The sequence below is a fragment of the Marmota monax genome, unplaced genomic scaffold (assembly GCF_021218885.2).
Source record: "Marmota monax isolate L192 unplaced genomic scaffold, Marmota_monax_Labrador192_F-V1.1 WCK01_AAM20220418_F8-fsc00041, whole genome shotgun sequence".
NCBI lineage: Eukaryota > Metazoa > Chordata > Mammalia > Rodentia > Sciuridae > Marmota > Marmota monax.
Window position 1 is genome coordinate 1483720 of NW_026695238.1, and position 64603 is coordinate 1548322.

The 64603-nt window shown below is 48.0% G+C and overlaps 1 protein-coding gene across 2 annotated transcripts; it reads left to right on the plus strand.

The window, feature by feature from the left end:
• Positions 1-34634: 34634 nt before the first annotated feature.
• On the plus strand, positions 34635-59542 carry Igfbp2 (insulin like growth factor binding protein 2). Of its 2 annotated transcripts, none has more exons than XM_046439584.2 (4): positions 34635-35142; positions 56169-56398; positions 57036-57176; positions 59047-59542. In XM_046439584.2, the coding sequence occupies exons 1-4, from the start codon at positions 34722-34724 to the stop codon at positions 59209-59211; spliced, it is 957 nt and encodes a 318-aa protein (XP_046295540.1). In that variant the 5' UTR covers positions 34635-34721; the 3' UTR covers positions 59212-59542. The 2 variants fall into 2 exon arrangements, with proteins under 2 accessions (XP_046295540.1, XP_046295541.1); XM_046439585.1 differs by lacking the exon at positions 34635-35142 and adding an exon at positions 35575-35644.
• The last annotated feature ends 5061 nt before the right edge of the window (positions 59543-64603 follow it).

The following is a 64603-nucleotide window of genomic DNA, read 5'->3' on the forward strand; positions in this document are numbered from 1 at the left end:
TGTGTTTCTTAACTGTTCATCTTTCCTCCTCTTCAGCCTGCTTGTCATAATTAGCTCCAAGTAATGTAAGTGTTGTGATCATATATTATTACTCTCCTACCAACTTCTTTTGGAGAGCTCCTAATGTTAAAAGAATAAAACTCTATTCAGGAAGCTGATGTAGGAAGATTGCAAGATAGAGGCCACCCTAGGCAGCTTAGAGGGAACCCTCAAAATAAAATTTAAAAAGGTCTAGAGATATTGCTCAATGGTAGAGCACTTGCCTAGCATGTGTGAGACCCTGGGTTCAATCCCCAGTACTGCAAATAAAATGGAAACAAAAAAGGATATTAAATTTTTTAAAAAAATTTTGCATTTCAAGCAAGAAGTAGAGGAGCCCTAACTTTCCAACTTATCTTGCAGAACTTTCAATAGTGGTCTACTAATTAGCCTTAAAGTATCCAAATAACCATTATTGCTTAGAGATCCCTCGGCCAGATGTCCTCATTTCTTCTGACTTATATAAGCCATTCCTCAAAGTTGTTCCTATTTTCTCCCAGGGCTGATTCCTCATCTTTGCTCCCAGGCGCACCATGGACTGTCTGCTTTCTTATTTTCCAACTCCTTTCTTCATGCCTGTGCCTTTCTCTTTAGGGAGACAGGGGCTGTGACTGACCTTCATGCCTGATATGTGGCATTCCGTGTAGGCTTGTGGTTGACAAAGCTGAAACAAAACACCTAAGCCAGCCCCGAGGAAGTCATACCCTTGCTCTCCTGTGCCTCCTACTCTGGCATTTGAACGACTGAGACCCTCCTCCCTCCCGAGGAGACAGGCATGGTGGTGAAGCTGGCTCTTCGGAGCCTCTTCTCTCTTCCCTCCCTGGACATCATCCCAGGCTCTCACCCTAGGTTTACTGTCTATGACACTACTTTGGAGGCTTGTGAGAGGCAGGAGACCAAATTATCTCTGGCGGAAAAGTGCTCCTAGGCCACAAGAGGGAAAGCAATTGTCTAAGGACAATATGCTAAAAAGAGGCAGAGTCAAGATTAGAATTCCTGCCTCCTAGCCAGGTGGGCACCATGACCCATGCCTGTAATCACAGTGGCTGGGGAGGCTGAGGAGGCTGAGACAGGAGGATTGCAAGTTCAAAGCCAGCCTCAACAAAAAGTGAGACGCTAAGCAATCAATGAGACCCTGTTTCTAATAAAAATACAAAATAGGGCTGGGGATGTGGCTCAGCGGTTGTGTGCCCTGAGTTCAATCCCCGGTACCAAAAAAAAAAAAAAGAATTCCTATCTCCTACTTCTCAACCCAGAGTGCCTGCTGAAGGCCTGTGAACACTCACTGTACCTCTGTGGGAGCAATGAGAGAATGTCTAGCATCTAGGAACAGACCACAGCTCTGGAGGCAGCTGGGCCTGTCACTTGCTCTTTAACCTTAGCCAAATCACTTACTCTTTGCATGCCAGTTTTAGCATGTACGTAAATGGGCATAATGGCCCCAAGAGCACACTGAATCGTGTGGTGTATGCAAAATGACATCGGGAGGCCAGAGCGGGCTGTGTGGCAGGGCAGAGCTTGCGTTCCAATCCTGACTCTAGAACTTCCTGGCGGTGCAATCTAGCGAGAGCTGTCGGACATCTGCTCTCAGGACCTCAGCTTCCTTTTGTGTAAAAAGAGGGTCACTGTGGGTTGGTTGTACTCTCTCCAGAGGATAAAAGGGGACGATGGTACTTGGTGCCTGGCACATGGTGAGCCTCCTGTTATTAGAGGCAATCCCCCGATTATAGGCACACCCCAGACTTTCAGGGAACGTTCTTTTCCATCCTTCCTTTGTGAACAAATACAATAAACATGATAATGGGAACCATATTTTAACTAGGAGGGAGAAGGGAAAAGGAGATTAAAAATGTTTTCTGGGACTTTAGAACCTTTTAGATAATCACTGTTACTAATTACCAGCCCATTCTGTTATTTGTGTCTGGGTTTCTCTCCAGCACTAACCTACCAGCAGCCCCAGGGTATGGTCATGTCTATTCATCTTTGGTTTCCCAGCAAGTAGGACAGTACTGGAGACATAGTAGGTGATCAAAAAATGTTTGCTGAGCTGGTGGCACATGTCTGTAATCCCAGTGTCTCGGGAGGCTGAGGCAGGAGGATCACAAATTCAAATCCAGCCTCTACAACTTAGCAAGATCCTGACTCAAAATAAAAAATAAAAAGGACTGGGGATATAGCTCGGTGGGAGAACACCTCTGGGTTCAATCCCTAGGACCCCATACACATATGCAAAAAGAAGTTGCTGAATTATTGTCATATATTGACTGCGGAAAAATTTTTTTAAAGTATTGCATAGACAAGGAAGTACAAAGTAGCATGAATATTTACTTGGTGGGATATAAACATAAATAATAAAACCCTAGGGGCTGGGGTAAAGTGCTCACCTAGTGTGCATGAGGCACTGGGTTTGATCCTCAGCACCACATAAATGTAAAATAAAGATATTGTGTCCATCTAAAACTAAAAATTTTTAAAAAATAAAAATAAAACCCTAGACTGTTTTCTGCCTGTCAAATACCGTCCTGAGGCCATGAGGATGTACTTAGACCTGACTACAAATCCATGGAATGTGTGCTGTTGTTGTTCTCATTTTATGGATGAAGAAACTGAGGCACAGAGCAGTTAAGAAACTTGCCCAGGGTTACGGAACTAGGAAGTAGCAGAACCGTGGTGAGAACATAGTGGCTTGGCTGTAGAGCCTGGTCTTCCGACTATTATTCTGTGCTTTCCTTCCCCTCTCAATTAAGCTCTAAATTGGTTTCAGACAGTCGCGAGGATTACACGACTGTAATGCAAAATGCCCAGAGGTGGCACATGGTGGACGCCCGGGGAATATTTCATCCTTACAAAAAATGTCCCACTGAGTAACACGGCTCACAGCACCAGAGCTCTGTGCCTGACAGGCTGGCGAGGCCAAAGGGCTTACTTCCGGCAGAGTGTTTGCAATAATAATAGGGTTGCCTTTTAAAAAAAATGGATTTTTTGCTGACTAATTGAGCAGCCTCCCCCTCTCCCCACACCTCCATCCCTACGCTCTAGTCTGCAGGTCAGGCAGCCTAGTCCCTCGCGTGGTCCCAACTGGACAGAAAGCTCCTCGAGGAGAGAGACTGCTTGTGCCTCATTAATCTTTCCATTTCCTGCCGTGCCTAGGACAGTGCTTGGCACCGAATAAACGTTCCATAAATAGTTGTGGAACTTTTGAACTAAATTAAATCTTCACAGTGGAAAAACAAGAATGAAATCGTCCATGAAAAATCAGAAAGTAATCTGCACCGTCACAGTGCCAATGATTTATGAGATTTTATGCCTTCTTTTCAATAGGCTGATAATGCATGTTCACAGAAGAAAAAAATGAGAAAACAGTTAAGAAAAAGAAAAAAATGAGAAATCATCTGTCACTCCACAGTTACCATTTTCGTTTATTTCCTTCTGCTTCTTTTGCTTGGTCTCTGCCCATTGTTGATCATACATACAGAACCATTTGGGTGCAGTGAGAATGCATGTGATCACTTTTCCCCCTCTATGTATTTATTTTTTTGTGGTACTAGGGGTTGGACCGTACGCCTCACACATGCTATGCAAGTGCTCTATCACTGAGCTACATTCCCAGTCTTTTTTAGTTTTTATTTTGAGCCAGAGTTTCGCTAAGGTACCCAGGCTGGCCTCCAACTTGTGATCCTCCTACCTCAGCCTCCCGAGTAATTGGGATTATAGGAATGTGCCATCATACCTGCTCCCTTAATTTTATTTTGTATAGGTTTTACTTTACATCCACATGTTCAATAAAAGAGTCTTTACTATTAACATTCATTGTAGTTAATTTGGAAGATCAAAATGCTAGGAGTAAAAAAAAAAAAAAGAGTAAAAAAACAATTACAACACCCAGGGTTAATGCCTGGCTCCCTCCTTGTTCTTTCTCTCTCTTTCTACACACAAATACACACACTAACATTGACATTATGTACATAGTTTAAATCCTTAAAAGAAACCAAAAAAACCTCTTACAGCTGCAAACAGTGGTGCACGCCTGTAATCCCGGCAATACAGGAGGCTGAGGTGGGAGGATCACAAATTCAAGGTCAGCATGGACAACTTAGGGAGACCTTGTCTCTACCTAAAAATGAAAAGGGTTGGGAATGTAGCTCAGTGTAGTGCACCCTGGGTTGAATTTCCAGTACCTTTTAAAAAACAACAAATGACTCTTTTGCAAATACTTTTTCTTTTCTTTCTTTTTTTTAAAAAAATATTTTTATTAATTGTTGATAGACCTTTATTTGATTTACGTATTCATATGTGGTGCTGAGAATAGAACCCAGTGCCTTACAGGTGCTAGGCAAGCACTGAACCACTGAGCCGCAACTGCAGCCCCTGCAAATACTTTTTCTATGCCTTCTATGTGTTCTTCAAAAGTATGAATTTCCATGGTTACCTGTCACTCTATTAGGTGGATGCTGTCATATATGTTTTTAAAGGGCTATGGACTATTTAGTAATAGGCAAATATTTAAATGCCCAAGATTCAAAAGATGAATCGTTTATGGGCAATTATTTTTCTTTTTAAAGCAACTTTATGGAGGTAGGAGTATAGTTTGGTAACTTTTGGTAAATTTGTACAACCACACCCATAATCCAGTTTTTAAATATTTCCACGTGGCTTAAAGGAAAAAGTCCATCATTTCAGGTGGGCATGGCAGAAGACAGGTGGGAGTTGGGCCATCTTTTTGCAAATTTGCACCTCATCTGGTCATCTCCACTCCCCAGCGACACAGGACACAGTGTGCCAAGACAGGGAGCCAGGGGACCTGGGAGGCCGGGTGCTCTCAATTGCTGTGCGTTCCTAGGGAGTGGCTCCGTTCTCTTCCAGCATCTTTCCGGAACCCCTCAGAGCAGCAGAACTTTCCATGCCCCTACTTAGCAGATCATTTTAAGTTTCACATCTGCTCTTCCCTTATTTTCCCTCTTTTTCTTGACGTTTTGCCCTGTCTGTTTCCCACTCTCCAGGACTGAGGCAGGTAGAGCAGCTCTCCTATCAGGCATCTCTGTTATTTAGACACCAACTCCATTTTCATCCCTGCTTTGGTCTCCCTGAAATCCGATCTTTAGCCTGCCGCCGTCCTGGTCCAGATGTGATCAGAGTGTGATATTTCACTGCCCGAAGTTGTCCTGTGGCTTCTCATCACATAGAGTCAAATGCAGACTCGTTGATATGGCTTTCAAAGCCCCCGGGCCTGTTCTGCAGCCTCTTTCTTTCTTCTCCACTTACTGTTTTTAAGAAGACTTCTTTCTAATCTCAGTTGGTAGAGTGCTTGCCTCACATGCACAAGGCCCTGGGTTCTAATCCCCAGCACACCAAAAAAAAGTCTTCTTGCTTTCTCTTTCTCATTTCATTTGATTCGTGGTGAAATGTACCTCCTTAGAGAGACCTTCCAAGACTACTAAATTGAGTGTGGAATGTGCTACCATGAAACATGGCACTGTGGGGGCCTCTCTCTGGCTTTGCACCACCTTTCTGTGTCAGAGTTGGCCAGGAAAGAATTCTCTAACCTTCCTCCCATTACAGTAGATCATAAGACCTTCATGTGATAGGTGTCCTGCCTTGTACCTGGAGGAAAGGAACAAAGACACAGAGATACCCAGAAAAATCTAAACAAATGGGCTTTGTTAACTTTCCCTTAGCTTATTACCATTAGATCATCCTGTGTTGTCCAATCCTAGTTCTATAGGACTGTTCTTTACTGAACCTAAGTATAAATAATAATAGTAATAATAATAATAATAATAATAATAATAATAATACACAAAACCCCTAGTCTTTGGGTCTTTTATTTATTTATTTATTTTTGGTACCGGGGATTAAACCTAAGGGCACTTAACCACTGAGCCATATCCCCAGCCCTATTTTGTATTTTATTTACAGTCAGCGTCTCACTGAATTACTTAGGGCCTCACTAAATTGCTTAAGTTGCTGAGGCTGGCTTTGAACTTGCGATCCTCCTGTCTCAGCCTCCCAAGCACTGTAATCCGCTGTGCCCAACCAGATGTTCATTTCTAATGTCTCCCTGGTCACAAAAACTTGGAGAGGTCTGGGGTGATGGCTCAGTGGTAGAGCGCTTGTCTAGAATGTATGAGGCATTGGGTTTGATTCTCAGCACCTCATATAAATAAAAATAAAGGCCCATTGACAACTAAAAAAATATTAAAAAAAAAAAACTTGGAGAGCTGGGGATACAGCTCAGTGGTAGAACACTTGTCTGGCATGCACAAGGTCTTGTGTTTGATCCCCAGTATAGCCAAAAGAAACAAATCTAAACTTATTTGTACGTTTTACTCTTATTAATCTGGCTTTTACTACAGGGGGTCGGCATGAACCTGTGACAGGTGAGGAAAAGATCTTAAAATTTTCTCCCCTATACTTCTCTCTTTTAATGTAGCTGAGCTCTCCTCCCTCATCACTCCCCGTCCCTGTACCTGCCTTGCCATGGTCCTCTCTACAGCAGGATCTGCAGTTATAGAGTAAGTTCAACCCTCACGGAGTGAATGACATTACTGCCTCATGGAGACTTAACCATAAAAGTATGATCTGGATGATCTGACTTTATGGTGGTACTGTGCTTTGAATGATGGTGTCCTCTCCAAAATTCATGTTGACACTCCATCTTCAATGCCACAGTATTAACAGGTGGGGCCTTTAGGATGTGATTAGGCCATGAGGGATCTGTCATTCGTGCCCTACAAAAAGAGTTGAGGGGCTGAGCTACCCCTCCTGGCTTTCTTCCATGTTAGGACACAGTGGCTGTCCTTTCTGGAGAATGCATCTATGTGGCACCATCTTGAAAGAGGAGATGGGTCTTTCCTAGACCCTGAATCTGCAGGTGCCTTGATCTTGTGCTTCTCAACCTCCAGATTTGTGAGAAATAATCTCTGTTCTTTGTGAGTTCCCAGACTCCATGATTTTGTTATAACAGCACAATGGAACCAATACAGAGTGTGTAAGAAGCCTGGAAATCATTGGGACTTCTCCCAATAGTCTCTGCCATTCATTGCCTGACTTTGGATCCACCACCTGAAATAAGGGATGATTTATAGTGTCCGCCTCATGGGGACTTTAAGAAGACTAAAGGCTCCTGTCATCATTATGATTGTCACTCTAACTGCCAAATTAGGGGCCTAGAATCTTAATAATGTCTCATGAGAAGCTGCTTGGGCATCATGTAGAGAATTACCTGGGCATCCTTGTAGTATTCCCAGAGGCAGAGCAACTGTTCTCAGGTCCCCGAGGTCATCCACATCAGCATCACCTGGGAGTTCATGACATCTTCTCAGGCCCCATGGCAGACTATGAAATCAGAAACTATGGTGGGCCCAGCAATCTGTGGATTTTTGTTTGTGTTTTTTTTTGTCTCACTGGCAATTGAACCCAGAGCCTCATGCGTGCCAGGCAGCTGCTCTACCACTGAGTTACCTGCCAGTCCCGTCACCTGTGTTTTAGCAAAGTTTCTGGGTGACTCTGAAGCATGAATTTGAGAACCATCAAGAGGAGACAGAAGACTAATCTGCGGGCCGAGTCAGGCTCACAGATATACTTGCTTGGCCTTCATGATGGTTGAAAATTTTGAGATCAGCTTTTAGCTAGCATTTACTGTTTTGGAGATTTGACAAAAAATTTTAGCTTCCTGAGGCTCTTGCTGGCTGGTGTGCAGTTGAAGCTGCCCTTTAAGACACAGGGAAGGATTGCTGTTGCTGCTGTGTTACACCTGGCCCTGTCACTCATTCTCCCTTTACCAGTCTAAACCCTGCACCAGCTGTTACAATGTACATGTCAGTGTAAGGGGCTGGATTTCACTTATTAGAAGCCCCCCTTGGCCCAGACAAGAGTGCAAAATTTCCAGAGGGGAAATTGGCCAAGTCTCCACAGACCCCAAGTAATGTGACTCCCAAACCCACTGTCTTAGGGAACCAAGAGGAAGAAAGGGGCCCAGAGAATCAGAGCCATTCAGCACCCTCAACACGCCAGCCCAGGGCAGGACTCCAATGCTAACCACCAAGGTATTTTCAAGGGCGACTTTAGCCAATAGACACCATTTCCCTTTTGCCTGGGCATTTGCATGTGAGGGGGCTGGCAAGCTCCTGATGATCTGTTAATTATTTTTCTGCTCAAGGTGACAAGGGACACTGGGAGGGGCTGTGTCCAAGAGGAGCCCAGATATTAGGTTTTATCACAGAAAGCTGGCATCCCTTAGACATTAGCTGAAGCTGGAAGGCTCTGGCTCAAGTGACCAAGGCCACTGCTAAGTGGCCTTAACTCTGAGCAACCAGGGCTATTTGCTTTTCATGCTTCCCAGGGTTCCCCCAGGAAGAGGAGGAGCACTCTAAGGCAAGCAGTGGACTGGCAGGCAGTGGCCAGCCATGCAGGGGCCCTTGGGTACACTGTCTCCAGCCTTTCCATCCTCCTTTCCCCGCCACTGCCACCTCTCCTCTGCAGCTGGCTGGGAAGAACACATCTTTGACCCTTGACTGTTTCAAGGGCTCCCCTTCCAGGTGTCCTTTCCAGCTCCTTCTCCCACCTCCATCCTTTACTCGCTTAATCCCTCCCCCCCCCTCAGGAATGTCTTCCCCTCTGAATTGACCCAGGCTCCAACTTCATTGGCCCAAACCTTGCTCCCTTCAGTTCCTGCTCCCTGCCCATCCCATTCCTGGTTGCCTCTCCGGCCAGCCCAGCAACCGCCAGTGCCCCTGTCTCCCACTAGTCTGGCAGCCAAAGCACCTTTTGGTTATCTTACTGTGGGAGGGGCCTGGAGAGGGAGCTGGACACATAAGGGTCAGGGAGGGACCAAAGGCTGAGGTCTGTGATTCAGAGGACGGAGGAAAGGATAAGGATGAATGTGGAGTGAGGACGAGAGAGAAAAAGGAAGAGGAGCAAGAAGAGGATGTAGAAAGGGGAGGAGAGGAGAACCATGTTTACTTGAGGGTTAGAGGGAGCCAAGGGGTAGAAAAGTGTGAAGGTTAGAATTATGGGTGTTAAAAGAAAAAAAATTCTATGATACGTGTTAGAGCACAGCAAGGAAGACTTTGTTCAGGAGGATTGTGAGAGGTACAGGGACAGTGCACTGTAAGGGGGTCTTGCAGTGTGGGAGACAGATGGCGCTCAACTCTGCATGGGCAGGTGGTGCAGGGGGCAGGGGGCACGGTGCAGGTTGGGGACCAGTGGATGGAAAATTACTGAGAAACATCAGGGATGAGAGGGATCCTGGCCAAACAGACCTAACAGGAAACTTGCTGAAGCCAGGTCCTTGGTGATCAGATTCCACTTAGGGACAGGGAGATGTGAGATATGGATCAGATTTTAAACAGAGTTATTGGCCAAAAGTGGATTTTACAAAGATGTGTACAAATGTACCTAGAATGTGCTTCAGACATGACCAAAAGCCTAGCCAAAAAAACAAATCCTTGTCATGGGGAATGGTAAAACCTAAAGCAAGCGTTGCAATTTTGGCTGGGGGGAGCACAGGAAGAAACATATTTTACATCACAACACAGTTCACTGCACTGGTCACGTGTGGACACGCAGCAGACTCAAGTTTACCCACTTACCCTTTCTCCTTGTGATACTCCTATTTTTCTATTATACCCTTCCTTTTTTATATGCTTGACTTTTGTTATATAATTATAATTCATAATTATTAAACACAGATAATACTATACTTATTAAAGTGATTTCACAACCCACCAGTAGTTCATGACTCACAGGTTCTACAACAATGACCTGAATATAGCTCATTGGATGTGAAATTTATTATTGGCTTCTAAATTGCTGAAGGATGATTAACAATGACAGTAGTAAATAATGATAGCACACATACATGGTTCTAAGCACTTTTTTAAAAAATACTTTTTTTTAGTTGTAGATGGACACAATACCTTTATCTTATTTTCATGTGGTGCCTTCATACGTAAGAGACAAGTACTCTACCAATGAGCTACAACTCCAGCCGGGTTCTAAGTACCGGGTTCTAAGGATGCACTTTTTTATCCAGTCTTACAAATCCTTGAGGTACTATTATTATTCTCATTTTACAAAAAAAAAAAAAAAAAAAAGAAGAAGAAGAAGAAGAAGAAAGAAATGGACACAATGCGAGTTTATATGGTTTTTGCTCAAGCTAAAAAGTGGCAGAACCAGGATACAACCATGATGTCAGAGCCATGTTCCAGGGTTTAGCTACTTCTGCACCAGTGATCAGACATGTTTATGGAGTCATTTGTTCAAAGCTTTGAGCTCTGTTTTCTGAGCTACTTCTTGAACGGTGACAAGGGAGCAGGTATGGAACAGGGAAGTACTGACATGTGAGGACCCAGGGAACCACCGAGTGGAACAGATGTTACCAAGGCTGCCCTGAACCTCATGGACAGGCAACTGAGGCCCCAGGATCCACTGAGCTGGAAGTTGAGCCTGGCAGAAATCCAACAGCTCTCTCGGCAACCAAATCTGTTCTCCTTCCTCCAAGATCCTCCCTGCAGGGGTTACGAGAAGCCAAGATTGGACAAATATTTGTGGTTGTCTTCTGGGGATTCTTATGAACAATATCATGAGGTCCTGAAAAGAGAAGGGGGCATATGTTCAGTTCCATCCTGCTGTCCCCTACCACCTGGCACCAGCTGGGCACACTACACCAACTGTAGGCATCATGTTCATTTTCTTTTCATTGTGAGCTGCCTTGTCATTTCTCTGCTCGACTTTTTCTTGCTTTTAGATAATTCTCGTGGCATTTGATATCTCCCCAACCCCTGAGAACCATAAGCAACTTGAGATTGTAGAGTATATACTTCATTTACTACCGTCGACTGAATTGCGGTGGACAGCTCCTGTCTAAAAGACAAGAAGGAAGGAAGGATCAGGTGGGGGCGGGGCATCTTGGACTTCCCACCCTAATGCTGCTCTTCCATTCCTATCTCTGAGCTTTGCACATAAACTCTGTCCACAGATGTACTTTGTTTGCTTCCTCAGCAACCGGGAGTAACTCTTGCCCGTGGATTGGGAAGCCAGGTGCAAGCAACTCAGAGGGGTTGAGCCTTGTGGTTCATTTCAGTTTGTGAATAAAATGGCCACCAGGCAAGGTAAGCCTGGCCTGGCAGGATCCCTAAAAGTCGCTCCAGGCTTGCTTTGGATCCTTACCCTGCCCCTGAATTTCCGGGGTTCCTATGCTCTCCTTCTTCTAGGTAACAATGGCCGACTGGAGGAACCCACAGATCAGTGGGGAGGGCCCCCAGGAGGGGGGCTGAAGGCAGGTCATTCCTCCCCCAGTCCCTCCACTTCCTGCCGTCTGGGGCAGCAGCTGTGTCTCCTTCTGTGGCCCCAGTTCCCTCAGGGTAACCTCAGCCGTCCCGCTGGATGGAGAGAGGCCAGATTTAATAATTGAAAAACAGGGCACCAGTTCCATCTGAAACTGCAGCTAAACCAAATGTGTTTTTTACATTAAATTTTTTGATTATGATCAAATTCCATAAAGATAACATGGCGATTTTCACCACAGAAACCATTTTAAAGCATACAATTCTGTGCCATTTCATATATTCTGTGCTAATTTTTTATACTAGAAAATATCTGTTGCTTATAGGAGATTCATAGTTAACCGACACCCTGTATTTTAGGTTGCAACCCTCCCTGTAGACTGAGACATCTTTTCTGTAGTCCCTCCAGCCTGAGGAGGTTTTTCTAGCACCTAGGGTTACCAATTTCCTTCACTCAAGTTTCTGGAAAAAAAGACTTAGGGCTGGGGGGTGTGGCTCAGGGGCAAAGGTTTGCCTAGCCTGCGAGAAGCCCTGGGTTCATCCCCAGCATGGGCAAAAAAATAAAATTAAGTTTTAAAAGATCTAGAGGGTCCCTACCCCTCCCACTTTCCTGGCAGGACCCTGACTGATGCAGATGAGAAATATCTACTCTTCAATCACCAGGAGCCCAGATATCAAAATAAGGTCCCCGAGTTGGCTAAGCAAGTGGCAGAGTTCTCCGTCTCACCAGCCCCTATCCTATCACCAGCTCTTTTTCCTCCGTCGCTCCCAGAAGCAGGCCAGGTGTCGTTTTCCTTCTCAGGTGCAGCCCCCACTCCCTGCTGGGGTGATTGGTTCCACGTGTCTGTCTGCCCGGGTCACAGGGTCCCCCGCCCCTCCGCCCACCACCCGCCCACCTGCCTTCCTCCCTCACAGCTCCTCCTCTCGCTGAGCCCTTCCTGTGGCACGTCTGACACGTCCCCTACGTCTGCGGGCTCTCCTGCCCCCTCCCTGCCCCCTTTCAGACAAGACAAAGGAAAGAAAAGGGTGGCTCTGGCTGCATTCACGACTTTTATTAATGAATGCGTGAAGGAAAACAGCTGGCCCTGCAAACCTTCCTGCCCAGCTGGGGGATTGTAAAAGGAGATGGAATCTGGCATTTGGGCTTTGGGGAGGGACTTTGGGAGCAAGCTAATCAACTCCTGTACAATCCAGGGGCCTCTCCTTAAATCACCCAAACCAGAAACTCAGTGCAAGAGCCTCTCGCCAACCCTTTAGACTGGAAGGAGCAGGGGGGCGGTGAACAGTTCAGCCACCGAAATCCAGACAAGAGATTCCTTTCAGCCCGCAAATGGGTGCTTTACCTCCTCAGAGCCCCCAGCCAGGTGGATTGGCACAGTGCTACCAGTGTGTGGCCCCGGGCTGCCCTGGGTATTGTGGTTAGGGCGTCACCACCATGAGGTGAGTAAGCATTTAGAAACTTCTAGGACAACTTGGCTTTGGTGCCTCTTCCCAGCGCCTGATCCTTCTTAGAATTTCATTGTATGAGTGCCTTTTGCAAAAATGTGTAAAGTCAGGGGGCAGTCTGGCCCTTCGCCAGAAATAACTCATACTTTCTTTCTTTTTTACTTTTTTTTTTTTTTTGGCAGTCCTGGGGAGTGAGCCCAGGGCCCTACCTACATACAAGGAAGGTGCTCCTCCAACTGAGCTACATCCCCAGCCCACCTGAAAGTAGTTTGAAAAGCAACATATAGAGCACAAGTCCTGGCACTGTTGGTTGGGAAAAAAACAAAAAAAAACATGTTGAGGGAAGTTAACCTCTCTATAGCTCAGCATCTCCTCTTTGGGCTATTGTCACAGAACTGGGGCCTTCAGGGAAACCAAGGCAACATAAAGACACCCCCCCACACACACACACTTCAAATCTCTTTTCTTGTGATCGAGCAGAGTAACAGGCAATGAGTTCATTAGAAGGGATGGGAAAGGGGCAAAGGGACACTCTTGAGGGTCCTCTCAGAAAGGTGAGGGACAGAGTGGCTCTCCTGCACTCCAGTTTTATTAGGAATTCCAGAGAAGTTTCCAGAAAGTCCTGCCCAGGTCCACCTCTTGACTTTTGACTGACAGCCAGGTGACATCAGACTTTCAAGTCCCCACTGTCAACTTTAGGTCACTTTGGCCCATGTTAACTGGCTCTAACTGGATTCTGGACCATAAATTCTTACAGATTTTATGGTTAGGAGGAATTCTTATCTTCCTGATTTAGGGGATCTGGTCTGGGAGAGGGATCACAAAGGTTTTTCCCTTCAAGGTAACTTGTGTTTTTCTTATTGACATTATTTCAGACCTCATTTCCCCTGCAGATAACAGGTAGTTTGCTGAGGAATGAAACATAGCCTGTCTACAGAAGCCAGGCAGAGCTGCAGGGGAATTGCTTCTCGAAAAAGAAATTATGTGGTGCACATAAAATATGCACAGTGGGCATATTTTATAGAATTATTCCCCCAAAGTCTTGTTCCCCCCACTCGCATCTGTCTGTCCCCTATAAGCACGGTAATGGCTCCTACCTCTTGGGATTGCTAGGAGAATTCTAGGAGCTGGAGCTCATGACATAAACACTGAGGGGTACCTGACACACAGTGACGGGCATGTGTGACAGCCATTATTACTCCTTGTTGCTTCTTGAGTTGAGTTGACTAAACCACAGAGACCAGTTCTGGGGAATTTCTGAGGACGTGGCTAGTGCCATTTCCTTGTTTGCTGGCATAGCAATTACTGATCTTAAAGTTCTCCCCTTTTCATGTGTGAAACAAAGTTTATGAGGGCCCATTGTTTTGCACTGAGCTTCTTCTGTACTAGGCCCCATCAAACCAGAATGGTGTCACTTGTGCTAGCTGCCATATAATCAAATTGACTTTGAATTGAATTTTGCCAGTTCTTCCTAAAAACCAGATTTGTGGCAACCAATTGAAAAGGCCTAATCTACCTGAGCCAGCACCATGATGTCTTAACCGTGTCTTAACCTCATAAAGAGAGTAACTTCAACAACTGATCTGCATTTTGCTCCTCATTGCTGCTCTCTCCAAGCCCTTTTCTGCCTACAAGCCAGCTCCCTCTACTCAGCTCGCTGGAGAACTTTCTTTCCCCCTAACACGCACACTCACATATGCTGAGGATTGAAACTGGGGCCTCTCGAACGCTGCTTTTCAAGGACACAGAGGATAGACCATTAGAAATAACTGCGGGGTCAGGTGGCAAAGTTCCAGCAGGCAATCTAGCCCATTCAGCTTTGGAGAGTCAGGCAGATGCCTCTGCTTCTGCCCCAGAATGCTGAGGATGCTCTCTGAGGTCTGATAGCCTATCCCCACTTTCCATATGTCTCACTTATTCCAGGAAGGGACATCCTGGCAGATGCTGTCACATGGTGGAAGAGAGTCATCGCCACATCTGCTCTCTGGCTCTTTTCACTTGGTAGCACCAGGCAGGTCTCCTGGCCTCTGAGCGAACTCCCTGTGTCCTGGTTGTTCTCTCGTGGCCCACTCTGTCTCCGCTTTCCTTTGTATAGCTCTGCTGCTAGAGGAAATGTCTGTACCTGGGCCTTGCCTACCAGTCCTAAACTCACATCCAGCTCCTAGGTATGCCAGGTTTGCTTTGTGCCTGATTTTTCTTTCCTAAACTTGAATTACTTCCCAGTATTTTCAAATTGGGAGGATTTGTGTAAAAATCTGGAGAGCTGGTTTTGCTATGAAAACCAACGACCTTGGCTACATTGGATCCTTATTCCTACAAGGCCACAGCCAGTTGGAGCTGAGCAATGGATGGCCTTGTCAAATGGCACGTGTCTCCACCCCTCCTGATCATTTGTTCCTCTGCTTATCTAATTTGTTTATGTTACCTTTCTGGTACATACACACATCTGAATTTGCAATGCTGGTTAAACTTTGAAATCTTAAAAAGTTATTTCCTTTTTTTTTTTTTTTTGGTGCTAGAGGTTGAACCCAGGGGCATTTTACCACTGAATGTACCCCCAGCACTTTTTTAAAAAAGAAAAATTATGACAGGGTTTCACTTAATGTTCTTAAGTTGGTCTTGATCCTCCTGTCTCAGCCTCCCAAGCTGCTGGGATTACAGGTGTGCACCACCTCGCTGGGCTTGCTTTCTTAATGTGAAAGCAGTGAGGATTCTCATGTGGTGTCTTCCGCTGTGGTAGCTCCACCGAGGCTGGAGAGCTGTCTGGGTCATTGATCTTTCCCAAACCACTACCATTGTCCCTGGCTCCCCGCAGGTGCTTGAATGCCTCACACATTTCCAAGTGTTTCAGGGCAGGCTTATGTCAACCTCCAATCCTAGGTTGTCTAAGGAAGGCATTCTTCATCTTGAATCATTTGGCCAACTTGTATTGGGACCACCAGTATGTGCTGATGTGGAGGATACAGAGGACCCACTTGTCTCAAAGGGGAGAAAGATAGCAGTCTAGGAAGTAATCTGTCAAATACAGAATAACAGTAAGGGCTTGGCTGTCTACAGTGTCGAATGATGAGTTTATAATAAATGGAGCTGTTGAGAGTCAGGTGCAGCAGCACACCTGTTGTCCCAGCTACTTAGGAGGCTGAGGCCAGAACATTGCTTTAGCCCAAGAGTTAAGAGGATTGCAAGTTCAAGGCCAACCTGGATAATTTATCGAGCGCTAGGCTCAAAATTAAAAGAGGGCTCTGGATGAGTGGTCCTGTGTTCAGTCCCAGCGCTGCAAAACAAAGGAGCAAACAAGCAAACAAGCCCCACAAAGGATCTGTTGGGAGGTCATCTATCAAGGCCAGCAATGCCTCATTTGCTATCAGGTGCTTTGGGTAAGCTATGTGACCTTGGGTAAGTCATTTTAACTTCTCAGAGCCTCACTTTCCTCATCTAAAAAGTGGTGATGATAGGAACTGCTTTGTAGAGTTTTTGTGAGAATTCAAAAAGATGACTTTTGTAAATCACTTTGCTAAGAGACTGGCACATGGTGAACCACCCAGCTAGGCCTCTGTCCTTCCGTTTCCCCTCCTTTTTCCTATTCTCTTAGTGTCAGCTAGCTGGCTTCCCTGGCTTCCCCAAACAAATAAATAAATATTCGTGGTTAAATAAATCCATTCCTTCTTCTCTGCAGTTTGGAAGGTGACTGTCCTAAAGGTCCATGTGGTAAAGACTTGGTCCCTTGGGTGGTATTGCGGGGAGGTGGCAGAGCCTTTAAGAGGTGGGACCTTAAGCAGGCATGGTGGCATACACCTGTAATCCCAGGGGTTTGGGAGGCTGAGGCAGGAGGATCACAAGTTCAAAGCCAGCATCAGCAATTTAGTGAGGTCCTAGGCAACTTAGGAAGACCTTGCCTCAAAATAAAATAGAAAAAGGGCTGGGGGAGGTGGGACTTTTAAGAGGTGAAACCTTTTAGAGGTGGGACCTGGGGCTGGGTGTGTAGCTGAGGGATAGAGTACTTGGCTAACATGCATGAGGCCCTGGTCAGATACACAGTACGAAAAAATAAATATATAAATAAAGAAAGAAGGAAGGAAGGAGAGAGAGAGAGAGAGAGAGAGAGAGAGAGAGAGAGAGAGAGAGAGAGAGGGGGGGGGCCCAGTGGGAGATTTTAGGTCACTGGGGCATGTTCTTGAAGTGAACTGAGAGTTCCTAGCCTCTTCTGTCACAGAGAAGAAGTTTCTCCGAAGAAGGGTCTGAGGAGTTCCCAGAGAAAAGGGGGAATTTGACTCAGGACCAGTGGGGTAATAGACATAATGAGGGAAAAGAATTGCAGCACATGCCAGTTCATGATTTAGGTTTATTTAGAAAATAGATTCACACACAAGGGAGAATGTGGGCTATCTAGAGTAAGCAATACCTTTTGGGGGTTCCCAGCTCTTCTTTTAATGAAACTTGGTGTGGTGTGGCGCAGGGAGGTAGATAGGAATGATATGGCAGTCTGGTGATCTCAGACAGTTTCTGGTGTCTGGACAGTCTCTGGGGCTTTAGGTTGACGTGGTCTTCATCATCTGTTCAGTAGATAGCACTGGAAAGTCCCCTAAATTATAGGTTTCTTAAAATACTGTCTCTCTCTCCCTCTGCTTAATTTATTTATTGGGGGTTAATTAAGAGTGCACGGGTAGATTAAGAGATTTCCCAGGAATGGGAGACCTGGTAAAAGAGACCGGCCTAGGAAGGGACAGGCCGGGAGAAGCACGCAGAGCTTCTGAGTTAAAATCTCATTTCCTGTCCTCCCTTCGCCGCCTTCCTGGCTGCCTCTGATTTCTGCGGTCCCACCTCACTTCTTTATGTGTTGATCTGCCACATGCTTCCACCACGATGTTGCTATCTTGCCTCAGGCCCCAAAGCAACAGGGCCAATGGATCATGCACCAGCACCTCCAAAACCATGGGCCCAGACGAGCCTTTCCTCTTTATAATTCTCTCTGGCATTTGTCAGAGTGACAGAAAGATGACTAACAGCTCCCTTCCGAGTCCGCAGTGCGGCCCACGTAGGAAGCAGCTCACTTACAACTGTGGACGGCCGTGCCTCAGGACGCTGGGTCTGAGGACCCTGTTAGTTTTCTCTGTCCTCCGTGGCTCAGCATGTGCAGTGTGTCTCTCCTAATCCAATGCCACTCTGGCCTTGGGTTGTGTCCCACTGGTGAGCAACTGATGAGGAGAATGGCACCCACTCAGCCCTCGGTGGTGCTGGAGGGAATTTTGACCACTCCTCATAGCCGATATTTGAAATCAAGTCTTCTGATATAAGCCCTCCAATCTGGGCGGGAAACCCTCTGTAGCCATTTTTAATGTGAAGTGGTAACAGAAACATCTTCTCTTTATACAGTGACCTCCCCTGGCCCTTACTACCTGATGGAGAATCTGAGCAGGCCTGGGACTTGTGTTTCCAGAAAGATCTGGGGTGGGGTGGGGACAAGAGTCCAGACTGCAGGCTTCCTGGGAAGTTCACGTTCACTTCGGGCATTCAGACATTCAGAGCAGCACTGAGAGCAAACTGGAGCGAGCCTCCGCCCCAGCCTTCCAGGGGAGACCGGATCCCAGTACCGACTGTTATTGAGAGGCCCCACTCACCCCACACTGTGGCCTAGAAAGGACCAGAACCAATGGAATGGTCATAAACAACCCCACTGGTTCCATCTCACTGAGCTTATCTCTGCAAATATTGACTCTGAAGGCTCAAATAAGTGGCAAAAAAAACCCAAAAAACAAAAAAACACCAACCAAACCACAATAATATTTTCTCCCAGAGAGAGGGTCCTGTTCCAGACAGCCAGGACCAAGTAGGATGGGTGGTGGCAATTAATGGCACACCTGCAAGGTGAAGGTCTCCACATAAGGGTGCTGCTCTGCTTTGGTGGGTCTTCTTGGATTTTTTACAGCCAGGAAAGGAGAAAAGGGGATCAGGGTGCCAAAGAGTGGCCCAAGAAGAATACCAGGCACCCCATATTCTAGTTCATAGTTTTCAAAGTTAGGATGTCGCCAAGCGGCCAGTGCCCCACATAAAGACCCAACTTCAGAGTCAGGCACAGTGGTGCAAGCCTGTACTTCCAGCAGCTTGGGAGGCTGAGACAGGAGGATGGAGAGTTCAAAGCCAGCCTCAGCAAAAGTTAGGCACTAAGCAACTCAGTGAGACCCTGTCTCTGAAGAAAATATAAAATAGGGCTGGGGATGTGGCTTAGTGGTCGAGTACCCCTGAGTTCAATCCCTAGTACACCCCCACTAAAAGACCCAAACTTAGGCCTGGTTTGCATTGAAATTAGTCCCTCTTTGGGCCAGACACCTTCATGAGTAATTCCATTCAGTCCTTATAAAAGCCCCGTGAGCCAGGCCATCCTACCTCATTTTCCAGGTGAAGAAACTGAAGCTCCAAGCAGTTTGGTGACTTACAAAATAAAAGGTCACACTGTGTTACCCAGCAGTACTGGGAATGAAACCCCCAAATGACTGCCCCTGGAGGGTGCTGGGCTTGTTGTTGTTACAGCTCAAATGCCCCTTTCTACCCTGAAAGTCCAGAGAAGAGGATTCTGAACAAAGAGCAGGGACCGAGGTCATTAGCTTGGCTGAATCTCTGGGTTGTTTATTATTTGTAAAGATTGGATGGAAATAATTATTGATTCAACATTCTGGCTTCTGGGCAGGAGCCACAATTTGGAAAGTATTGGCAAGGTGCCCAATGCTGCAACCCAGCCATGCAGTGTGCTTGTGTGCACGTGTGGTATGTGTTGGTGGCTAGTGAGATCATGTTTGAGAATTCACTGTGACTCTCTTAACCTTTTCTTGTGCCCAACCTCCAGACAACGTCACTGTATAGTTTCGTGGCCACTGATTATCACTACAATATAGCAATCCAGCCTCCCCTCTAGCTGAGCATGGTGGCTCATGCTTGAAGTCCCAGTGATTCAGGAGGCTGAGGCAGGAGGATTGCGTGTTTGAGGGCAGCCACCACAATTTAAGGAGACCCTGTCTTAAAATGATAAAAAATAAATAAACAGAGGTGGGGATATAGCTCAGTGTCAAAGTGCCCCTAGGTTCAGTTCCCAGTGTCCCCTAAACAAAAACAACCCAAGCTATTCTCTACAGAAGCAAAGGGCTGGGTCCCAGCTACAGACCTTCAATCAGGTGGAAGGATGAAAAATGACATTTTGAAGAAGAAAGGGAGTATAAAAACTAACGTTCTCAACCAGCTTTATTTTGTATTTTATTTAGAGACAGGGTCTCACTGAGTTACTTAGCACCGTGATTTTGCTGAGGCTGGCTTTGAACTCTCAATCCTCTTGCCTCAACCTCCCAAGCCGCTGGGATTACAGGCATGTGCCACCACACCCAGCAAAACTAATGTTCTTAATGAAGAAGATAGCAATGATGGTAGGAAAAGGGACAGAGAACAGAGAGAAGAAGTGACACAACACTAGTATAAGCTACAGTATGACTGAGGGGATCAATAAAGAGAGTAAAGTGGTGCTCTGATCAATCTCAGAGAGAAGAGAGGGAGAATACAGAGTGAGGAACAGGATTTTCACCAGCAAGACCTGAAGAGAGAAGGCAGTGTACCCCAGAAGGTTATGGACAGAGTGGGTGCGTGGGGGGCTGTGGAGAGGATTCAGAGCAGCAGAGGGTGACGGTGACACTCCAGAGACACAGCACGGCAGCCTCGCCATCCTCCAGTGGTCTCCAGTGGTCTCCAGAAAAGCAGTTTCCAATGGCACCTGTTGTCTAGGCTAAAACTCAATGGGAGGGTGGGGTTGAGGTGTGGCAGAGAGAAAAAGGATTCCAGAAACATCCTCACAACCGAGGAGACGGCTGCTTTCCAACACTTCCTCCAGGAAGCCCTCCCAGCCCACTATGTATGCTATCGAGGTCCCCAGGATTCTTCTAGAGGCTCATTGTCTCCTTGTTTTGGATTCATAACTCTCTAGTATTAGCATCAGGCTTACCGTCCTCGAGAGGCTCTTTATTTGTGTTTTCCATGTGGGTGTGCATTGTTCCTTTAATAGCCTGCGTACATCTCTATTTCTGTTTTATCTCCTTTGCAATATCTGGTGCAGAGCTCCTGTTCTTTGGAGTCTGTGCAGTAAGTATCTCTCCTGCTTCTCCTTTAGCAATCAATGTACATGTCTTAAACTTGCCCACGTGTATTCAGTTTTTATGCCCTTCTCCTGTCATGTCTATTATTAAAAATTCTCTCCCCACCTCATAGCTCTTTAGACTGTCCACTGTCCCTTGTGAGGTATTTATTATGTCATGAAAGCAGAGTAGGCATGGTTGGTCCCATTTTTTCAGATAAGGGAACTGAGACTCAGAGATAAGTGTAAGTCACTTAATCTGGCTTAAAGGTGAAAATATCTCCCACAAAGGGTACTAGATTCTAGATGGTTTTCTAAGAAATATCTTTTTTTTTCTTTTTTGTGGAACTGGGGATTTAGCCCAGGGGTGCTTTACCATTGAGCTGTATCCCCAGCCCTTTTTATTTTTTTTAATTTAGAGTCTCACTAAGTTGCCCACGCTCGCCTTGAACTTGTGTTCCTCCTGCCTCAGCTTCCTGAGTAGCTAGAATTATACACATGTGCTACCACAGCCAGCCAAGAAGTATTTTGGTAATATATTTTGTTTTCACATACAAAAGAAAAAATAATATATTAAACCTGTGATTTCAGAGTATTATTGCTTGCAATGTTTTATTTAAATAAAATAAGTGAGTTGTTTTAAACATAAACATTGGCCAGGCATTGTGGCACCTACTTATAATCCCAGTGATTTAGGAGGCTGAAGCAGGAGGATTGCAAATTTGAGGCCAGCCTCAGCAACTTAGTGAGTAATCAATATGAATCAAAGTTACGGCAAAAATTAGGAGAAGGTTCTTAAATGGCTGATGCTTGAGAAACCCGGCTTAGTTTTGTACATGGTGGTACTCTGTAGTGGTGTTTTATTGCCTGACCATAGCCAGGAACAGCTGGTAGGAGGGCCAGTTACTTTGGGAGTGACTGCTGGCTTGTCTAATGACAAGCCAGGAACTTCTTTTCTTCAGGCCAGTTCTTTCATTTATGCAAAGGGAGTTAGAAGGCTGCTCCCATGGCAGCTGGGAGAATGGAGCCATCTCTGCCATGGGCAAAGCCAGGCAGGGAACTTGTGGGGAGGTGGATGAGAGGACCAGTCCCTTCCCTTGCTGAACTTTCAGTGATATCAGGAGGTTGAGGAGATGGAGGTAGGGCACAAGAGGAGACAAACACAAAGGGCATAAACTCTGACTTTAGGACGGCCTTCAAGAGAGATCCTCCATTTCTGAGTTAGGAGCAGTGGATGGGGATACATGAGGTTAGCCTCAGCTTCTGGCAGGTGTCCGCAAGAGCTGAGCCAAGAGAGCCTTCCTCCCACAGTGAGACAGGATCTTACTAAGTTACCCAGGAACTTGGGATCTTCTGCCTCAGCCTCCTGAGTAGCTGAGATTACAGATGGGTGGTCCACGCCCAGCCAGGGTAATACTTTTCCCATAGAAGATGATTCTTTGCCCCTTCCACCCCCCAAAGGCCTAGTTTCCAATTATTTCATCATTTCCTCTCATTACCCTTGTCCTCCCATCCCCCTCAGTCTCTCTCTAGCTGACTTCTGACCAGATGAGAGAAGCTGTAGCTCACGTACAGACCAGAGAAGCCAGGTCTGCCTGTGAAATCATAGTAAAGTCGGGGAGATGAGATGGTGCGGTTCAAACTCATTTTCCACCACCACCCAGCAGCGATTTTGTCTGAGATCAAATGTTCTATAGCAACTTCTTGCTCTCCATGGCTCTCTGCTGAGGCAAAGGATTGCCTAGAGAGGAGAGTTAGGGCAGAATATCAGCTGTGTTGAGGGAAAGGGCTGAGGGTCAGGGAAGGGGAGAATTCCTTGCAGCTGGACACACAGATTCTGTAGCCTGCATTGCCACCTGCCTCTGTAGTGGGCTTGGGCTTCAGCTGTAGGAGGGGCTCAGCAGTGTGTGTGTGTGTGTGTGTGTGTGTACTCGCACCCTACAGGGAGGCTGGTGCCCAGGGAGGGTAGAAGGCAGGCTGAGCAGGGAGCCTGGATTTCACATTGCCAGAGCCTTGGAAACGCTGCTGGGTTGCTTCCCATCCTTTATTTGTTTAGCTTAGCCGGCTTCTCAGTGGCCCCAAGAGGGTGAGAGTGAGGGTAAAGGGGAGATGAGATAATGGTAGGGGCCTGGACAAGTTTGCTCAGACAGTATTGTGTGGCTCAGACTCATTGAGCCAGCAGGAAAGAGAAAGAGAGACAGAAAGACCCCCTGGGAAGAAAGGGAATGGCGGAGGGAAACCAAGTGCAACCCTGAATGTGAACTTGAAGACTGAAAGCAAGAATCCGGAGTGGAGAAGGACCCAAGGTGGCAACTGGGTGCAAGCTCTCCGAGTCCTGAGCCAGGGAGTGGTGCAGGGCAGAGATGCAGGCTTAAGAAGTCTGCTGTGTTATAGGAGTAGAAATAAGATGGGCTGAGGTTTGCCAGGGCCTGAAAGGTTTATTTGGCAACTACAGATAATCACCAAACAGATGTAGTCTTGTTCCTCGAAAGAAAGGCCAGGCGGTGGCTGGGAGGAGGGGGCAGGCCCAGCAACCAGAGGCTTGTTAATTAAATTTTTCACAGATGCTGTGCCCTGCTTGAAACCTGTCTAGGGAAGCCAGTTCTTTCCTGCTTGAATGTGGGGCATCTGCCCTGTCTCCTTCTGCCACCTGTCTCAATTTCCTTCCCCTAAGAAGACTCAGGGAGAGCCCTTTCCTACGCCCAGACCTGTCCTAAATGAAGAGAGAGGGAGTCACCAGGGCCGGGCCAGTTGCCAGATTGGGCTGGGATTCTCCTCTTGTGGTGCTGAGGACTCAAGACACCTCACTGTGAGATGCTGGGAGAGTAGGGACCCTCATGAAAATCTGATGTTTATGGAGCTGGTCTTTGCAACAAGCATCCTGTTGCTCCTCGGGGTCACGTGCAGGGATGCTCTTCTGGGATGTTTGGATGCAGGTGGGAAGTGGCACTTCAGGCTCTGTATTTTCTCCAGGACATGAGAGCCTTTGGGATTCTGCTCTCTAAAGTGGAGAGGCCCCCCGAGCAGGGTTAGCCCTCTACAGTCTGTGGGTCAGTTCTGGCCTCCATCTGTTCTTGTAAATAAACTTTTATTGGAACACAGCCATGCTCATTTGTTTGAATATTATCCTTGGCTGTTTCTGCAGTATAATGGCAGAGTCGAAACGTTGCGACAGAGAGCACGTGAAGCCTGCAAAACTTAAACTACTTTCCACAGGGCCCTTTACAGAGAAAATAAGTTGGCCATTTCCTAATCTAGAGAATTATGGCCAATGGATGCTTCGATCAATACCTCTCTCCTTCCAATGGGCTCCAAGATCCTGAACCGATCATGGACCTCCACAACTGTTTAACCCCTACAACCTTCTAAAAATGGAAGGGAAACTGTCATTTGCTTCCCAGGTGGAACCTCTACCCAAGGCTCTGTGTGCCTGAGGGCCTCCGAGGCTGGGAGGGAGTGGCGGCCTGGGTAGGGTTGACTCACTTAGTCAGATTAGCCTTGATCCCCAGACAATGGCCAGCAGTTGGAGAAGCAGAGGGTGTATGGAGTGACTCTTTGACTCATCAGGAAAAGGCCTGGCAAACATACAGATGTTCTCAACCGTGGGGAGGATGTGGAGGCTGTGTCATTTATGCTTTCCAAAGATGGCCTCAACAATATCCTCTGTCCCACATGCTGTTTCTCCACCCGCTTCAACATGGACTGGTCTTGTGACTGTTTGAGCAGTAGGATGCGGAGGAAGTGATACTGTGGGACTTCTGGATGCCAAGATGCTTGCAATTTCCATCTGGTCTCTTGGAGCACTCCCTCTTGGGACACTCCCTCTCGAAACCCAACCACCATGGTCTGAGAAGCTCAAACCACAGGGAGAAGACATATGTAGGTGCTGGTTGTTGCCCATCCAGGGAGAGCCCTTTCCGGTGCCCAGACCTGTCCTAAATGAAGAGAGAGGGACAGTCAGGATAGGGTAACCTATGCTGCAATCCCTCTCAGCCAGCAGTCAGCATCAACCGTCAGCCAAGGGAGAAAGTGGCCCTCTTGGATGTCAGCTCAGGGTGTCTTCAGATGGCTCCAGTCCTGGATACTATCTACTACAACCACATGAAAATTCCCAACTAGGTCCGGTCAATCCCAGGTTCACAAGAGATAATAAAAATTGTTGTTTTTAAAATATAAGCCTTGGGCCTGCTTGAGAGTTAGTCAGCTTTTTGTCACTGTGACAAAATACCTGAGGAAATCAATTTAAATGAGAAAAGGTTTATTTGGCTCATGGTTTCAGGAATCTCAGTCTATGGTCAGCTGGCTTCATTGCTTTGGGTTTCAGGTGAGGCAGAAACATCATAGAAGAAGGGTGTAGTGGAGAAAAGCTACTCATTTCTTGGCAGCCAAGAAGCAGACACAAAGAGAAAGCAGAATGATCTGGGGACAAAACACTATCCCCAAGGGAACACCACCAAGGAACAACTGCCTTCACTTAGTTCCCAACCTACTATAGTTTCCACCACCTCCTAAAAGTCCACTCAGCTATGAATCCATCAATGCTTCAATCCATCCATGAAGTCAGAGTCCTCAAGATCTGAACACTGCTGCACTGAGGACCCGGCCTTCCACACCTGACCATAACCATCTGTTACAGAGTGAGAGATGGCTAGAGGAAGGGCAATGGCAGTGTGGGCTGAGAGAGAGTGACGGCTGTTAGTTCCCTGTGGGGTTCAATGGCTTCGGGCTGGAAAGCCTCCTTTAATTGTAATTTAATTGTAATACCTCTGTGCTTTGGTATCTCGTTTTTCGAGGAGAATCACCACCCACTCCCTAACTACAAAATATAAATCAAGAAAGGTTTTTTTCTTTTCTTTTCTTTTTTGAGCCTGCAACATATACCATATGCTGAGCTCAAATAATCCTTACAACTACTCACTAGGTAGGTATTATTGACCAAGTCAAAGATAAGAAGATAAGCTCAAAAGGGTTAGACAACCACGTCAACATCACGTCAAAGTCGGGATGTCAACTTAGATCTCTGGTGCATGTTCTGACTTTACTTGAAACTGACAGCTCCTAATGCTTCTGGGAAAATAATGCTGCAAAATAAAAGTACCAAGTACTTAATAAATAATAGTATTTACAACGTTTAGGCATTGTTTTTAACTTTTAAGTGTCTAAAATGTTATGATATTTATATGCTCAAAACAACCCTCTAAAGTATGTATTATCAGTATTTACATTCTATAGCTGAGGAAATTGAGGCACATAGAGGTTAAGTAACTTGCAGATGTTCACACAGCGGGTAAATGGTTGCATTAGTCAGGATAGGGTAGCCTATGCTGCAATAATAAATATCCCTCCCAAATCTTAGTGCCTTGATACCACAAAGGTTTATTTCATACTCATTATCCATATGAGGCAGCTGGTGGGAGGCTCCCTTCTCCATTCTACCATATTGTGGCCTTACCATTTAGAGCATGAGGGAAGCAGAACTTGGGGAGTTCTGGAGGGCTTGTTTAATTGCCTCAGCCTGGAAGTAACATATGTCACTCAACACAGAACTAATCATGCGTGACTACTTCTGTCCAAGTTGGGCCTCTGAGTGCTCAGGAAGGAAAGGAGGACAAGATACGGGTGGACACAGCAATTTGGGCCAATACTTGAGCCAAGGTAGTGTGGCTACAGAATCCACATTCTTCATCACACTAGAAAGCCTCCATAAGTTATCCTTTCTTTCATCCAGTGCCTAAGAATGCAACTAAGAAATGATGCAACTTGTACATGCAAGATTATTTCCTTAATTTCTAGTTCAACCCCGCTCTTCCTTGAGGAGAACTTGTAGTAAAGTATCACATTGTGTTCAAGGCCACACACCCTAAAGTTGGCAGATGTTGAATTTGCATCACTATTTCTTGCTCCCCTGGAGTAGTGGAAGTGTAAGGTTTTGTTTTTGTTAGAGAGAGAGAGAGAGAGAGAGAGAGAGAGAGAGAGAGAGAGAGAATCTTTGTTTTAATGTAGATGGACATAACACAAAAAAATGCCTTTATTTTTATGTGGTGCTGAGAATCGAACCCGGGTCATGCCTGTGCTAGGCAGGCGCTTTACCGCTGAGCCACAATCCCAGCCAGGAAGTGTAAGGTTTTGACATACTGATTGGGTGACCACAGACAGGTCACTTAACCTCTCTGAGCCTCCTTCAACATTTAGGAGAATAAAATGAAATAATACCTGTAAAAGTATCTGCACAGACTGTTACTTTTGTTCCTTTCTTGTCACTGTACGTCACTACCTGTCACTATGGTGGTACAGATCAACTTAGAGTAGGGAGAAGGTCCTAGAGGGCCAGTGTTCGTGCCTTCTTCCAGGCCTTGGATGACCTCAGGGCTCTGACTGGTAAGTGGTTGCTTTCTTGTCATTCTTCACACTTCTGCTAGAAGTGGTGTGCATCCAGTTGTGTGTGCCTCACTACCCCTGGGGAGCAATTCCACCCTTCCCACCACACAACTCCTCAGTTCCTTCCCCCTCTGCAAATATCTTCCCAGCTTCTTTAGTGGGAAGGGAGTGGTGCTTTCCTGACCTCACCCCAAGGAATTCTCAACCTCGCACAGTGCAAAGGACAGGGCCCCCTCCTCACATGCATAAGGTAATAAGAATTGCTCAGTTATCTTTGGTTAGAGGTTGTGTTGCAAGCAGGACTTCTTCACATTTATTGTTTTGTGTACTCTTTGCAATAACCCTCTGAAACAGGCACTAGTATTGCTATCCTCTTATTACAGATGAGGAAACTGAGGATCCAGGAGCCTGGCCTCAAAGTTCTTTCTCCTAACCCTGCTGTAACTTCCAGAGCTCCTATTCTGATTCTTCCTTTTTTTATTTTGTGGCCTTTCCATCTGGTCACTTTGGAGTCATCCAACCTGATTCAGCAGCTTCAAGGGTGCAAAGTCAGACAGAAGCCTGATCTAGCATCTGGGAAGAAGATTGCTAAGAATTTCTGAAGACAAAGATGAGGATGGATGCCAGATTCAACAGTTGGCCTGGTACTAGAGACTTGTTAAGAAAATCACCACCACTGGGCATAGTGGTGCCTGCCTGTAAGCCTAGCAACTGGAGAGGCAGAGGCAAGAGGATCTCAAGTTTGAGATCAGCCTTAGCAACTTAATGTGACGCTCAGTAATTTAGTGAGAACCTGTCTCAACTTAAAAAAAAAAAAAGACTGGGGATGTAGCTCATTGGCAAAGAGCCCCCTGGGCCCTAGGTTCCATCCTCAGTACAAAAAAAAAAAAAAAAAAAAAGAAAGCAAAGAAATTAAATCACCATCAAACATGTGGCCTTGGCCTTAGCCCATCTTTCACTCATAATCTTTTTCATAGTGATGCTGCTCCTCAGACTTCCATTATGGAGTTTCCAACAAAGCACTTAAGTCAGAAAGACCATAGATCCTTATCCTTATTCATTGTGTTTCACGACTCACCAAGGAGGAGCGGGTGCTGGTCTATGGCCAATTCCAGGGGAAAATATGGAGACTAGAGAACACTTCCCCTCCTCAAGGCATGCTCTTATCCTTCAGTGCCTCTTTCCTTCTTTCTAAAACAATAACAACTCGAACTAAAGCAGAAATCCCAATAGTAAAAAAGAATGCAACTCGTGCATGCAAGATAATTTCATGTGCTACCCAAGAGATTCAATTTTGATACATGGTATGACAGTATATAACATTGTGTGATGTTACTTCCTTTTAAACATTCTTCCTATTCTGATTCTATCATATAAAAAGATGCTTGGGCTTGGGGGTGTATCTCAGTAGTCAAGTGCTTGCCCTAGGTTCAATCCCCAAGATTGTTAAAAAGAAAGATGCTCATCTTTATCTGTCATCAGAATAAAACCACAATGAGATACAACAACATATCCATCAGGACAGGGTAAATTGAGAAAAAACTAAAAAATGCCAATTGGTGGCAAGGACAGGGAGCAAGTGGAACCATCATGCCCTGCCAACAGGAGTATAAATTTAATACATATACTTGGCAAAACTTGTCGGCTATAGCTACTAAAGTTTAATATACATCTCCTCTATGACCCAGAAATTCTATATCCAGGTGTAGATTCAACAGAAATGTGTGCATATGCTCCTTAAATGGCATGTTCAGAGAAGCTTATAGCAGCTGGGTTCATAATGTAAATCATTCATATATCCATCAACAATAGAATTAATATGTAAATTGAATGAATGGTAAATTCATACCACAAAAAGGTCCCAGCTAATGGAAGAGAATGATCCTCAACTACATGCAAGGATATGGATAAATCTCACATTCATAATTCAGAGCAAAGTAAAAAGAAAAAAGACCAGAGACCAAAATAATTCAGATTGTATATTTTCATTTACATAAAATAAAATACAAAATGGGAGCCAGGCTGTAATCCCAGCGGCTCAGGAGGCTGAGGCAGGGGGAGCACAAGTTCAAAGCCAGCCTCAGCAATTTTGCAAGGCCTAAGCAACTCAGTGAGACCGTGTTTCTAAATAAAATATAAAAAAGGGCTGGGGATGTGACACATCTCCAGCCCTTTTAAATATTTTATTTAGTGATTGAGTGACCCTGGGTTCAATACCTGGTTAAAAAAAAAAAAAGCAAAACAGGTAAAATTCATCCATGTTCGCAGAAGTACAGGTGATGTTTACCCTGTGGGGAGTGGACGTAATAACTGGAGGGTGTGTGGAAGGATCTTCTGCATACTGTTAATATTCTCTTTCTTGGGCTGGGGCTGTAATTCAGCGACAGAGCGCTTGCCTAGCACGCAGGAGGCACTAGGTTCAATCCTCAGCACCACACACACAAAAAAATAAAATAAAGGCATTCTGTTCACTTACAACTCCAAAAAAAAAAAAAATCTCTTTCTTGATCTGGTTGCTTTTTAAATGGTATTACCAATTTGTGGATATTTGTCAAGTTTTTGATTTCCATACTTTTTTGCATATATATTACATTACAATAAATCATTTGAAAAATATTCCTATCTTTCTGATGACTTAGCAGAGAAAATCGCAGCTTGGGTCTGGCTGTCCTTTAGCATTTCTTTCAGTCTAGCTCATCTCTTTTAAACAGAGGAGGGTGTACCAGGCTCAGAGGCTTCAGCAAAGCAACAGTATCCAGTTTGAATCAAATACCACAGTTTTGTTTTTATTGTGTTTATTTTTATGGTTACCATCTGTATATGACCATCCATTACTGAGATTCCATTTATGGTAGTGATATAAAGTTTCCTTTTTAAAATGGCCTCAAGTTAAAAAGAAAAAAAAAGAATGAATTGACTCACATTAAACAATTATGTAAATAATAGCACAGGTGGTACTTAGTTATGGTAAACCATTGGAGGGTAGAGTTTGTGCAATATGGTTCAAATGGAAAAAAGGAGGGATTAGGGAGAAAGGAGAAAACCAGTCTCAGCCTGTCCCATCTCTCAACCAAGCCCACACTGCCCGACAGAGTCAGGCTCTCAAGCCTAAGGATGCAACATTTACAGAGGATTCTTATGAAATTTAAAGGAACAATGGGCAAACCAAGAGATGAGCAGAGATCTTAGGTTCACTCAACAAATGTTTATTGACATCCATGTGCCATGTGCTTTTGAAGACTCTGGGCTGACTGTGATGTACAAGTGATTAAGTCTCAAGCCAGCCAGTAACCAGTTCTGGGGCTGTGGCCAAATCTTTTCACATTTCTAGGCCTTGGTTGATTAAAGTGTCGACCAGTTCAAATGTAGAAAGTATAAGAATAAAAAGGACTTCATTTAGACCTTAGGAATTATAATACTGGGGACAGGTTCAGAGAGTTCTGAATTAGTATTTGGAAGAAGGTAGGAAAAATGGGTGCTTATATAAATTACTGAATGATGAGCAAGAACAGGGGCTATGTGATCAACCTGTGACCATGACCAACCCATGACCATGACTGTGACCAACAGCAGATAAAGAAAAGAGTGTATATATTTAGTAAAAAATGTTCATAACACATGTGTCCTCTTGAAACAAACCTTGAGTCTCTGCACACAATGTGATGGTTCTGTGGTCAAAAATGTGGAGGTGACCAAAGTTCACATCCCAAGCAGCAGCCTGAGACATGCACAGGTCCCACCTCTGTAAAGATCCCTCATTCCATTTTCCAAAACCCTTTTAATGTTGCTTTCATTGTGATTTTTCTTTTAATTCATAGAAGATGTGCTGAGGCTCAGGCCTCAGTGGTAGGAGGTCTTTCTGGCATGGAGCTCTGAGGCTCCTGGGGGTAGGGAAAGGATTTAAAGAGAAGAGGTTGTTGTTGAGGTAGGTGTACTTGTGGGGTAGGTGTGGGAAGGGTAATTGGCTATTAACTTGGGAACTAGCAGAAAAGAATTAGGGTGTGGTTTTTAGACTCATTAGAAAGAGAAAACCACTTCGAGTACTTTACTTTTGTTAAGTCAGCATTTCTTTGCTTGCTCATCTCTACAATTCTTGGCTAACTGATCAACAACTTAAAGGAAGGTGAAAGGAGAATGAATCTCAAAAGACAAGTGAGTAGCTAAAAGATTGAATGAATGTCTCTCTCTGCTTCCCAATAGATTGATCACTATCTTTCATCCCAGCTGCTGAGCATTGCAGAGAGAGAGTGAGAGGCTGTGGCAGGGTGACTTAGCAGAGAAAATCCAGCTTGGGTCTGGCTGTCCTTTAGCATTTTTGCATCCCATTGATGCAGGAGGATGGGAAGTTCAAAGCTGCTCAACAATGTAGTAAAATTCTATCTCAGATTAAAAAAATAAATAAAAAGAACTGGGATGTAGCTCAGTGGTAAAGCATCATTGGGTTCAATCCCCAGTACAAAAAAAAAAAAAAAAAAAGAGAGAGAGAGAGAAGAGGCCCTGTCAAGGTTATTTTTAGAGTCAATATTTTTATTCATTCAACAAACACTTACTGAGTGTCTGCTAGGTGCCACAAGGTCTTTCTAAATTGCCCAGGCTGGCCTTGTACTTGTGATCCTCCTGTTTCAGTCTTCCAAGCAGTTGGGATCAGAGGATTGGGCCACCATGCCCAGCAAGACCCTGTATTTTAGACCCCTGAGCTGGCCATTTTGGTAGTTACTAGCCACATCTGGTTATTGAGCATTTGAATTTTGGCTAGTTAAATTGAAATGTTGAAATGTGCTGTAAGTAGAAGACATACCAGAGCATGAGGATTTAGTATGAAAAAAATATTTTCTCTCTTAATGATTTTTAGTGTTGACTCATTAAAATATTATTTGCGACATACTGAGCTAAAGTATATATTTTAAAAGGATGTAGCCTGTAATCCCAGCTGAGGCAGGAGGATCACAGATTTGAGGCTAGCCTGGGGCAACTTAGCGAGACCTTTGTCTCAAAACAAAATTTATAAAAGAAGGATTGGTGATGTAGCTCAGTGGTAGAGCATTTGCTGAACCTACATGAGATCCTAAATTCAATTCCTAGTAGGCGGGGGCGGCGGGGATCACCTTTCTCTTTTTTACTGAATGTTTTAGTTAGGTTTTTCACTGGTCTGACCAGAACAGTTTTAAGCGAGGAAAAGTTTGAGGGCTCACGGTTACAGAGGTCTTAAGGTCTTTACAGAAAGCTTGTTCCATTGGTCTGAGATCAAAGTGAGGCTGAACATCATGGCAGAAGAGTTTAGCGGAGGTAAGCAGCTCACATAGTGATTCAGGCAACTGAGAAGGTGAGAACAACCCCACTGACCAGATACTGTGCCCCAAAGCCACGCCCCAATTCCCACCTCCTACAGCCACACCCTACCACTTCAGTTACCACTCAGTGAACCCCTATGGGAGATTAAATCACTGATTGGGTTAAGACTCTTAAAACCCAATCATTTCTCCTCTGAGCCTTCTTGCATTGTCTTCCACTTGAGCTTGTGGGGGACACCTCCCATCCAAACCATAACACTATTTTTTAAACATCGCTACTTGAAAAATTTCAAATTGTACATTCATCTCACACTTGGAGTTTACATTAGATTTCTATCCGGCAGTATGGGGCCACACCTCAGAAGGAACTTGGTGGATGTAACCAAGAGAAACATGTTACCAGGCAGGCACCAGACACGGGGACACAGGGAGTGAGGTGACCAGGCGCCTCCCTGAGCCCATGTATTTTTCCTTCTGTAACATCTGTACTCTACATAGCTCTAGTGATTGCCAGAGGTCCAGCTTTGTCTATATTCATTCCTGTACTCAAACTTGCCTGCTGCATCCCTGCTGCCTAACAAATTAAGCCAAAACTCCACATGAGTCAATTGGATTTCCTGCCAATCCCTCATGGCTCCTCCAGGCACGGTCTTTGGAGGAAGTGGAACGACTTTTAATTTCTAACCTCACTTCCCCATCTCTGCACCCTTGCTTTGGCTGAGCCTTATGCTTAGGGTGCTCTTGCTACCCCTTCATTTCCACTGAGAGAATTTCCAAGCTTCAATTTTTGCCTCACCTGGGAAACTCTGCCCTCAATTCCCTGCACCACCTCTTCTCTGAACAGTTCTTTCTCAAAGCCTCTGACAACCAGTTTTACCAATTTCTTCCCCACAACTCTTCAGCTCTTGGTTCCTTAAGATCTGGAACTTGCCTTCCTGGAGGTCTCTAACTCACCTTTAGGGCCAGGTGCCACATGATTCGCTGCTGAACTGGATCAAGTAGGCTCTGAGTACTCAAGTTAGAATGTAGTACAGAAATCTGGTGGAAGAAAGGTGGCATTGGAGGTATTGGAACTTTAAACCTGGAAGCTAGCTTAATAGTCCATTCCTTAGGAGAGACTCTCTGACAAGGGTCTTTGTTAGGGTCACATACCAGGGAGATGGGTGAATAATTAAGGCTGAGTCCACCCTGGAATGACGGGGACTTGGTGGGGGGGCAGCTTGGCTGGTGACTCAGTAAACCAAACAGAACAATGGAAGCTATGTTTGTCTATCTGCATTATTGAAGAGAGCTTTAATTGGTCCTGTGTCAGGGCTTTCTCTCACACTTAGGGGTCTGACCTGACCTTTCCAAGACCCGGCAGCAGGGCAAACAGGGTTATCTCTAGCAGCAAATGCCTCGGATCTGTGAAAGGTGGCCCGGGTCTCTAAGGGATCATTAAGGGGAGGGGATTGAGAGGAAGGGAGCAGGTTTCTCAAGGTCTAAAAATCGCTTTTCTTATATGTTGTGGCCATGAGTTTCTTGTTGGGAAACTGCAATGGTCACTAAAAGGGGCTGTTTGGGGCTAGCCTGGTATAGACGGGTCTGAATTCCTCAGGACGCACCCAAGGTCATGGTTCTGAACAACGTGTTAGGTATGGATGATACCTCGAGGATGGAGGGAGTGGATGCGAGCCCTGAAATCTACTTGAGGTCAAGATTGTGCCTTTGTGTTTCCCTAACAGCTAGCTCACCGCGGGCCACAAGGGATGCGCCCAAACTTAAGTCCTTTCAAACTGAACCAAAGGGCGACAAAAGCCCCGGCTCTTCCCCACTCCCACGCCTATCCTCCCCAGGCTCGCAAGTAATTCTTATTCTCCGGAGCGAGCGAGCCTCGTCTAGAAGATCCGGGAGGGACCGGGTCAGGGAGAAGTGGGACCCTGGAAGCAGGGAATCTAGGCGGGGTGGACGAGGGGGGCGTGTGCGCACGCACGTGCCGGCGCGCAGGAGTGCTGGGGGAAGGGGGTGGTCTCCGAAAGGGGGAGGGGAGAAGGCAGGGGGCGGGGAGAAGCAGGCTTTTTAGGACCCGGCTGCGGCGGCGAAGGAGAAAGAAGCGGAGGAGGCGGCACCCGCGCTCGCAGGGCCGTGCCACCTGCCCGCTCGCTCGCTGCTGTCGCGCTCCCCACCGCCAACATGCTGCTGAGACTGGGCGGCCCCGCGCTGCCGCTGCTCCTGCCGTCGCTGCTGGTGCTGTTGCTGGGCGCGGGCAGCGGTGGCCGCGGAGTGCGCGCCGAGGTGCTGTTCCGCTGCCCGCCCTGCACGCCAGAACGCTTGGCTGCCTGCGGGCCCCCGCCGGACGCGGTGTCCCGGTCGGCCGGCGGCGCCCGCGGGACCTGCACTGAGCTGGTCCGGGAGCCGGGCTGCGGCTGCTGTTCGGTGTGCGCCCGGCTGGAGGGCGAGGCGTGCGGCGTCTACACCCCACGCTGCGGCCAGGGGCTACGCTGCTATCCCAACCCCGGCTCCGAGCTGCCCCTTCAGTCGCTGGTCATGGGCGTGGGCACTTGCGGAAAGGGCCGGGACGCCAAGTACGGCGTTAGTCCGGAGCAGGTTGCAGGTAACGCGGACTGGGACAACTAGTTGGGAGAAACTTGGAGGGCAGTGGGGCGGTCAGCTGGCGGCCGTTAGGTGTAGAAGGAGTGTGCGGCAGGACCTCAGAGACTTTAGTAGAGGAAGATCTGAATCCGTGGCCAGATCTGGGGGGATCGTTGAGGGCGGGATCCCGAAAGTCAGGCTCGGAGTGGGGGACTGGAGTTGGAGCAAGTGGAAGAACCCTGGTTACTAATTTAGTGGGGATAAATTGGAAGAGGAGACTCATTGTAGTTACCAGCCTTTCCCGGGTGGACAGTCCTCTCACTTTTATTCTGGAGGGGAGATTTACTGGGGAGGAGGGTGTCTGTCAGACCCGTGGGAGTGGGAACTTGAATCTTATTTGGGGCACAGCTTGAGTCGGTGAAGTCAAAGGGTCCTGGTGGGAACGCTGTTGGGAGGCCCAAGCCACTGGATGCCGGTGACACCCGAGATCTCGGTGAGGAGCGGTGGAGGCACCGGCGCACTGAGTGAGAGACCCTTCCTTCTATTGGGGTTGTGAGGTGGGAAGAAAGGATTTGGTGCTTTGTAGGGTGAGTTGCTTAGAGCAATTAAAGAGAACGTTGCTATCTTACAGAGAGAATGAAGGGGGCTATGTTGGATGGAAAAGGAAAACGGGAGGGGGGTGTCTTTGGGAGGCGTGCAGGAGACCCCAGCAGTTGAATCGGTGTAATTTAAGCCGGATCGCCGGCTGCATTCCCAGGACCCGGGCAGCCAGGCTGTGCGTTTAAGCATCTGGGCAGCGGGTGGGAAGGCAGGAGGAGCCTGGGTGGGGGAATGACTGTTACGTGAGCTGTGTGATCCCCCCCACCCCCACCCCAAATCGGGGAACTCTTCTTATCCTATAAGATGAGGAACCTGGGCTCTTTGTTAAAGGGTCCTCATCCCTTGCAAAAAGTTACTTGAAGGACACAACCAAGCTATCAGGAGTTTTTTTTTTTTTTTTTTTTTTTTTTAATTTTGAATTTACAAAAGCCTTCCCCGTGGTCTGGAGGAAGCTATAATTATTTCTTTCCTCTTGGAGATGGTAGTGAAATGTGTCCACTGTCCGCTGCTGTTTAAAAAGCAAGCTAGTCTGACCAAGTTTTTTAAACTGAAAAAAAAAAATTGAGGGTGGGGGGAGAAAAAGTGGGAACATTCCTTCTGGCTTCTGAGCGTCTTTGTAAGCCCCCCTCCCTCCTCGCACACCACCTCCCTTCTTCTGACCTGCCATTGTTTTTTCCCTTTGAGAATGGAATTAGGGGTCAGAGTTGAAATCTTTATTCTATTTCTCCCCACATTTTGACCTTGAGTACTGAGCAAGGTAAGGGCTCCCTCTAAGTGGAACCCCTCTGTTCCTTTCTTCTCCTAGCCTGCCTTGAGATTAACCCTTCCCTCCTGCTTCTCTTAGTAATAATAAAAGGAAAAAGAGAGCAAAGTCCTCTCCCTGTGGGATACCGTCCCCCAGTCCTGGGACCAGTCCTCCCCATAACCTCTGGCACCCTGGAGTCCACCCAGGAGGTTTTCTGCAGTTTCTGAGCTGAGCTCAAACTAAACATCTTCCTCAGCAGGGCGAACTTTTCCAAAGGCCTCACAGAACCTTTTGGATTTTGACTGTTTTAATAAAGTTGGTGTGTTTTCTTCCTCACCATTTTAATATTTTTTCCACTCTTCGTTTGTCTCACTGAGCTTGAAACCCAGCTCTCCTGCTTCCTAGATCCCTGAAGCAGGTGGGGTCTTCAGCCTGCAACAGATGCGGGAGAGAGGTCTCCCCCCACCACTTCTTGTATCCTGAAAGGGGGTGGGGGTTGTCAGGAAAGCCCAGGGACAATGGGGTGAGTTCATGGGAAGAATGTCACTCTGGATTTTCTGCCTGGTTATGGGACTCTTTCCGCCAGCTCGTCCCAGCTGCCTCCTGAGCCTTCTCCTGGTGCCTGATGCCTTCTACATTTTTCTCTTGTGCTCCAGTCTGGGAAGGTGGGGGTAGAGGGATAAGGGTATGGACGGGGGATGGAAGCTGAGTAGGTGACGGACAGCTGGGGTGGCTGAGCCAGGAGGAGGGCTGGGGAGGGGGCCCTGTAGGGAGAAACCTGGGCTCTAGGGTGCAGGGAAGAGGGGCAAGGATGGAGGCTTTTGTGCCTGCGAGAGAGGGTCTTGGTTTGGGGCAGGGATTAGGTCCCTGTATGGGTAGGGTGGGGCTTAGTGCTGCTGCCTCCTGCTCTGCATCTTCCATCTCCTCCCCCCTCTGAAGAAGGAGTCCCCCCACCCCCCAGCCTGCATTCCTCTTGGAGCAGGTTGCTTTTGAGAATTTTAAACATACCCTCTTATTTCGAGGCTGCAAACCCCAGTAGTTCCGGCTTGCTGTTAGCTCTTTTGTCTTTGTTCCCGGGACTCAGGGGCTGTATTGCTGGCTTCCTGGGGATGGCAGGGATGTAGGGGGGTGGGGTGGGCACATCGGCAGCAGAAGTAGGTGCTGGTGAGCCTGCATCCCTGGAGGGTGATGGGCTGGGACTTGTTGGTTCACCGAAACCAAGAAGCCAGACTCTGGGTCTGGGGGGTAAGGGTGGGAGAAAAATGCAAAGGGGATACCGAGATCAGCCTGAAGTCGGGACTTTAAAACTATGTGAGTATGGAAGGTGGTGGAGTGGGCAGAGATGCCTAGAAAAAAGTGTGTGTGGGGTGGGGAGTTAGGGGGCAGACTTGGACCAGGCCTGGCCTTTTCAGAATTTAGGCCTGGCTGGTTCTTCTGCATCCCCGGCCTCCATCGCTTTCGGATACAATGAAGGGGATTATGCTGAGGGGCGGGGCTGCCCAAGTGGCCGTCTGGCCTTCTGCACATATGAAGGTGCTAAGGAAATGTGCAGTCCTTCAAAGTTCTGGGCCAACAAGCAGGCAGGCCCACCGAGGGCAAGCAAGCTAGGTAGCAAGGAAGTGGGGAGGTTGTGCATCTGCAGTTGCTGGGGGAGAGGAAGCTGGGAGAGAGGCAGGCACTGATTTACAGTGGTTCAGTGCAGCTTCAAAAATGGGGGGGGGGCGGAGAAAGCAACGGGACTTCTGGCTCCCAGCACTGCTTTGCATCTCGTCTTGCATAAATTTGCATACCGAGTTCAAAGTCGTAAAATAGACTTGGGAATGAGTGGGACCCACTGTCACTGATTGTTAACACCACTACCTCCTCCTGTCTCCCCTCCCCGCTTCTGGTCAGAATTCCCTGAACTATCTCTGCTGAGCTGATCCCCTGTGTCACCACAGGTGGACCTTGGAAGGAGGAGATGGGGGAGCCCAGGGTTGCTGCTCCAGGGTTCTGTCTCTGGACTCAAGTTTCTTGGTTAAGAGACTAAGTTGGGCGTGGCTCTGTGGCCCCAAGCCTAGGAGGCAGTGCCTGACTGAGGGTGGTTGAAGGGTTTGTGAGGCTTACAGGGGTGTTCCTCTCAGTGGCCAGGATTGGCTGGGATTTGAGGAATCCGTAGCATCAAGAGTTCTTTTTATTTTATGTTATTGATTTTTTTGGTGTCGGAGATTGAAGCCAGGGGTGCTCTATTACGGAGCTACATGTCCAGCCCTTTTTATTTTTCATTTTGAGACATGGTCTCGCTAAGGGCCTCACTAAAGGACTGAGGCTGGCCTCGAATTTGCAGTCTTCCTGGAATTATGCACCCGGTAGGAGTCTTCTTTCCTTGAAGTTTCCTACTTACCTTCTCAAACTGTACACTGTATCATTTCCTTGGTGTAGTAATAATGACCCAATTCCGTAGAGAAAATATTTAAGGGGGAAAAAATCCTGCTTAACAGTGTTAAAGTACCTTACAAAAACAAGCCTAAAGGACAAGGTTAGAATAGGTGGGAGTGTAGAGGGAAGAACTCACTGGCTGGGGTCATGAGGGCCTGTTTACACTTTTTTTTTTTTTTTTTTTTGCCAAATTGGGCTACTGAGTTTCCTGGCAGGCAAAGGGAAGAGAGATTGTTGCTGTGAGCCTACCTTAGCCTTGTGCTTCAAAATAAAAATTTCAGGCACATCCTTTCTTTGGGTTAGGGAGTCAACGGAAATTAGTCTGATAAAAGTGCCGTGGATTACCTGGGAGCCCCCAGAGCATACTTAGTCACACATCATCAGACATTTGCAGGTTTCCCTTGAGAATCCCTGTGCTCCAGCCTGGTGATCTGTGTAACCACTCTCTGCCTTGGAAATGGGACAGATTGTTTTCAGAATGGATAGAGGAAGTTTTGAAAGTTCTTGGAGCTAATAGAAGTACCTACCTGGACGGGAAGGGCCTGGGCTGCTGAAGGGAAGGAGGGAGGAGCAGAAATCACCAGGCTACATCTTCCTTCATATGTGCTACATGCTAAGTAGGTGGATAGGCTTCAAAGTGGCACGAAAATATATTGGCCCCATGCTTCCTCAGATTCAGTTAGAAGGAGACTATGAAGGTGACTGGAGATGGAAGTGTTGAAAAAACTCAAATGCTTGAATGAGGCTTGTTGACTGGCTGGGCAGGGGACATGGCGCTGTCCTTGTAAGGGGGTCAGTACTAGCGCTGCTTCTGCTGAAGCCCAGGCGCAGTTGGGACTGCGCTTGGCTTCACCAGGGGAGCCGGGGATCTGGTTGGCAGATGTTCCAGGCCCTCTGCTTCTCCTGTTATCTCTGGCCAGCATTTTCCTGAGGTGGCAGCCAGCCATCAGGAGACGGTTGTCTGCACATCTGTCCTTATCCTGTCTTGAACTTACTCCAAGCCTGCTTTGTCTCCCGTCTCCCTTTGTTCCGTCTCACAGTTGTGGGGACAGGTTCAATTGAGGGACAGGAGCCGAGAGACCAACCTGGCTACATTCCTCCAACCCCTCTGCCTCCGTGGCCCAGTAAGGGGTTGGGCTCTTGGCAGCAAAAAGCGTTTGAGCCTCTGGGCCAGAATTTGATCGTGGACACCTGCCATGTGCAGGTGATATAGACAAGCCACAGTATGTCACTGCTGGAGTTTGATGATTTGGGTTTTCTTGACTTTTTTGAGAAGCCCAAGTCCTAAACCTGGGGGACTTCCAACATGTAAGTGGCCAGTGTTCTGCTGGTCGTGGAGGTATCTAGAGAGAAAGAAGAGCTGGTAGGTGGCAGAAGAGGAGGCAGCCTGGTTTGTACTGTTAGATTGACCTGGTTTCACAGTGCCAGAATTGGTGAAGTGGGGGGGATGTCGGGCCCATTGTGACAGTGGAAAGTGCCTGGCACATACTGGGTTCTTCCACACGATAGCAGCCTGGATCTTGGCCAGTGACATCTCTCTGCCACTGTGGTTAATGGGCCCTGAAAATGGAGATCAGACTGGACAAGCCAGGTGTCTAGAACTTAATAGTCATCTGAGGGAAGTGGTTTATTCTCTCCGAGCCCCTATTTCCTTGTCTGTAAGTCAGAAATCAATCCTCCCAACTCCATTGGGTGGCACTTGCACCCACAAAGCCCGAGCACTTGATTTTGGTAAGGAGTCCCTTGATTTCCATCTGTTCCCCTATAAAGAGGGACTGTCTACACCTCTCTGACTTACTTCCACAGGCTGTAGCAGCGAGGCCCTCTATGGAAAGGGTCATGACACTGTACTTTAAATGCAATATAAACCCAGTTGACAATAAATAAAGGGTTTCAGGGCAGCAGGCTTGCATTTTTTATTGGTGAGTTAGGCAGTGAATACTCTGGGGCCTGTGTCCTAATATCTGGGACTGACCATTCTTGGGATATAGTCTGCACTTCACTTTAGGCCCAGATAGAGGTGGGAGTGGCCCAGAGCTTGGGCACCTGGGTTCTCGTGGCAGCTGTGCTGCTTATAAGCAAGTCACAGAAGATGGAATCCTGCTTTCTCCTGGCCAGTCACTCCCAGCGACCTGGCCTTCCATCTGCCAGCACCCGGAGGGCAGGATATCTGAGGCACCTCTGGGTCAGTAGCGGCGTAGGTTGGGAAGGCCCTTTCCCTGTAGGTGGCCCTCTCAAAGAAATCTACTAGGACTCTGGCTTTAGAATAATAGGGTCAGGTTCACCCCAAGTGGCCCTAACACACTTTGGGCATCCATTATGTTCAAGGGCATGCTCAAAGCCAGTGAAGATCTTGTGGAGCCTGCTTCCTGCTCCAGGAAAACGGGCCTTTCAAACTGGCCTCTCCGAGCCTAGGATGCCAGAAAGTTGAACGTGATCCTGGCAAAGGAGAGGGATGTTCTTTCCAATATGACGCTTCTCACTACATCGACTCCAGAGTTGACCTCGCTGCTGAGAGGGGGAGCAGCATCTCATTTTGCAGAGGCTCAGGGATTCTCTACAGGAACCCTGGGTTGGGGAATGTTTGCTGAAGGCTGAGGCCTTTCTCATGTTAGATTCCAGAAAGCCTGGTGTGTGGAGGGAGGCCTGTGAGGGTTCGGGCCTCTAAAGGAGGTGGTGCCATTAGAGAAGGTAGATGCAGGAGTCAGCATAGACTTAGGATGAAATCCAGGACAGTGGAGACAGCATCGGATTTGCTGTTGGGAATTTGGGATGGGTAGTCCCCTTAGACTCTGGGGCCTTCATGGTGGGGAGAAGAAAGGAGTAGCTGATTTCTAGGTGGAGTGGTAGAAGTGTGTTGGTTCTCAGGTCTGGAGTAGCCCCACCCCCACAGTGAGTAGGATGAGTGGACATTTTTCTAGTGGAGAACAGACCCACCCCCCTGGCCCTCCTCCTCCTTGGCTCCTGGCCCCCTTTTCTTTCCCTGCTTTAGCTACTCCTGTTTTTTAACAAAGCCAGGGAAGATCTGGGCTGGCTCAGCCCTGGGTGTCAGTCAAGATTCAGGGAGACTGTTCAGAAAGCTGGCTCCCCCGGAAAGAAATACAGTCCACTGTGGTCAGGAATTTTTTCCCTCCTACCCCCACCTTTTTTGGGGGTGGTGGGGGTAGGGTGGGGGGCTTGGCACTTGGAAGCCCTTTGGAGCCCTTCTGGCTGCCAGCCCCACATCTCCGCCTGGCTGTTGGGAAGCAGGGCAGGAGTGAAGACCGGAGAAGGGGGCCGGGGCTGGCCAGTCTCCAGCTGCCAGGCGGAGGAATTGGCCCACAGGGCCCCATGAAGCTGGCCTGGAGCGAGGCCTGGGGAGGTTTCTAATTAGTGGCGGGTGTAGGTGTGTGTCAGCCTGTGTTCATTCAAGGAACTGAGTGGAGCCAGGAAGTCGAGGACGGGAGGGAGACTGCCCCCACTCAAGGCCTTGGTCTGTTGGGGGTGGGGAGGCCAGAGGAGGCTGTTCACTGTGTTTGCCCAAGATGGGGCTCTTCCAGCTGGGGGGACCCAGGTTAGGGTGTGGGGGTATGGGGTTGTTGGCAGTCAGCAAAGGATGCCACCTCATGGGGCAGATAGAACAAGAATTGGAGTTGCTTTGTTCTGGACAAGTGCTTCTACGAAGGAGTCCACTGTTTGTTTGTGTTTTTCCCCCTCAGCTCTGTGGTAGCCTCAGGATTCCCTCCACTTGTCAGATGAAGAAATCAAGGCTGGCTGCCTTCAGGGGCCAGGGCCAGGGCAAGCACAGTCTCAGCATTCTCACCCCAGGCCTCTGTTTCTAAGATCCTACTTGCACAAAAGCAGGGAATCCCATATTGCTTCTTGGAAAAGCGCTTTTCCTGGGAGGTAGTCTTTAAGACATAACTTCTCAAAATGCTTCTTTATGCGACTCTGCAGGGAGATTCTTGTAGATTGTTGTCTTTACTTCTGGATGGAGAGGCCAGGTGGTCTCTGGATGGTACACTTAGTTTCTAAAATGCTGAAGGCCAAGAAAATAATGAGAATGGCAGTTCTCCTGTACCCTGGGCCCAGCCCCTGTGACTCTCCGAAAACCCTGGGTGGCAGGGAGGGTGTGCTGGGCAGGATACAGGGGGTAGAATGGGCTGGGCTTACTGGGTCATAAAGGCTTTTGAATTTCGATGGGACCAGCTGCCAGAGGACTGATGGCCTCCTTCCCTGGGAAGATGGGGGGGCCCTGTTGAGAGGGGGAGCAACAGGAATGGAGTGCTGGGGTTACTGGGCTTGGTTAGCGTCTGTCTCTGATGATGTCAGTGACGGGATACCATTCTAGTTGGTGGAGAGCTGTGAAGCTAAACAATCCGGGTTTGGTTTTGGCTCTGTCGCTGACTACATGACTGTGTGCAGTCGGCCTCCGACTCTACGTGTCTTTTATCAAGCATGAGAGGGGGTAAGGAATCATCAACCTCATGTGATGGCTTGACGATAAAACGAAGTTGTGTATACAGACCACGGAGCAGAGAAACTCACATAATCAGATGACATTATACAAGTTCCGATCCCTGCCTTTCTTCTGCCCTGAGCTCAGCGAAGAGAGCAGGAGAAGGGCCAAGGCCTGTTCAGATGTTTTCTGATGGGTCGTCTTGGGAATCCTGGTGGTGGGTGGTGTGGCTACCTGGACAGCTGCTGTCTGCTTAGGAAAGCTCTCAGTGAATCCGGAGTGCAGAGCCCAAGGCTGAGGGGTTTCCATGGGGTGGTCATGGCCACGAAGTTGTCTTTTTTTATGGTTCTCTCAAGCTCAATGGCCAAACCATGGTCCATTTTCACCCCAGCGATGAGGTTCTCTGTGGAGGCTCTGCTGGTCACCTCTGGTTTGGTTTACTGCTTTTAAACCAAGACTGCAGAGGCAAGAAGGGCGACAGATGTGATGCTGCGTCAGATCAGACACAATCAGTGAACTTTTAGTCAAAGAAAGAGAAAAGCATGGTGACCTATTTAAAGACACTTATTTATATTCAGGACACTTCTTGTGCTGGTTTGAGAGTGTGGCCGGCAGTCCTGGACATCTTTGCAGATTTTAAATTTCTTTTTGCATCCAGGGTCCGGTTTGTCATGTTGGCGTACGTAGGAGCAGTGTTAGGGGAAGAGGCCCACGGAAGAGGGGGGTGGAGGGGAGGGTGGGAGGCTCAGTCTGCGTCGCTGTCTGGGGGCTGGGCAGTAGGGTCACAGCTTCAGAACTGAGCATAGGAGAGCTGCAGGTGTAGCTGGTGGTGAGGTGCTCACCTAGCATGTGGGAGGCCCTGGGTTCCATCCCCAGTACCGCCAAAAGAAAGTGTAAGGGACAGTGGTTTGAAATGGGTCTTGGGAGAGGCACATGTCCCTCCTGTCCCATTTCAGACTTCTGTTTCCTCACTGCCTTTCTTTACCCCTAACCATTCTTGCTGCTATGGGGTCTGGGTGGTGAGGGAGAGACCAGAAAAAGGAGAAAGAGAAATAGTGTAACAAGATACACTTAGAGGTGAGATGCTCCCGGCCCAGCCCGCTTTTCTCATGTTTGAACTTGGGTTGAGTACATCCCACATGCAAGCTAGCGGACCAACTGTATAAAAGCAGTTGTCTTGCTGGAAGGGGATAAGAAAAGCATTGTAAAACATCAAATATAATCTGAGGATAAACCATGTCCAAAGAAATGTCTATTCCTCAGATGCAAATAAATAGGTGACTCTTAGCCTTTTGGCCAGGGCTCCCAAAAGATCTTGATGTTAAATTATGAGATCTCTTTGGGGTGAGTAAAGTCACAAAAGAAAGGGAATCGAAATTGATAGATATTGGAAGAAAAAAGCACAGCAACTTCCTCCCAGAAGAGCAGATGGAGCACATGGGTTGTCTCCCTTCCTGTCCTCCTTTGATTAAGTATAATTTTTTTAAAGCTCTATGGAAGCCAAGACCAAGCTTGGGTCTTCCAGAAGCTTCCGTCACACAGTCGTTGCTTTTCACTGAGGGGATCCAGGTAAAATGCTGGGAAGAAGTAGAGTTGAATTACTAAGGTATTCTGGCCAGTGACGCCTTTCATTGACTCCGACAAGTGGACCTTGGACACTTGGAGGCCACATTGTCCATTCCTCTTTCTCCTCAAAAGCTTCCCCTGAAACTATAGCAGAATAAGTCTGTGATTTTCTCTTATCTGCAATTTGTAATTTGTATATAACTCTTGGAGGGTTTCTAACCTGGTCTCTCTTGTTTTAGTTGAAGCTGTTTTCTCTCTGGTCTTCAAGCAGACAGAACAATCATCCCCTTTCTATTGGGTGTTACTGGCCGGCCGTTGGACATCTCTACCACTTTGTCACCCTGCAAGTGTTCGCCCTCCCCAGTCCCTTGGGGCTGCACCAGTATGAGCCCATCCCCTGTCTTTCCATTTTCTGGCGCGATCCATCTTGAATTCTTCATCTTGCTCCTCTTAATTCAGTGACCCTCTTTTGCTATTTATGGGTCTTTGCCCTGACTTATTTCCCAGTTCTCATGGCATAGAGATATAGCTAGGAACCCACAACAAGCTCTGTTTTGTGGGCAAGTGACCTTGGTGGCATTGCATTAGCTAGGAAAGTGGTGTTGAAGTCTGCCATATCACTATTGTTAGACCGTCTTCCAGGGGCACTCCACTTTTAAGGATAACTCCTGCTTGACAAGGAGGGTGAGGGGTGGAGGGCGTGAGAAGCAGTCCTGGGAATCAAACCCAGGCTCCCGTGTGTGCTACGCCAGAGCTATTCAGCTACATCCCCAGCCCAGAGGAAAAAAAAATTTTAAAGAAACATTTAAAATGTATTAAAAAATTAAAAAGTGCGGCTGGGGTTATGGCTCAGCAGTAGAGCATTCGCCTCGCACGTGCAAGGCCCTGGGTTCGATCCTCAGCACCACATAAAAATAAATAAATAAAATGAAGTTATTGTGTCCAAACACAACCACAAAAAATAAATATTTAAGAAAAAAATGTAGGAAAGTACCAAGAACAACGGCATAATAGCAGTCTACCGCCTAGAACTACAAGCAGTTAATATTTTGTCTACTGGCATGAGTACTTAGCATTTATTTTTCTGGGCTAAATAGATTTGCATGCACTATATGATGGATGCTCAATATCACATATTTGCATAAATGTACATATATGCATATACATGTATGATGGATGGCCAACATTCAAGTTGTTCTCTGAAAATAAGTTGAAAACGCCTGTAAAGAAGCGTTTGCATTCCTCTACTAATTGCATTTATTCATTCACCTATTGAAAGACTTTTGAGTCAGGTTGCTGATCGATTTTTGCAGCTACAACCAATGCTTGTAATGAACGTTTTTGTGCACACGGTCAGTCAGGTGAGTGCTTCCTGTTCCCATCATCTCTGGTACAAGTTTGCACCAACGTGCTCTCTACTCTTTTGGGCCTTCACCAACAAGGTCACCTTGCCAGGCTCCCCGATGGCTTGAGTCCGAGGAGAAATGTTCAGGACTCATGGGAAGGAGTGAAAGCTGATAGTGCTGTTTGCCATCTTGATATCAGTTTCTCTGGCTCTTCAAGGACAGCGCAGCTTGCACAACCTCAGAGGACCTTGGCTGAATTTTGAACATGCTTTTGTTTTCTCAAACTGTCTGCCTTAGCCCTGACCCTCCCCGGGTCTTTGAGATTCCAGGAATGACCCTGGTGTTTGTAAAGCAATCCTTTAGAGTGTGCACAGGCGGGGAGGCTCTGGAGAGGCCCCGCCGTCTCTGCTCACTCAGGGGGAGCCTGAGATGAGCCCGCAGTGTAAGGGCATGCTCTAGAAATCTCCCTGATGCCTGGCCAAGAGAGGCCTCTCTGTGTGTCCAAGTGGATGTGTCTGTTTACAAACCACGAGCAAATGGGTAGAAAGAACTTCTGAGGTCAGGTCTTTGTGAAGTGTGTACGTGAGGCCTCTTTCTCCCTTCACCAAGTTCTTCAGGAAATCTAGATTAGAGGGAATCATGAAGGAATGGGAGCCCTGGAAAGGCCAAAGTTCATAATATGGGTCCCTTGGCCCTTGCCCAGGCTTGCTGTCTCTGAATCTCTAGGGTTGGCTCCAGGGAGATTTTTGGCAAGTTCTTCAGATGATTTCTGGTGGACAGCAGTTAGACCTAGTCTAACTCCCTGAACTTAAAGAGAACACGCTGAAGCCTACCCAAGTTCAACACTGTCCAGCATCGCTCAGGAATGGTGAAGTCAAAGTCAGAAGCTTGATTATCTAACTTTCAGGCCAGGCTAGAACCGGTTGGTCCAGGCTTTGAACCTGAATCAGTGTTCCTGGGAAATTCACCAAGAGTTCAGGCGAGGAGGGGATTGCTTGGCCAGGGAGTGGGTGCTCCATTCTGTCCTCTGGGTGGTGCTTGTGTCTGTTGGGCTCTCTGTTCAGCAGTTTTCTGAGTTCTTCACTCACTTGGGTGGTGGGTCGTCCTTGGGAGCTGGGTACCCTGGTGAGAAGTTGAGGGGACTTGTGGATCCTTCACATTCACAGAGCCATTTCCTCTCACGAGGGAGATTTAGGGAGGAGGTGCCATGAGGTGCCACCTATTATGCGGTGACTGGCCCGCTGGCCTCGGAGGAGTTTCCCAGAACATGGTGGCATCTGAGAGACATCAGGCTTTGCTTGCCTGGCTCCCTTGCAGGGCTCAGGGCCCAGGGGATAGGAAAGGATGGGAAAGGAGTTTGGAGTGAAGTGAAGCTGGGTGTCGGCAGTGGGTAGGTGGATCTAGCAGCTGGGGGAAGGTCAAACTAAGCTGAAATGTATCCTGGGGGGCCAGTCTGCACCCAACTGACACGACTGTGCTCTACAACAGACATCCCATGCATGGTGCAGAACTCTAGCGTGACAGGCCACTGCTGCCTGTTGCCTCTGACCTTTTTTTTTTAAAAAAAAAAAGGTGGGGGAAGACGCATAAACAGTGTCACTCACCCAGAGACTAAGGTCCTCAGGTTAAACTTTAGCTCAAAAAATAACAAACAGGACCCTCTTTCTAACCTCTGGCTTCTCCACCTGCAGCATGGCCTGAATGACGAATCCCAGCCTGTTGGTGGGCTGTGCTGTGGACACAGTGGCCACATAGATGGAACTGGTGACTATAATCGACAGTCCAAAGGGACTGGCTTCACGTTCTCTTCATTTCCTGTGTATGTTGGCCAGTGTCCCCTTGCAGGCATGGTTCTTATGAGCCACTGCCCCTTGCCTCCTTTGTAGTTTCTTCCTTCCCCTCCCCTAAATTCTGTAAATATAAAAGTTAATTTAGGCAAATCCAATTTTGCCCAAGAATTTCCATCAAATGGTAGAGAGCTTTGGTAGTTAGCAACATAGAGTTTAACACAACAGAGCTAGAGATGTGGCTCAGTGGTAGAGCGTGTGCTGAGCATCTGAAAACCCTGGGTTTCATTCCCAGAACCATTTAAAAAAAAAAAAAAGACAGGGCTGAGGGTATATGCCATTGGTACAGTGCCTACCTAGCATGTTCCATTCCTAGCACTGCAAAAAAAAAAAAAAAGAAAAAGAAAAAGAAAAAGAAATAAAAATAAAAAGTAGAATATTTTTTCTTCCTTGGATCTTGGGAAAACAAGTGACAAAATAACATAGCACACACACCAAAAAAAAAAAAAAGAAAAAAAAATAACACAGCAGAAATGAAACTCTCCCTGAAGCACTAAAAAGCAGAATTCAAACAGCTAACAAAGTGAAGCTTTAGAAGAAATATCCAGGTTTGGGGGTTTAACAGCTTCAGCAGCAGAGAACTTGCCTAGCACAAGAAAGGTCTTGGGTTCAATCCCCAGCACTGCTCCCCCCACAAGAAAAAAGAAATAACCAGGCAGTGTTGAAGAACTCTTAACTCAGTTTTTCCTTGCATTTGGGGGGAGCAGTGAGGTAACATCAGCCCATCTTGTCGTAGCAGATAATATCTTTCATTTGTCCATTCAAGAAGTAGATCATTCATCCACTTCTTCTAAAACTTGATTTTGCCCACAATGGTGAGGCACTAAGCAACTCAATGAGACCCTGTCTCTAAATAAAATACAAAATAAGGCTGGGGATGTGGCTCAGTTATTGAGTACCCCTGAGTTCAATCCCTTGTACCTCCCCTAAAAAGAATAAAATTGTATCCTGCTTTTTTTTTTTTTTTTTTTTGTGTGTGTGTGTGTGTGGTGCTGGGGATTGAACCCAGGGCCTTGTGCATACGAGGCAAGCACCCTACCAACTGAGCTACATCCCCAGCCCTAAAATTGTATCCTGCTTAAGTAGTAACCATCATTTGAGCAGAATTATTCCCATTTTTCTGACTTGAGAAATTAGAGCTCAGACAGATTAAAGGGTGTGGCCCTTTAATGAGTAAACGGTGTGCAGAATTTGGGTCTTGGTTCCTGATGCTCTTGGCCCATTTGAGTTTGTTGATGAATGGTCCACCACCATGGATACTGACACACATTATATCTTTTGCAGTTCTGGGAATCAGCCCAGGGCCTTGTGCATGGTGGGCAGGATCTCTATCACTGAGCTACACCCCCAGCCTTGCTTGCCGTAGATACCAATGGAGAAGTTGCCTGGGGAGAAAGAGGAGAATTATGGTTAGAATATATTCTTTTGCCCAATGTATGTCAAGGTTAAGTGCATTTGGGGAGAAGTTAATGAAGAAGGAGCCATTGAGTTCTCTACCAGGGTGGAGCCAGGAAAGCAGCCAGCATTCATTCCTCTGGCCCGACACTCAGAAGCAATCCTCCAAGGGCTTCCAGTGCCTTTACCTGCAGCAGGAGGTGAGATCACTGGGGGCAGGACAGGTCCAGGGTTGGATGAGAGCATTTCATGGTTTCAAGACAGGTTTCTTAGGTTTCAAGACAGCCGTGCTGTAGGAGAAGGCTGGAAGATGGGTAAGATTTCTTCAGAATAAATAAAAGAAAGGGAAATATGTAGATCTATTTGGAAGACCTGTGAGGTGTAAGGGGAAGTGTCTCATGTTCTCACCAGGCCTGGATAGGGACCAATGCCACGTACTCTAAGCAAGAAGGACTGGGAGGTTTTTTTCCTAAGAGTGCTTCAAGTTCTCCCCCAGATCAGGAAAAAACTTCCAAGTGGAGTGTTGAGGTCACACCATAGCAGTAGGAGAAGATAAAGCTCTGTAAGACACAAGGGTTTTTGTTGTTATTTTTATTTTTGGTAATGGAGATTTAATCCAGGGGTGCTTAACCACTGTGCTACATCTCCAACCCTTTTTATTTTGAGATAGGGTCTTGCTAAGTTACTTAGGGCCTTACTAAGTTGCTGAGGCTGGCCTGGAACTTGAGAACCTCCTGCCTAAACCAAGGGTTTTGATTCATTAAATAAGGTCATTGATGCTGCAATCAAACTAGATTGCATTGTGGGAAAAGGGATATGCCAAATTAAGTTTGAGCACCACTGTATTTATGCACAGAGGTAGACACAAAGCTCTTTCTGCCGGGGTATGAGCTTTCAGTGGGCCTCCTTGTAGTGGGTCAAAGGACAGTTTGGGGGGCCACAGGCCAATTGTGAAGGACCTCTGAGATGGCAGAGAGGGTGTGTTTGTCCCTGGAAATCCAGATGGGAGTCTTTCTGGGCCTCAGGTTTACATCTTTGAAATGAGACAATGATCCATCTCCTCTCATTCCAGCTATGTCTAAGGTAGAAAGAAGTGGTGCTACACCCAAGGCAGGACTCTTCAAGCCCTCTGCTCGGTGGCACTAGTTTTGTCTACCCCCTCCCCCTGTGGAAAAGCCTTACTTTCTTTATATCATCCTGCAATTCCCTGCTTCAGCATTGACCATTTCCTCAGTTGCTGTGTAGGGGAGAATAGCGAACGCTTACCAATCCTTAGGGAGAAACTCAGAGTCTCTTCAGGAGCCTTGGAAGTCCCTATTAGTTATCTTTCAGCCTGAAGCCTTTTCCACGGATGTCATTTGGGTTGCCAAGAACCATTCTTAGGGTGGCCTGTGTGCCGTGCCATAGCCTGCAGAGCTGCATACATAAGTGGTTGTTTAATAAATATTATTCTGGACCTAACTGTCTTAGCAAAAAATGCAACTTGGTAATTTTGTTCCGAGGGAAAATTCCATCTCTAGCTGCAACTCCACATCTGGAATGTTTTCCTGCAGATGGCTCCTGAAGCCTAGAAGAGAATATATGGGAGGAACTTGGTAGATGTGACGATGCCCTTGTCTGACTCAGGTGGAGGGCTGGTGGGGAGGAAATGGAAACAGTTAGCGGCCAACCCCTGTGCTCCTTCCTGTCTCAGCAGCCATGGGCACGGGGCGTGCAGTGTCCCCTGGGTCTTCTCGGTCCATTTGAGCTGGATGCCATTTGTCCTTGAGGAGCAGGTGAGCAGGGGAGACACAGAGGGCTTCAGTAACTTGCCTAGAACTGCAAAGCTGCATGGAAGAGCTGTAGTTCAGACCTTTGGCTCGGACCTCTTGGCTGGGAACAGTAGTAAGGTATCAGAGTTTTTCTCAGCCTCTAGTCTGTTCTGCTCTCTACCAGTAGACATTTCATTTCACTTCAAGACATGTTCCCAGCTGGTCACTGACCTCCGGACCCGAAGCCTGTTCCAGAGAAACAAGTGGATGCTGTACCGCCTTTGAAAAGAGCCTGCGTCAGCAAGCCAGGACCATGGATTTCCTCATCTTAATGGCATGTTTGTTGGCAGGGGTGAGATCAATAAAGAAATGGAACGAACATACCCTTGAATCCAGATGGCCTCTGTGAGGGTGGACAAACTGACCTTCACCTCAGAGAGATGGGGGACATGTTAGGACAGGATGTCAACTCTGTCCTCCCAGGAAAAAACTTCCCAGTGGAGCCCTGACTTCTGGGATCCTGAGCCAGGGTCACAGGATTGACGTTCATGGGCCCTGGACATTTTTGTCTTTGTATGCCCCTTTTTCCAAAAAAGCATTTTAAGATCACATTATGGCCGTTTTTCTAAGAACAAGCATAACAATATGGTATATATTAAGACTTTTTGACTAAAAAAAATTTCTTTTTTTTCCTTCGGATTTTCTAGGCACCTAAGTGCTGTGCTTGCTTTGCTTAATGGACAAGTCTGGCTGCTTTCAGGCCTGAGCTCACATTGGTGTCTGTGTGTTCCCGTCTCTCTTCAAATGTTCCCAGAGGTGGCAGAGAGCCTTCTGGCATACAGTGTTGGATTGACCTTTAGGACTCAGTTTAGGGCTGCTTCTTTGGCCACTGTCTGTGGCACCAGCTCCCAGGAGGGCATGGGAAGGGGGAGCAGCAGGCAGAGTGCTCTGGGATACTCAGAGAAGGCCTTGCTCCCTGCTGTGGACCAGAGCGGCTGGGGATAGAGGGTGGTGGCTGGGTCTCAGCCATTGCAGGAGAACGTAGCGGAGCTAAATGAGCCATATGTGGGGCCTGGGAGCTTCCTTTAGAGTCAGGTTGACTTCAGTGATTCTCAACCTGGAATCAGTGTTTGCTTCTCAGGTGCCATTTGGCAAAGTTTGAAGACATTTTTGGTTGTCCCAACTTGGGAGGGTGCTAGTGGCGTCTGGGAGGTAGAGACCAGGGATGCTGCTCAACATTCTGCAACGCACAGGCCAGACAGATCCTGTGACAGAGAATTATCTGGTGAACTGTCAGTCCTGCTGTTGAGACCTCAGTTCCATAGGATGTTGCAAGCAGTGGTTCTGGTGAGGGGAGCCTCCTCAGAAGCTGCAGGTGGGTGAGCTGCTTTTTCTTTCTTCCACCAGAAAATATGAACTGTAGCCATCATGGAGACTGGCTGCTGTTGGCCAGTCCTCAAGGTGGGCCTCTTCCCCAGAGGGTGGAGCCAGGTGAATTTCCGAGTCATAGGCCTGGAGCCCAGGCTAGAAGTTTCCAGAAGTGATGGAACTATGTTGTCCAGCAGATTCCCAGAGCCCTGGTCTTCTTTAATTTCATGGAGTCCAGTCTGAAAGTGGTATGGAAGTCTCCAGAAGGGAGGAAGCCAGCTGGACAGGACTCTGAGGAGAGAGTCCTGAGGGAGATCTTGGGAGCAAAGGCTTGGGTGAGGGTGGATGGAGGTTCCCATTTGATTCCAGGTGGTGGGAAGCTGCCATGTTCTCTTCCTCCTGGGTTCCCATTGTCTGCCGCGGGGAGAGGTAGGGAGCTTGCGATCCTCCTGCCCAAGTCCAGGCAGAGAAGCTGGTCTGGCGGTGAGAGCAGGACTCGGGCAGTGAGGATGGGGACGAGTCCCCCTCTGTGGCAGCATCTGCCTGGTGCTTTAGAGGTTGGTTTTAAGGAGATGGAGATTTCCGTGTGGAAGAGCATTCCTATCGTCCGGGCTTGGCTCACCCCAGCCTTCTGTCCACCATGTCTGTGTCCATCTGAAGAAGTCAGGGGTGATCTTAATGGTTGATCCCTGCTGCATGGCCCAGTCCCAGAAGGTGACCCTCTGCAGACCTGCTGGAACAGAGGAAATCCGCGCAGCATGACAGGGTGACTTGGTGTCTCTATTCTGGGGAACCTGGCAGGCAGCCAAGCAGGAAAACCCAACCTGTTTCTGGGGCCCTTGGATTTCTGCTGCTGCCCACCTCAAAGCCCAGCAAGGGGGAGTCAGGATGGAAGAGGAGGAGATCTTGGGTCTGGCTGCTGGGGCTGATTGAACTATGGTGGAATAGGTCTCTCACCAGCCTGACTGCAAACACTAGGTCCTCAGCCTTCCCCTGCTGGTGCTGGGGCAGCTGGAACAGGCTTGAATCTTGTGTGATTTATGGTGCGATTTAGGCTATTCAGCACCCCTGGAGAAACAGCCATTCTAAGTGGAGGAGATTTCCAGGTTTCAGAAGGTTTGGAAAGTTAAGAAATTTCGAATTCTTCTTCTCTAAAGCTTAACAATTTTGGATAGAAATCTCTTTTAATGCTGAGCACTGGACCCTCTCCCCTTTGGTGATACTCCAGGGTCATCATCATCAATAAAATTCTTGTTTAGGGCTAGAAAACATGTTTGCTGTGCAAAAAAAAAAAAAAAAAAAAAAGCCCCTGAAGTTCTTATTATGTTTGAACCCAGGGGCTCTCTACCACTGAGCTACATCCCCAGCCCTTTTTATTTTTTATTTTGAGACAGGGCCTTACGAAGTTGCTGAGGCTGGTCTCAAACTTGGGATCCTCCTGCCTCGGCCTCCTGAGTCGCTGGATTAGTCATGTGCCACTGTGCATGGCCTGTTGGTTTCTTAGTGTCCTTTTCCCCTCCTGTTTTTGGATACTGCTTGTCACCGTCCACACATATTCCTTCTCTCTCCTTTCAGTTTCATTGATTTTAGTCTGCGGTGGGCTTGGACAGCAGACATCCAGAAGGTAGGCTTCTTGGAGCAACGGTGTTGGGAAGCATCTTCATGTGATGGTTCTCCTCGGGTCTCAGGAGATTTGAAAATGCATGGACATAGTGACAGCTGTTTTGATGCTCAAAATCTTGTTTTCCTTTGCTTCCTGGTTCCGAGGCAACAGATAACTGAGGCAGTCTTCATCCGGTCAAAAGTGATAACCATAAGCACCATGCGTAGTGTTTCTGTCCCAAGCAGTTTTACCTGCTTTACCTACAGCATACTTGCAGTAGTTCTAAAGAACGAACTATTATTATCCAGCCGTTTTCAGTTAAGAAAGCAGAGGCACAGAGAAGTTGCGTTCAGGGGAAACACAGCTGATAGAGCAAGTGGCAGAACTGGGACTTAACCTGAGTACACCCCCCCTCAGCCAGCACTGCTGCTGGTGGATGCTGGGTAGTCAGTGAGAACCCACTAGTATCTGCCCAGTGGGAGGGGAAGGGCTGGGGCGGATACCTTTAATGCTTCTGATCTTGGAGACTATGTAGGACACCCTCCCTTTGTATCCCTTGTCCTCAGGCTGTAGCTGGTATGGAAGAGGTGACCCTCCCTTAGCTGAACACAATTCACAGCAGCTCAGAGGGCACTGCAGCTCCTCTTTGGTGGCTCTTTCCACCATGTAGCACTGCCCAGGTGAGGGACCCTGGGGTCCACCAAACTACCTGAATTCTAAAGGGACCACCATGCATTTCGTGCCTCATCTCAAAGTCCTGTGTAGAAATATTTTAAGAGCCATTCTGCTTTGTGACCAGGATTGTAAGTTTTATAAGGCACATTAAAGGGGAAGAGAAGATGGAAGATTTGTTGAAAAGCACCCCCTCTGCACCCACCCAGCTCTTGCTGGGACCTGCAGACTCTGGCTCTGGGCAGCGTGGTCCAGGTCTCTGTTTGCTCTGCCTGTGTTCACAAGGGGCCCTGGGGCTGGGTTGTCACTCCCTGCCCTTGTAGAGCATGCTGGGACTTGTCTCCTTGGTTACAACTCTAGGCAATTCTGTTCCTCTCGCCCTCCTCAGCCAGGGTGAAACTGTGATAGCTGGGCGCTACACTCAAGGTCCCCTTACCTGGGCTGTGCACACAGTAGTTTTAAGAAAGTCTGAAGAGACTTGATGTTCCTTGGACAGCATCTTGATGAGGCCTTATGCCCTGTGACAAGCTGATACCAGAAAGTCCAGGAAGCCAGTTCCTGTTCTTAGGGTTTCCAGTGTGATGGTGTTGGGGTACAGAGCACAGACTTGGAAACAACAGAGTCAGTAGGGTGGTGCTCTAGCAGCCTAGGAGCAAAGCACTATGGGAACTTCTCAGCAGGGAGGTGGAATGGCATGCCAGGGACTGGTTCTGGTTGACAGTGTGGCTCTACCTGACACTGCCATGCTGGAAGTGCCCAGTGATCTTTGTGGCATGAGTCTTTAATCTGCACCTTTCAGACCATAAGTGATGAAGTACTTAAACTTGGTGTTAGTGGTGGGTCAACCTGAGAGGTATTGATGAACTCCAGAAAGGACCTAATTCTATTCTATGCTGAGAGCCTTGGGTATGTTCACCCTTTCCACGATCCTCTGCTCTATCCTGGCCTCATAGGATGGAGGCAGAACAGAGTAGGGGGTTCCCTGTTATTTTTTTGGAGTCACATAGCCTGGGTTCAAGTCCTAGATCCATGACTTAGCAGGTTTATGATCTTAGTCAAGCAATTGGCTCGTGTGAACTACAACTTCTCCATCTAGAAGTTGGGCAGGGTGCCCTGGTACCACTAAGAGTTACTGTGAAACAAATGGATGGTCCACATAAATTACCATGCATGGGCCCTGGCACGAGGTTGGCGCTTGTTGGGCGTTGCTGATCTCTGTTCTGCCTGTTGTTAGGGGTCCAGGAAGGCCCAGCTCCCTGGGAGTGTGTACCTAGAGCTCTTCCCTCCCTCTCTCTGCAGACAGTGGAGATGAGCACTCTGAGGGAGGCCTGGTCGAGAACCATGTGGATGGGACCACGAACATGTTGGGAGGTGGCGGCAGTGCTGGCCGGAAGCCCCTCAAGTCAGGCATGAAGGAGCTGGCTGTGTTCCGGGAGAAGGTCACCGAGCAGCACCGGCAGATGGGCAAAGGAGGAAAACACCACCTTGGCCTGGAGGAGCCCAAGAAGCTTCGGCCCCCACCTGCCCGGGTCAGTGGGGCCGAGTCTGGTTGATGGGGGAGGGCATGGGAAGGGAGTCTTCTAGCTGGGGCGGGCACCCTCTCAGGACCACGCGCTGAGCTGCTGTCTCAGAGCATTTTTATTCCCATTACTGCCACTAACATATTCAGTGACCTTTGGGCTATAAGATGGACTCAATATGGTTTCTTGAAGTTTATTCCTTCTAAAACCTCTGCATTTCTACTTGACTCTGGGAATCGGTGAAGAAGACAGCCCCAGGGATGATGAAGCTTGCTCACCCTTGCTGCAGCGGGTCCCTTTCCCCTTTCCATCTGAGTCTTAGTATCTCGGGTCTGGGCCCTGATTGGGTTTGTGGCAGAGACAGGTGCTTGAGCCATGGGTTTGGTCTAGACACTCTGGAGGTAGCCCATTTTGATCTGTTAATCACAGATGGAGAAAAGGAGTGAAAGAGTGAAAATCACATGCACATGAGTTTCTTTAGGGACGGGTTGGGCACAGTGAAGTCACCGGACTGGTTGTCATTGGCCGTACTTACTAGCTGCGTAGCCTTGGGAGTCTCTTCCCCGGGGGCATGTTGCTTTCAAGACTATATCCAGGGCCAGCATTTGTGTGCCTGTTCTTCTCACTCTGTGCCCGCTGCTTGCAGACCCCCTGCCAGCAAGAACTGGACCAGGTCCTGGAGCGGATCGCCACCATGCGCCTTCCTGATGATCGGGGTCCTCTGGAGCACCTCTACTCTTTGCACATCCCTAACTGTGACAAACATGGCCTGTACAACCTCAAACAGGTGCGTATGGGTGCTAACCCGGGCCAGAGAGGCTGCTTCTCAGCCGGGGGCCCTGGTGGGCCTGGTTCCTGCCCCACCTACCCTTAATCCTCTGAAGCCTGAGAGCTGACGCAGGCTTCTGTAACCATGGGGATGGGATGGCAGTGCCAGCTGCCAGGCCAGGGAGGGTGGGGCTGACTCCACTCTGCCAGCCACCTGCCCATGGTGCTAGTGTCCAGGTGGGGAGGAGAGCCTCCAGGAGAAGTGGGCATAAAGCAACCACCTTGGATTTTACAGAGGAATACAGTCACCTGAAGCCCATTTCTGGGTCCACACCCAGAGGCTGATTGGGTGTGTTGGATGGGGACCGAGAGTTTGCATTTCTACAAGCTCCAGGTGATGCTGATGGTTGTCCATGAACCACATTCTCAGAGTTGCCAATTTAGTCCAGTGTCCAGGTAGCTGCTGTAGTTTTCAGGATCTCAGGGGACGAGAATCGGGGATAGAGAAATACCATTGAAAATTTTTCTGAAAAAACGACCAGAACATGGTTCTAAGTACATGGGAGAAAGTGGAGGAAGTTTACCAGGAGCCCTTTGCCCTCCCGGCTTCTGCTTTCTGTTCTGCTCTCCTTTCTGTATTCGAACGATCGATGTGCATTTGCAGTATTTCCCTCTTAAGATTCTAAATATTTTCCACATAGATCCATGAGTGGCTTATCACTGTAGTGATGAAACATTGATCAGTTGTCAGTTTCCGTAGCCCACCCCTGGCTTCCACCTCCACATCCCTTTTATAGGGAGGAGTATGCATAGGATTCCTGTAGGAATGAGACAGAGACAGTGCCGTCTGCAGCTCGTTCTGTTTTCAGGCAGAGGTTCTCAGCCCTGGCTGCACACTGGGATTTTCTGGGAGCTTTATAAAATATGGATGCCTGGGCTTACCCCAGAGATTTAGGTTCTGGGGTCTGGGGTGCTTTCTGGGACAGAGTTTTAAAAGCACCCTTAGTGATCCTAATGAGCAGTTGGCATTGAATTAAAGGGTGGATGCATGGAGCCAGGAGATGGGGTTCAGAGCTCTGTTGATCCCTTGGGAGTCTCACTGCCCCACGTCCTTCACCACATCTTGCCTCTTAAAACATTACTCAGGTGTTAAAAGCTATTTGTAGATCTGTCCATCAGATGTAAGGCACCTACTTCATTTGGAGCGCAGGAGAAGTAATGATCTCTTATGAAAAACAGGCTGTGTACTGTACCTATAGGTAACTAAAATGATCCATAAGTGTAATAGTTAACATATGGTTTAGGGAGTGGGGACCCTGGAATGTGCATGCTGAGTTTGAATCTCAGCTTGGTTCCTTACTAGCTGTGTGACCTTGGGCAAGGTTTTTGACCAATGTGCTTCAGTCCATCCCCTACCCAGTGGGGATCATAATGGTAACCTAGTTGTCAAGGTGGTTGTGAGGATTATGGGAATGGTGCTATATCTCTTATATAACATATGGCACACACTTACTTTTATTCTGATGTGAGTTTTTTCACCTCACACTACACTGGGTCCTCCACTGGGGGGACCTCCTTGAGGGTGGGAGCTGGGCCTTTGCCCGTGGGAATCTCGAAAGACAGCCCTACTGACAGCAGTGATCCCTGGTCAGCAGCCTCCGCGTCACTGTGGAGCTTATTAGCAGGCAGAGTTGCAGATCTGCCTCAAACCTACTGAATGGGAATCTGTATTTTGTCAAGATTCCCAGTGCACCTGGGAGGTTGGGATGTGCCACCCTGCAGCACTAGCTCAGCTCAGGGTGGGTGTTGAGTAAACCCTCAGCTGAGTGCAGGAAAGAAAGTGGATGGTTGCTGGGGCATCGTCTAAGTTCTCCTCTTGTCTCTTCCAGTGCAAGATGTCTCTGAACGGGCAGCGTGGGGAGTGCTGGTGTGTGAACCCCAACACTGGGAAGCTGATCCAGGGAGCTCCTATCGTCCGGGGGGACCCCGAGTGCCATCTCTTCTACAATGAGCAACAGGAGGCTGGTGGGGTGCATGCCCAGAGGGCACAGTAAGCCACAGTCAGCCGGTGCCTGGCCCCTGCCACCTCTCCAAACACAGCGGAAATGAAGAGTGCTTGGGTGGTGGGTGTGGAGGATTTTCCAGCATTTTGACATGTATTTATATTTGGAAAGAGACCAGCACCGAGCTTGGCACGTCCCCCTCTGCCTTGCCCCTCCCCAACTAGAGATGCTTGCTCCCTCCCCTTCCTGCTTCTCCCTGGGGAGGAGGGGAGTCTGTGCTGGGGGAGTTGGGTGAAGGTTTGGGCAGGGGTGGGGAGAAAGAAATTTTTATTTTTGAACCCCTGTGTCTCTTTTGCTTAAGATTAAAGGAAGGAAAATTAAAGAGTGTGTCTTGCCTGAATCTTTGGGTCCTCCCTGGGAAAGAGTTCCTGAGGCTTGTTGAGCTTCAGGAGAATGGGAAAGGTACTGCTCTAGCCCCACACCTCCAAACCCCCAGTGGGAAGTAGCAGGCAGCGGGAAGGGCAGCCTCCTGTGTCCAGATCGAACACCTCAGTGCAGCCCCAGGAATCTGCTGTCTCCTATCTGTACTCTTAGGGGAGACTTCCTGCCCCCATGGGGACCCTGGCTGGCCCTTTATAGGGGCAGGGCAAGTGGTGGGAGAGGAGAGGAAGAGAGCATAAGTCTGTGTGTTCCTCTCTGCCACAGTGAGATGACATTCTAGTGGAAGACAGGGAACTGGAAACACTGACATTGGGGCCCTCTGGCCCTAAAATGAAGGAGAATGCCCTCTTGCCCCCAAGGGGAGGCATTTCAACTCTGCCTCAAGGAAAGAGTTGGGCTGTTGTTGACCAGCCTATCTGCAAAGGTCTGACTCCTGACAATTCAGGAGCAGCTCTCTGAGGGGCCCCAATAACTGTCCCCCTGACTGGCAAATGTCCACTGGGTTCAAAGGACTGTATGTGTGTAAGTCAGGCTGAGGGGCTGTGGAAACGGGGTGACAGTACAGGAGCAGGGGTTATTTCTTAAGCTCTGTGTCCAAGCTCTATCACTTTGTTCTGGTCCCCCTAAGACCTAGTGGAGCCTAGGGGTTCCCTCCCCCTGCGTTGCAGTGGGTCACGTGGTGAGGAATGGCGGCATCATAAGGCCCACTGTCCCCCTTCTCAGCTCCTGGTGCTGGCATGACTTTTCTGGGTACTCCCTGCCCTTGTCAGACCCTCTGGCCACTGGGAGGCCCCTCCAGTGGCTTTGCCCTGTGCATCTCCCCCCCCTTCTGTCTAGAAAGCCTGGAGAGGCTGAGGACACAGGGGTCCTTGCCAGGTGTGACATGAGCTTACTTGGAGTGCGAGAAATCCTAGAGAACAGAACAGGCCAGGGCCAGCATGAGTCCAGCTGCCCTGAAAGTACGTGAATCCCGTTCATCCTCGCGAACTCATGAAGAAGGCATTGATAGTAGTTTCACTTTACAGATGAGGGAAAGGTCCTCAGAAGTTCCCCAACTGCTGCCCCGGCCCCCGGAGGCCTCCCAAATCCACAGCAGGCTGCTGCTCAGCCTGGGTTATGCTGCCCCCCTGTGGGCAGAAGCAGGACATGACGCCTGGAGAGACTGGAATGGTTTTTGGGCACTATGCTGAGAAGCACAGTCATTCTCTGCCTTGGCGCATGTTTGAATGGACAGGGACACTTAAATGCCAATGTCAGGATCTCATCTTCAGAGATTCTGGACTGATGGGTGTGTGGGGCATCCAGGCAGGGTGTTTTTCTTTTATAAGGTTTCAGGTGTTCTGATGGGTATAGTCAGGGCTGAGGTGAGATGGATGGGTTTGGATGGTTCCACCATACACTGCTGCGTTCCCACGGGCTGTGTCCCTGTCCTTTTTTGGGGGGTGGTGGGTATTGAACACAGGGGTACTTAACCATCGAGCCACCTCCCCAGCCCTATTTTGCATTGTATTTAGAGACAGGGTCTCACTGAGTTGCTTAACACCTCATCTTTGCTGAGGCTGGCTTTAAACTCATGATCCTCCTGCCTCAGCCTCCCGAGCCGCTGGGATTATAGACGTGCACCACTGTGCCCAGCTGTCCCTGTCTTTTTTGAGCTACAGTTTTTATTCTCTGCCTAATGGCAATGCTTTGAGCCTTGAATAATGGTGATGTCCCCAAGAGATTGTGGGTGTGAAGTGCTTGTACAACAGAAACACTACCAGACAGGGGGGAATTTTCACGGGATGTTGCTGGATCAGCTCTCTGCCAGCCCTGGGCCCCAGGGTTGCCACCTTGCTTAAGTCCTTTCACGTAACATTCTCCAGAGGGCTCCTGAGATGCTATAGCCATTCTACCCATTTCATGTCCTTTGCCCATAGGAGGAAGGGGACTTCTAGTGTGTGAGCAGCACCTCTGCTGTAGTTCTGCCCACAAGAACCACACTAACTGTAATATAGTGCAACCAGGAAGCCTGTGTTGGAGGAAGGTTTAATTGCATCTATGTGGGCAGGCAGCTGGCCTGCAGGGATCTTGAAGGTGTCTCACCTGAGTTCAGGCTCTAACTTCAAGGTTGGCTATTGCCAAATGCGGGTCTATACTGTCACCTTGTGGCAGCCTGAGGAACTACAGCTTAGCCTATCTTGGGTGGTGAAGCCTTATTTCTTGAGAGGCCATCCTAGGAACCCAGAAAGAGTCAAATGGGGATGCTCCTTAATTGTGGAGTCTTAGACCCCTCAGATTGCCTGAGTTAGGAGTGCAGGAAGGCACCTGTGAATATGCATTTAAATATACTTCCTGTGTGATTTGTACATAGGACTGGAGACTTAAATTGTAGGGCAAAATGAAAAATTGGAGCCCCCTGTTCAGGAATCACTAAGCATTTTAAGACAGAGACAGAAAAGCATTAAACCAAGCACAGGGCCCTGTGTGACTGCACAGATGCAAACCACCCAGATTTGCAGAATCCCTACTGTAGTCACTGAATCTTATGTGACTTTGGACACATTTCTAACCTCTATGAACCTCATTTATTTTCATCTTAAATATTGGGGTCATTTCTAGCTCAAAGAGTAGCTTTGAGAATATGAATTTTTTTTTTTCTATCACAGAGTAGGTGTTGCTTAAATACACTTATCACTGTATCCCAGGCTCAGTGACAGGGATGAAAAAAATTACGGCCTTTGCACTGCAGGGCTGATATCCCAGTGCAGCAAAACAGCTTCATAAATCAGCGATACAGCCACGGGATACAGTGTGATGGAGGTGTGCCCTCCAGCAGGTGCTCTAGAGGCGACTGGGAAGAACAGGCAGGTCTGCTGCCAGGGAAGGCATCTCAGAGGGAGGTGCAGAGATGGAGTTGTAAGGAAGAAGCAGCAGTTAGGGGAAAGGACCATGCGTGCACATGTGTGTTTGCGTGTGCATGTGTGTGAATTCATGTGTGTGCATGTGTGCAAGGGACAAGATTCAGGAGCAAAGACTTCAGTCCTGAGCTGCACCATGAACTTGGAGATGTGCAGGTGGTTGAGATTGTATTTGCTGATGGGAGATTCAGGCAGAGGACAGCTGAAGAGGAAGCCAGAGAGAGGCCCCTAGGGAAGGACAGTGGGTGTTTTACTAAGGCCTTTTAAACCTGGGGCGGAAGTCAGGAGGCATCAAGGAAGAAATTTAGGCTCAAGTTGTACATAATTGGGTCTGTGTTTAGAAGGTGAACTGATGTGAAGCAGGGAGCCCAGGACTCGGTGACATATTGGATGTGGGTCTAAGGGAGGCATCAGGACTGGTACCTAAGGGTCCAGTTCAGAGAGCTGGGTAGATGGAGGTGCCATTGCCTGAGACAGGAGGAGGAGCAGGGGGAGGAGGACAAGGGCAACACAGAGGGTAAAGAGAAGAAGGAACAGGGATGGCTCCAGGGAAGACGATATTGAACTTGAACTTCGTAGGGTATAAAATGTGGTGATAATAGAGGAAAGTACCTGAGCTCCAGGATAAATTCATGAGGATATGCTGAGTTTGAGTTTCTTGGGGGGCACTGGTGGGGAAGGTGCTTTGCCTTTCCCCTAACCCTCGGGTTCTGCACTGTGCGGGAGGAACTATGTTGGAAGGAGGGGCTTCTCCAGGGCTGAGGTGCTGCCTCCAGGCAGGTGAGGCCCAGACAGAGGACAGAGTGGGAGGGCTGAGGGATTAGGAAAAAAAAAAATGGGCAAGACTTCATCCTGACTCTTCATTAGGCAAAATGCTGGCTTCGTGGGTTTTGCCCCATTTCCCTCATTTAATAGTAGGATTGAAATGAAAGTGGGATTTTTCAGAGTTTAGATGTGGAACCCTTCAGGGTCCCAAGGCTCAAGCATAACAAAATGGATGGGGAGGAAGACCCCTGGAGTTGGAGCTATGTGACCTTGGACCACCACACCCTGGGTGTGAGGGTGGGAGTCAAGCAGATGCCAGGCCCAGCTCAGCCTGCAAGTCCCCCCCACCCCGCCATGAATCATAAGGTTGCTAAGGTGCCTTTTGAGTTAGACTGAATTGTGCAGGTGGAGAGCAAGGGGTGGAGTGGCCAAGAGCCAGTCTTAAATGGCCACATACCTCGTGCAGGGAGTTAGAAAACAAAGGCTATAACGGTTGGAAGAGACGTGGAGGGAGTGGGGGAAGGGTGTGTGGGCTAGGATCATGATAGCTGGGGATGAGATGAGCCCCAAGGGTGAGATGAGACTGGGGGAGATCCTGGCTCATGCCCTCTCCAGGCATAGTGTGGATGACCGATTCCCAGGGAGATTCCGGGGAGGCAGCATCCTGTGGCTGGCCTTCCATGCGTTCCTCTTTTTTAGGGGGGTGGGGTGCTACCAGGGATTGAACTCAGGGCACTCGACCACTGAGCCACATCCCCAGGGTCTCATGAGTTGCTTAGTGCCTCACTTTTTGCTGAGGCTGGCTTTGAACTCTCAATCCTCTTGTCTCAGCCTCCCGAGCTGCTGGGATTACAGGCGTGTGCCACAGATTCCTCTTCCCATCTCCTTTCAAGGTGCCTGGAGAAGGAGCCTGTTCCCTCTCTGCACCTCCTGCCGCACCTGCCTTTCATATGTTCCACCTTCTGTCCCCTGCTGGGCACTAGCTGCCCCACTGCAGGGTGGGAGTCAGGTGGCCCAGCATCTGGAACGCTGTTCCTGGTGTTTGGGGCTAGACCGACTCCTCTTGAGCTGGAGGGAACCTGGTGCTGGGAGGTCTCAGGGAAGAGTTTCAGCCACCCCAGGAGGATATGTGCTTATTGAAAGGCCAGTCCACTCATCAAGGCAGGGACACCCCAATAACTCCATGTGACTTGGAGCAAAACACCAGGGTTCTCCAAGGCTTCAACCGTTGAGCTGGGCCAAATACAGATGCCACCACCTCTGTCTCCCCAGGTGTGGTGATGGCCTGGGAGGCCTACAGGGCCCCTCGGAGGGATCCTGAGGGGCAGCCTGCTCTG

Bases quoted from the DNA above. Each gene is read 5' to 3' on its own strand.
- Igfbp2 (XM_046439584.2), top strand. From the start codon at position 34,722: ATGCTGCTGAGACTGGGCGGCCCCGCGCTGCCGCTGCTCCTGCCGTCG. The intron at 35,143-56,168 runs GTAACGCGGACT...CTCTCTCTGCAG, and splicing joins TAGTCCGGAGCAGGTTGCAG to ACAGTGGAGATGAGCACTCT. The intron at 56,399-57,035 runs GTCAGTGGGGCC...CGCTGCTTGCAG, and splicing joins TTCGGCCCCCACCTGCCCGG to ACCCCCTGCCAGCAAGAACT.